The 62,180-nt window shown below is 31.2% G+C and overlaps 5 protein-coding genes across 5 annotated transcripts; 1 reads left to right on the forward strand and 4 right to left on the reverse strand.

Annotated features, from left to right (window-relative positions):
- Window positions 1–2,578: 2,578 nt before the first annotated feature.
- Window positions 2,579–5,711, reverse strand: BDV38DRAFT_288861 (uncharacterized protein; the record flags this gene model as incomplete). The annotated part of the gene is made up of 2 exons (XM_032061117.1): window positions 2,579–4,680; window positions 4,745–5,711. 2 exons carry the CDS (start codon window positions 5,709–5,711, stop codon window positions 2,579–2,581), a joined length of 3,069 nt encoding a protein of 1,022 aa, XP_031907325.1.
- A 47,335-nt stretch (window positions 5,712–53,046) lies between these two features.
- On the reverse strand, window positions 53,047–53,911 carry BDV38DRAFT_276104 (kinase-like protein; the record flags this gene model as incomplete). Its single annotated transcript, XM_032058148.1, has 2 exons — window positions 53,047–53,092; window positions 53,163–53,911. 2 exons carry the CDS (start codon window positions 53,909–53,911, stop codon window positions 53,047–53,049), a joined length of 795 nt encoding a protein of 264 aa, XP_031907326.1.
- Window positions 53,912–54,241: 330 nt separating this feature from the next.
- Window positions 54,242–54,717, reverse strand: BDV38DRAFT_264998 (uncharacterized protein). The gene has a single exon (XM_032056327.1). The coding sequence runs from the start codon at window positions 54,638–54,640 to the stop codon at window positions 54,287–54,289; it is 354 nt and encodes a 117-aa protein (XP_031907327.1). The 5' UTR covers window positions 54,641–54,717; the 3' UTR covers window positions 54,242–54,286.
- Window positions 54,718–56,858: 2,141 nt separating this feature from the next.
- BDV38DRAFT_276105 (uncharacterized protein) lies at window positions 56,859–57,283 on the forward strand (the record flags this gene model as incomplete). The annotated part of the gene is made up of 2 exons (XM_032058149.1): window positions 56,859–56,997; window positions 57,108–57,283. 2 exons carry the CDS (start codon window positions 56,859–56,861, stop codon window positions 57,281–57,283), a joined length of 315 nt encoding a protein of 104 aa, XP_031907328.1.
- Window positions 57,284–57,640: 357 nt separating this feature from the next.
- BDV38DRAFT_276106 (uncharacterized protein) lies at window positions 57,641–58,289 on the reverse strand (the record flags this gene model as incomplete). The annotated part of the gene is made up of 5 exons (XM_032058150.1): window positions 57,641–57,774; window positions 57,840–58,006; window positions 58,050–58,072; window positions 58,111–58,127; window positions 58,256–58,289. The coding sequence occupies 5 exons, from the start codon at window positions 58,287–58,289 to the stop codon at window positions 57,641–57,643; spliced, it is 375 nt and encodes a 124-aa protein (XP_031907329.1).
- Between the last annotated feature and the right edge of the window lie 3,891 nt (window positions 58,290–62,180).

Here is a 62,180-nt window from a genome sequence, read left to right on the forward strand (position 1 = left end):
CTCTCTATTTAAGTAATAGTCTAACTACTATTTTATATTCTCTATCTAATACTCTAAAGAGTAGTATCTAACCAGTATTATTCTGAGTATTAGAGTTTATATCTTATTTAAGTAGCAGCTTGGCTATTACTTTATACTCTCTCTCTAATACTTTTAAGAATAGTATCTGACCAGTATTATTCTGAGTATTTAAATCTATACTCTATTTAAGTAGCAGCTGAACTATTACTTTATACTCTCTGGATAATACTCTGAAGAGTAGTATCTGATCTGTATTATTCTATATATTTGGATCAGCTCTCTGTTTAAATAGTAATCTAGTTACTCTTTTATAGTCTTTTTCTAATATTCAGATAAGTAGTATATAAGTAGTATTATTCTAAATATTAAAATCAATATTCTATTCAAGTAACAGTTTAATTACTACTTTATATTCTTTTTCTAATACTCTCAAGAGTAGTATCTGACTGGTATTATACTGGGTATTAGAATCTGTATCCTGTTTAAGTAATAATTTAATTACTATTTTATACTTTTTTTCTAATACTCTAGAGAGTAATATCTAATCAATACTATTTTAGATATTTGAATCAGCTCTCTGATTAAGTAATAGTCTAACTACTATTTTATATTTTCTATTTAATACTCTGAAGAGTAGTATCTAACTAATATTATTCTTAATATTAGAATCAGCTCTCTATTTAAGTAATAGTCTAATTACTACTTTATATTCTCTATCTAATACTCTGAAGAGTAGTATCTAATTAGTATTATTCTAGATATTAGAATTTATATCTTATTTAAATAATAGTTTAACTACTACTTTATATTCTCTCTCTAATACTCTTAAGAGTAGTATTTAACTAGTATTATTCTAAGTATTTAAATCTATATTCTGTTCAAGTAGTAGCTAGACTACTGCTTTATACTCTCCGGATAATACTCTAAAGAGTAATATCTAACCAGTATTATTTTAGATATTAGAATCTATACCCTATTTAAGTAGCAGCTTAATTATTACTTTATATTCTCTATTTAATACTCTGAAGAGTGGTGTCTGGCCAGTATTATTCTAGATATTAGGATCTATACTCTGTTCAAGTAGCAGCTTAACTACTACTTTATATTTTTTTTTTAATACTCTGGAGAGTAGTATTTAGCCAGTATTATTCTGAATATTAGAATCTGTACTCTATTTAAATAATAGTCTGACTACTACTTTATAGTCTTCTTCTAATACTTTAAAAAGTAGTATTTAACTATTACTATCCTAAATATTAGAATCTGTACTCTGTTTAAATAGAAGTTTAACTACTGTTTTATACTCTCTCTCTAATATTCTTAAGAGTAGTATCTGACCAGTACTATTCTGAGTATTTGAATCAGTTTCCTAGTCAAGTAATAATCTAACTACTATTTTATATTCTCTATTTAATACTCTAAAGAGTAGTGTCTGATCAGTATTATTCTGGGTATTAGAATCTATACTCTATTTAAGTAGCAGTCTAATTACTATTTTATATTCTCTATCTAATACTCTGAAGAGTAGTGTCTGACTAGTATTATTCTGGGTATTAAGATCTATACCCTATTTAAATAACAGCTTGATTACTACTTTATATCTTTCTTCTAATACTCTAGAGAGTAATATCTGATCAGTATTATTCTAGATATTAGGATCTATACTCTATTTAAATAGCAGCTTGGCTACTACTTTATACTCTCTTTCTAATACTCTTAAGAGTAGTGTCTAACCAGTATTATTCTAAGTATTTAAATCTATATTCTATTTAAGTAGCAGCTGAACTACTGCTTTATACTCTCTGAATAATACTCTAAAAAGTAATATCCAATCTATATTATTCTGTATATTAGAATCTGTACTCTATTTAAATAATAGTCTAATTACTACTTTATAGCTTTCTTCTAATACTCTGAAAAGTAGTATCTAACTATTACTGTTCTAAATATTAGAATCTATACTCTGTTTAAGTAGTAGCTTAATTACTGTTTTATATTCTCTTTTTAATACTCTTAAAAATAATATCTAATTAGTACTATTTTAGATATTTAAATTAACTCTCTAATTAAGTAGTAGTCTGATTACTATTTTATATTCTCTATCTAATATTTTAAAGAGTAGTATCCGACCAGTATTATTCTAGATATTAGAATCAGCTCTCTATTTAAATAATAGTTTAACTACTATTTTATATTCTCTATCTAATACTCTAAAGAGTAGTATCTAATCAGTACTATCTTAGATATTAGAATCTATATTCTATTTAAATAGCAGCTTAATTACTGCTTTATAGCTTTCTTTTAATACTCTGGAAAGTAGTATCTGACCAGTACTATTCTGGGTATTAGAATCTATACCCTGTTTAAATAGCAGCTTGACTACTACTTTATAATCTTCTTTTAATACTCTGGAGAGTAGTGTCTGACTAGTATTATTCTTAATATTAGAATCTATACTCTGTTCAAGTAGCAGCTTAATTACTGCTTTATAGCCTTCTTTTAATACTCTGAAAAGTAATATCTGACTATTACTATTCTGAATATTAGGATCTATACTCTATTCAAGTAGCAGCTTGATTACTGCTTTATTCCCTTCTTCTAATACTCTGGAGAGTGGTGTCTGACCAGCATCATCCTGGGTATTAGGATCTGCACCCTGTTGAAGTAGCAGTGTGACTATTGCTATATGCCCTCCCCCTGCTGCCCACGTCAGTGGTGTCCGACCAGCACTATCCTGAGTGTTAGCATTCGCCCCTCCCTCAATTAACTTGAGGATCACATCTAGGGCGCCTTCGTCCATGGCAACACTCAATGGTGTATTGTTCTCATTGTCCTGAGCATTAACGTTGACGAAATAGTGCCTTTCTAGTTTCTCGCTTGTTTCCCAAGTGATGATGCTCCCAGCTACCTCCTTAAGTTGTAGCTGCCATTCTAAAGAACGATTTAGAAGTGTCACTGCCATATCCTGATGACCTTCCTTTATTGTGAGAAGCAGGGGTGTGTTCCCATCAATATCTGTACCATCAACCTCCACCTCATCCTTTTGCAAGAGATCGTAAAAAGCGCTTTTCGACGCAAGTGTAATCAATACATGAAATGCCGTAGCCTCGATGAATGGCCAACCCCGGGGCGTGTATAAATTATAAGGGTCAGAGACTCTCCATAATCTAGCTATTTCCTGTAACTTTGACTTCTGGCCCCAGCAAACGAGGGAAAGGAGATCGGACTGAAGGATATTGTGTTGTTCTACCTCTTTGATGTGCTGAAATAGGAAACGCACAGCGTATGGTATCAACTGGAATGTTTGGAAGAGCTTGCTACGTGGCAGTCGTTCAGCACCTCGCAAGACTTCATCTAATGTCATGTATCTGAGACAAGCTCTTGATATTTGAAAATGACCAGCTCCAACCACCGATTGAGAAAGATGCGGGTCACGCGAAATACCACTGAAAAAATTATTGAGCAGAAAGTCAGCCACTGACTGGTGTATAAACTGAGCTTCCCGATCTGAATCTTCCTCCTCGGGTTCATATTGTTCCCATAATTCACGAGATTGAAATTCCACTAATCCTTTCGAGAGATGTCTCACGTGAATCTCAAATTTAGCCACGGTATCAGACCAGCTGCTGTGACTTCTTGGCTGCGCTCCAGATCCCATGTCCTTGTCAATAGAAAGTGCATCCCGAAGCTCGTGAGCAGACAGGGGTCTCTGGGCAAATAGAATCCATTGGAACAGCTTGACCATCTGCTGCCTCTCGCTTTCATGCACATCATGTAAAATATTAGAGTACAGCCCGTCAAGCGCTTCTGGGATAGTAGCCAACCTGCTGCGCAGGTCTTCTTTCTTGGTGCCAATCATGCTATCTTCAATCACCCTGTCACAGACAAGAACTGCCCATTGAAATCCTCCCCGAGCTTTGGACAAAACTTGACTTTCAAAATACTTACGATCTTCCTCTGTTTCAAATCCTTTCAGCATACCACCAACAATGTGTTGGATATCGTTGGTATTTTGCTGTTCCATGTAGATGGAGGGGATCATGTAATGACCAAGGATTGGATAATGTCTGGAAGAAAGGCATATTTTCACCTGTCCACCATTGCGCTTGACTGCCTCCATAAGGTCTTTGAAGTATGTCAGTAAGGCTCTGGCATGGTCCTTCCCACATTCATCAAGTGCGTCAATAAAGATAATTACTGGACTGCTCTTTGTCCCCTCCGTTAGGACCTGCGACACAAACTTGCGAAGCTCTTCTTCCGGCCAGGTCCATCTACCTTGTTCGTAGGAACCATACCGCTTCTCCCGATCTACGAACGACTTTGTGAGTTGAGAAAGGTAATCCGGAAACGAACCTAGCATAGTATTCAATAGTGCTCTGAAGAGCCCTAGCGGCGTTCTCTGCAGATTTGTCCCTCGGCCGTGGATGAAAAAGGACACAAGCTGCCCAGCGTTTCTATTGGCCATTGACTGGACAGCGAACTTCATAAGAACGGATTTACCAGTCCCAGGATTCCCTTTGATCCACAGAAGCCCTTGTCGGCTGTTCAACCATGCTTTGTATTGTGGGTTTTTAAAGAGCCACATGCAAGTGTCCACTGCCGCATGAATGTCGTTGTACCTATACTCTTGTTCGCGGAAACTAAGTGACCTAAGGCATTCTGTGTAGAATCAGCCAATGATACTAGTGATATTATTTGGCTAGATTCGCCCGCCTTTCCTCACCTTTTTCACTTTTACACAAGTCTCTTTCCATGGAAAGAGTGCCCGGTACAATTGACAAGAGAGCTTTGGCATAGGCAGCGGCAGTGAGCGCAGCATACCCTTGCCACTGTTTATTCTTATGCGAATCACAGTAGTCACAGATACCTCGAATGACTAGTGATGGAAGTTCGTCCATAAGCCCAGCAGCTTCCATCTCGAAACAGAGTATGTCTAGGTCCCGAGCAATGAAATCTCGAGTCTTGGCATCTTTCATGACCTGATCTCCAGAAGCGATCAAGCCATAATGAACACAAGGGTCATCAGTTCTTCGCTCAGGACGGTTTATTAGCTGGGTTTGATCGCATGCCAAACAGTTGCATTTGCTATCATCATGATCGTATGTTGGAGAGAATAGCCAGTCGACTTGCGGCCGCGAAAACTGTTGCCTTAAGCTTTCACTGTTTTGGAGTGTATCATTCAGAATATCGCCGGTCAGCCTTTTCCCGGTCATATAATCACTCTCTAATTGAGACACGGCCTTCAACAACACCAGAGGAGGTTTATTAAGCGAACCGGTGCGCTGGAAGTGTCCGCCGCGTAGTGTCTTGCCGTAGTCGAATTGTATAACGCCGCTTGAAGTGGATGTTGGCTTGCTGACCACAACATCGCCAAGGCGAATATCAGCACTCTGGCTCGGGACTCCGCCCCCAATACCCACCATCAATCCGAATCCGAACCGGATATTCGGAAACGTAGAGACCATATGTGACACTACACTGGTAGTGGATATCGTCCCATAGACACCGTAAGGAAGACAGGCCACCACCACGTTGTGACTGCCAACCCTCCCAAGTGTGTAAACATTGTGGTCGAATTGTGGCCGGGGAGGCGGATGGTGAACGTCATCCAGCATTGCCTTTGCTGCTGCTAGTTCCAATGGTAAAGCGCAGATCCATGCGACCGTATAGTCATTGTGCGTGAAGGCCATTATATGTAAGATACACAATAAAGTGGTGAGACTTTTCCCGAAAGACAACCAGATGGGCTTTGATCGGAAGATACAGCCGGCATTAGAACTGTAGAACTAATCATTCCAAGATCCAAATGTGAGGTTGGAGTTGGAGGGGTCATCTGACACGTGTAACTGCGAAGCTGTCGCGGTTAAAGGGCCAATCATGCATAGTCTTCAGAACATATAAAAGCAAAAGAGAGCAAGTGGTGCGTATTGACATTGATCAAGTAGCAACGCAAGTAAACTAGTTGCTGGTTAGAATCAAAATATCTTAAGTTCTTGGGTATACTCAAGGTTTGAGATGTTTCGTGAGGGTGTAGCTACTAGACACTGATTAGAATAGATGCCTCCGACATATTGACACAGGGATTTGTTGTGTCGAAATTAGTCATCGAGATTTAGATCGACATTAAAAGCGGGAGGCGTTGTATAACGGCGGTTGATCCCGTCGAACCTCAAAGGCGGTAATTTCCAGAGTAAGTCCATCTTGCCTGACCCTGCGGCTCCCCAGAAGAGATAACCACGACGATGAAGAATAACATGTTCTGCATATCATTTTGCTGTTGACGGGGATAGAAAATTATTCAAATCCTCTAGCAGTGCATAACGCCGTATCTTGACAAGTCCAATTGCAAGCATCGAAGGCGGGAGGCTAACAGTCGTTGGTTTCCAAGAGACACATTCTCTTGTGGAATGCGGTGTTTCTCCGCGGAATATAAGAGTATGGTATGCATCGTTGTGCATTTCATGAACCTCGTGCTCCTTCGCATCAGGAAATAAATTATCAAATAGAATATTGGTTTCAAATATCACAGCTACATTTATTGTGTAAAGAAGCAGCAGACATAAGAGTTTAAGTACCACTCGGATACCGACAGCGGGTACAGTAAACCAGTACAGTATCCAGACCGGTATTGTTTTCTTTCGATTAAACGACCTTATTTTAATAGATAAGCTCCATGTTTGTTCCGTCCATTGTCCACCAGTACAAGAAATTATGGCGACTCCGCTCTAGCCTTTACTATTTGGCAGTCTCAAAACAGCTGGCTGTGACTCTGATGCCTCTTGATCCTGACTAGATGGTGTGAACCCTTGGGCTGAGTGGCAAAAGTCCTTTGGCATAGTTTTCATTGGGGGTGGATAATAGTGATCCTAGTATTGTAAGCTCGCCTGCTACTTCTGACTTTCGGAGAGTCGTACCAATTCTGTTAATAAAGGCAGGAATTTTTCAAAGGAGTCAGTATTGAAAGTAAAGATTCGACCATCTTTTCGGGTACGAAGGATAACACAAACATCAGTATCACATTCAATCCCAAACTTATACGCACTTTTAAATAGACTCCGGCGAAGTCTATATTTTTGCTGGCTCTTTGCCCGTGGGCTGCTTGAGCGTCGTAGTCTAAGTACTGTTTGACAGATCATATTTATAGCGTAAGGTATATTGAAGTTAGCTATATTTGAGGCAGAAGAGAATGTTTAACCCGTTTTATACTCATAGGCATACCCGTAGACGCCTTGTATTATTGACTAGCGGTTTTTTTTTTCTTTTTCTTTTTTTTTTTTTGAAAGTGGTAGACCAATTTGCACGTTTCGGACAGTAGCTGAAAGGTCCTCCGGTTAGGACCGGAATTATGAGGTGTAAGATAAGTGCTGGGATACGAATGATGGCTATGCCCTTACTATAATAGGCCCATAAATACAGAACATAATAGCCTTGCTAATTACGGCCATGTGCGTCGAATACAAGTGATGAAGAATATAAAGCTAATCGTATTATGTATTATATACATAATACGGTTGAGTATAATACATACAGACCGTTGCTGGCTCGGATTTAGATTGTTTATATTCGGTGAGTCCTCCTCGGCGCCACTTCAAAAGGCTGCTTTGTGATAGGCCTGGTCTATCATAAACGTATTTTACGATGGTATTCGACGTGCATACAGTCTGTATGGATACTTGTGTCACCACCTACACTGTTTGATTGTTTCAACAACTCCTCGTGTAAAACAAAGCTATTCCTGCTTGGGAAATGATACCGGAACATAATTCCCCTGCGTATGTATGCTTCTTGATACGATACCATGACTTCTTTCGCACCCGGTCATTCAACTGTCGCGTAGATATGTCCCTCGCCGCTGGAGATGGCGACGGTAAGCGTCATGTTTGACAAGATTCACAATGGCTCACGGATATACTAAGCATAAACCGGCTCTCTGTTCCCGCTTATACTTTTCCTTAATCTTTTCCATCCTCCAGAACTTATAATACAGAGCCAATACCAATAAAATTATGGCTGACAACGCAGTTATAATTACAGTCAAGAGAGACATAATTGACTACTTGGCACCCTTTACTGTATAGATATTGATAATTGTTGTAAGAAGGCCAGCACCCGTATTAAGGGAAGTAGGTCTATAATCTTTCAGTGTCAGACTAGATAATATACCAGTAGGAGCTTATATATATAAACAATTTATAAGCCAAAGGTAATTATACTTCCAACAGAAATAGAGAAATACTATAATTACTGTACCGATAGCAAGTAGAGAGTATACTATAATCACAAGCGGGGGATTCTGGATAGTACTTAAAATAATCTAAGAATTATTTTCAGACAATCTATATTTTATAGTATCGGTTTTTTGGAGAGTCGTAAATATCCCAGGAATAACAAGGTATCCAGCCAACAGGATCCAAGTCGCAAAACTAGAAAACAAATTATAATCTCAATAAATATCCGCGAGTTCGCGTAGTATATACTTATATTCAGTGTCCACAATCAGGGTTGTTACTTTGCGGTTAACTGTTAATTTCTTGCCAATATCAGGGGATACGGAATTCTCTCTATCATACAACTCCCCAGCTGGAGTTATATTTCCACTAGGGCTTATAATAGAGATATTCGTATATCTTTAGCATTAAGAAACAGTGAAATAGATATAAGAGGATGGTCCTTAACCCTGGAGTAGGACTTGGGTTGATATAGAAAGATATATAAATAGTGTTTCAATCAATAGTACTGCTAATCTCCGCGATATTATTCTATCGCACAGTAATAGACGTGTATTATTTGCTTTACCAGTATTGTACTTTAATTCCGTCGGGTATCTCTGAGATATTTTACAAGACAGTAGACTTATAGAGTAACTAGCTCAGAGATTAATTAGGCAAACACGGCCGGCTGAAAATAGAGTCTGTGCCAAAGAATTGATCCCTAATTATTGATATCCTCAAATGAAGTAGTTAGCCAGCAGGCATGGCTATAGGTGTGTGATATGGTCAGAAGCCTGAGACATACCATATAGAAGGTACTACAGGCCCCGTTAAAATAACTGTCCAGCAGTGCTTTGGAAATATAACATTAATATCATTAGATACATCGTGTAACTCAAGGCTATATTACTGTTAAGAAAGACAAAAAAAAGTCCATTCTTTATTACAACAGTATATCTCGGTATACTGTATTGACTAGGTGTTGAAGACATATAATAAGAGATACATATAGATATAACTTTGTCCGGCCTAGTCCTCACCATCTTTGCTGTTTCCTAAATAATGTTACCTTCTAGCCATAGTATATAAAAGATTGACTGGTCGAAGACACTATAAGCCAGTGTTGAATCTCATAAGTGGATACTTAAAAATATCTTGTCAGCTGTGATATTCTAGAATAATCTGAATAGATCTTGTTTTATTTTAGGAAGGGCTTATCTCAAGTAGTTGATCAATTATTGTATCTTTTAGTGTACCAGTAAAATTATAGACTAATAGTCCCATAGTTCCGCGACTCTCAGTATTTGATTATAGATTTAGAAAATTTTATATAATTTATAGAGTTACTTTAATATCTCTTGATTTTTTTTCGATATTTAACTCCTGATCTATACTTTCACCGATTCTTACTAAGATCTGTTAGTTAAAACAAAGATATTATAGAATAATAGGATATACCAATCTTAACATCTCTATTTTTATGGATATAGATATTCTTTTCTCGGAGAGTACTATAACTGATACTAAGAGTATTATAGATATATCTGAGTCCTTGTAATATCTGATTTGTAGTCAGTCAGATATTCTCACTGGAATAGAGTTAAATATAGTATCTGGTAATAGATTGTAGCCACTTCAACTTCTCCAAGTTAAAATATTGATTATAAACTCTGGATCTCTTTCAGTAAAATACCTTTCTACTCTGTATAGAAAAGGAATAATAATTACTGTGCTACAAATACTTTCTTAAGATTGATTAAGTATCTGTATAAGGTTTCTCTGAAGTATTCTATTTATATATTAAATTGACTTCTATTAAGTCTAGTCACAAAAGAGACAGATATATATTCAGTAAACTTGATAGTATCGATACCACCCCAAGCAGACTCTAAGCCAACAAAGAGACAGTCTATCGTGAACAGATTACTATACTTAACAAAATCTGACAGTCTAATAGAGCCAGTCGATGTCTCAGGTTCGGCGGCACGATTATTACCCTCGGGTGTAGACATCTGGATTGGTAATCCCAAGACTCTTGTTAAAACCATATTTCTCAGTAATATTAATAGCTGTCTTAATCTTGAGATTACGTTTTCTAAAAGACTGATATATATCGGTTATACAAACATTATTTTATTGTTCTAGGACTGGATAATACAACGTATCTTTTATTGAGCAGCGACGCAATGATCTGTTAAGCTAGGACTGAGCATCTGAACTTATACAGCTTATCAGCATGGCCAATAAGAGCAGGAAAAAACTGTAGCATAGAGGTCCAAGGAGATGTTGTATATTTTACGTGTATAATCCACGCAAGCTTCGAAAATACCGGTCAATTCTAACGATAAGAGCTACGGGGCTTGAACTAAACAGGAAGAAAATTTACAGGACCTATTGTATGTAATCAAACTGAATAAAATACTTTGGCTACTGTACATCAGGCATACATAATGCTTTCAAGGTGCTATGAGCATGCAGCCAGCCAACTCCAAGTAGCTAAGCTCTGGAATGTATTTGAAAAATTGCTAGTACAGTAGTGCAATAGACCTTGCTCATTACTCAAGCGTTTTATTAAACAAGTAATTTATTCCTCTCTTTAACCATAGGATTACTCCACCATGGGTGGCTCTCTGGAACATGATTCATTACCGGCATCAAATAGGTTTACACCATCCAATAGGACCAAACTGGGCTGGCTAAGAACTTACAGCTGTGTAGAACTCGACACTCGACTTTTTATGAGCATAGATACAGACGAGACAGAAAAAAACATCTTGGAACCTGACTTGTTCGGTTCTCAATACCATATTGGGAAGTTTACTCTAAAATCCTTGTTTATTTTATAAAGAGAATCCCTGCCGTTACTTGGAGAAAGAATACAGAATAAAAACTGAATGCTACCTCGTATCCAACATACCCGCAAGATACCGAAACTTTTGCTTATTATATCAGTTCAATTGGCTACCAATACATCGGAATAGCAAGGATATGTGCCACAGCTTGCCGAGTGTTCTAAAAGAAAGGTACCGGATCTACAGGGTGTTGCAAGGAACAATACAACGTATTCTGAGAGTATGATCCTTATATATATAATTTTGCTTTGATAGAGTAGGCCGGTAATTTAAAATATACAAGGATCTAGTTTAGATCGCGTGTAAATTACCACTAGCGATCTCGCTGGCCAACTATACATATTCTTAATGACTAAAAATAAAACATGGCCTGTGTATCGTGTATTTAACAATGGTTACGGGCTGGATGATTAGAACTTTGAAAAAAAAGCCCTGCGCAGTGCCCACAGAAAACAATTGTTAGTATAGCTAGATATCACTCGTTATCTCGGCATCTTAATAAGTACAACTTATACAATATGAAACTCGGTTGACTCTGACTTGGGTATTATTAACTAAACGAAAGCAATTGGGATGGCAAATAGATATTGTGCGCATAACCGTAACTCAAAACTCAGCAATACGAGTCTAGATACACGCAGGCATACATACCAGACAATGGAGTATAACAGAATACAAAGAACGGCCTAAGGATATTTGTTTGTCGGCAGTTATATTTATTTGTTCATTGCCGCATGTATATGCACAGTGGTTGATTCCTGCTCTGCTACGCTGATGTATATTGCCTTCTTTTCTCCTAATATAGTTATTATTGAACTATCTTTACTTTTATAACTAGGCTTGTGTATATCACGACTAACAGGATATCACAGTCTGTTCCTCTTATCTAATAAATACTATGCGAGACCGACGAGGTCGGGATATAATGCTCCCTACACAATTTCCTAAACCGAGATCTACATTGTACAGTAGCCAGCTAGATAATACAGGAAAATTTAATATAGTTATAGATTCTGGTAATCCGGCAGTCAGTTTAATAATATACCGAGAAAATAACTCGAGCAGGGAGATCTATTGTAGTAAAGCAGAGTCAGTTACAGAAATATCTTCTTATTCTAATAAATCATATCTTTCTGCAGGGGTTTGGACTAAGTACCAAAAATTCTGGGAGTCTGACCAGGGTGGACTAGATATAATAGTATATAATAATATAATTAATCACAATATTATAATAATTAAAAGATTGAAGATCTATACCGGTAGCCGACAGTATAGACTACTCCGCAAAGTATCCGAAGAGAAACCGCCAAATATTATATATCTTATAGATATCTTTACTAGTGAGTCTTTGATATACCTGGCTTATAAATCTCTTGAGACCTTGTTATATCAGGTTCAAGCTATCTATTACTAAAATATTACAGAAATTGAACTAGCAATAATAGCCAAAGAGATAGATAAGTAAATAGTAGAAGTTATTTTATTTATATATTTAACAACCCTAGATACTCTATAGACTTCGGTATATCTATAGCAAGCTGCAAGTTATATACAGATAACTTTGTCCTAGAAATATCCTACTTTTATACTATATATATAATGTAAAACTGGGTACTATTTACCTTGTTAAAAGTTCAGGATAAGTAGTTATTAACTTTCTATAGTAAATATTGCTAAATCCATTATAAAGTCCCCAACACAAACTTTCGCAGACAATCTAAAGACAGTAGGAACTCTCCTGGTATATCTTAAGGAATCGGGTATCTTTTATCGGAATCCGCAGAATCTGGAATTAGAGAATAGGTAAGATATCAGTGACTACTATAAAGATTTTATTTATCAAACTACTACTCTCTGTTTAAAAGATTTGATTAATATAAGTCTTGTTAGAAATAGATTTCAGACTATTTGGATACTAATATATATTGATACGAAACACGAATTTCTACTCAAGTCCCCAGGTATTGATCGACTCAGAATATTTATATATCGAGCGATGGCTTGTGCAGCAAGATTTCCTTCGACATACAGTAAACTTTCAGATCTATAGTTAGTTAACCAGTTATTAAGGACGCATATGTAATTGCTACATATTTTTTTGCGACCCATAAAAAGAAACGAAGCACAATTCTGCTGTAGGCCATTGAGAACCAAAGTATTGAGAACCAACAGCAAAGGGTTGATCGTAATGGTGTATTGACGGCGGTTTTGTATCGACAGTAGTCTAGTATTGATGGGTCTAACAAGAATCCCTTTTCGGAAATGTCCAATGCCTCTATTAACTGATAGGGAAAGAATGTATAATAATTAATAATACTCATGAAATAGACATGGTATCGATGGCAGTGTCCACGGCAGTCCTGTATCGACGGCAGTCCTGTATCGACGGCAGTCCTGTATCGACGGCAGTCCTGTATCGACAGTAGTCCTGTATCGACAGTAGTCCTGTATCGACGGTAGTCCTGTTTCGACAGCAGTCCTGTTTCGACAGCAGTCCTGTTTCGACAGCAGTCCTGTTTCGACAGCAGTCCTGTTTCGACAGCAGTCCTGTTTCGACAGCAGTCCTTTGTCGACGATAGTCCTGTATCGACGGCGGTCAAGAGTCTAGTATCAGGAGCTGCCAATTTTCCCGCCTCCCAGCATGATTCGCTAACATTTCAGTATCCCAGGATAGCAAAACACACGCTAGCCCTCTACTTCCTGGTTTGAATCACATGACTGGTAATAATGGGTCGCCTTGTTTAGTCCATAAACTCATAGGCATCCAAAGACAATCTTCTGGTGAATTGTGTGCCTGCATATGCTTAAAAAAATACAGATTTTTATCTCCTTGGATATATAACCTCAGAGGTGGTGAATAAACTTACTCCTACTATTAGAACACGAATAAATCCCTAGTCTATACAGAAATCTTTGACTATCAGTCTATCAAAGCTGCTACAGTATTTATATACAGGCCTGTAACTTGAAGATATAGTATTAGATTCTAGATTCGACTCGTGTATCAATAGATAGCTTCTACCTCGATAAGTATATTACAGAATTATCTATATTCTTTGTCAGCAGTGCTAAGATTTACTTTAATAATCTATCCTTTTCTTTTCTGCTTTTCGGTATCAAGATATTTGATATCAATAATATTTCAAGGCTCAGAGAAAAGTTTCAATCGAATTAAATTATAAGAATAGAACCAAGATATTATATCTCTACTGTAATTAGCAAGAATCTTCTACAGCAAAATATTATCCAATCTGGTATATCTGAGAAAGATCTAAAATTAACTACTAATCCGCCTTTTCTGTCTTTACCGGACAGTTATAAATTAGCCTGTTTATATAGCAAATACTGTATCAAAGCAACAAAAGATCTTCTATATCCTGGCAATTATTGGTAGACAGTAAATCTATTCCGAGACAGTATACCTGGTACATAACTCTTTTCGACTATACTAGAGACCAATATTGATAATTTAAATCTTTCTAAGAATTTAGTATACTATATATATATACTTGATAATAATAACATAGATACAGATAATACTTTGCATAATTTATAGCATAGTAAACTGTCCAACTATAGTAATAACAAGATCGAATACTGGGAGTCTAAAATTTCTTGTCACGGGAGAGAAAATCTTAAGCAATTAGAAAATAGATATCTACAAATTTCGCGGGCCCTCGACCAGCTAATTATTTTTCCAGGTCTATAGCCTGATATATCTATTATATTTATTAAAAGACTTATAGAGTACAGTTATCTTAGTATAAGTATATTCTGTCTAGGGCTAAAGAATATATCAATTTTTTACCGGTAACAGGAGATTTCTAATTATTTGAGTATAATCTATAAGATCTGATTAACTCTATTCTTATCTAATTCAATTTATATTAACATAAACTCAGTCTGTCTTGTAGAAAACCTGATACCGGAATCAAATACTGACAAACAGTATATAGTAATCTTGATAGACCAGAGTATACTTTTTCTATCTGTTATTAATAAGAGTACCCGAGCAAAGTTACTCTCTGACTTAATAAATATTAAGAGAAGGATTCTGAGCTTGGTATCCCTAATTTAAAATTCTCTACTTTTAAAGCTATATACAAAGGTATTAAAGCGGCTTATTCTCTCAAAGTATAAAGATCTGAGAGATGCTCTTATATACAGGTTCAACAGTACAATCCCAACCTAGACTGTCCAGGTATTGGAGAGTGCCACAGATTTTTTCAACAATAACTTTGAAGTCTTGTCACTATTGTCACAGAGAAACATAGCAGCTCTTGTATATATATAACTATAGTTATTTACTATACACTATATAGAAAATCTGACTGATATCTATCTAGCAGAGCCATATATTCGGTGCTGTAATAAGATCTATATATACCGAGAAACCAAACCAGAATCTAATTACCAGCTCACTATACTGACCCAGATACTAGGATTTAGATTTTCTTAAATATACTTATTTTTCAGAAAGGTTATAGTAAAACCAAGTACTCGGATATATTTTATTAGCCGGTATCTCTCAGAGTGCTATATTTATTCCCAGAACTGGGCTAAGAGAGGGACAGCCAAAATTAATAATATTCTTAAATAACTGAAGTAAAAGAAGACTCAGTAAATAGTAATATCAGTTCTTATCTGAGAGAGAGAAGACAGATTCTTAGTTAATAGAAAATACTGTAGATTATCTTAATAGAAAATATACAAGAAGAATAAGCAATTCTTGTTTATCTTATAAATTTATCAGCCGGTTTATCTATTAGAAGAACTCTTAACTATCTTTACTGTTTTACAAGATATTATTTTTTACTTTTTTAATTAATCTCTCTTTCCTGATAGATTCAAGATCTTATAGTAAAATATACTAACCGATACACAGTATATATTTCTGATAGAGAATAGTTCTGGTATTATATATATATCTTTATTACCAGTATCTTTTGAACCGGAAGCCGGTAAATATAATAGTTAGATAGAGAAAATATCTTTCTCTGTAGCTATAGATCTGTACTCTTCTAGGATACTATTTTATAATAATAAGAAACCAAGACTAATCAAAATAGAAATACTCTCAGCGGTTTCTAACAAAAATATCTTATAAAAGCTAGTTCTAAGACCTCTAATAGCAGTTAGATTTAAGGACAATTCTTATATTACTCTACTAGAACAGAGAATATTTATAGCTTATTACCGGGGTACAAAGAAGATTCTGAATACTTAGTATCAATCCGAAAATCTGTCTTTGGTTATTTTTTACTTTTTCAAAGAATAATAGTATTATAAGTTTCAGTTTAATTATTCAAATTTAGAAAAGTATTTCTGTAATCTTATTAATCCAATCTCTAATAACTATTATTTTACAGATTTTTGTAAAGACCTGGTCAATTTGGATAATATTATAGATTATATATACTATATACAAGTAGTTTTAGTATATACAGAATATATATATTAATATATACCAGATACAGACTTAATACAATATATCTATTCCTTTAACAGTAATACAGGAAAAAGAAAAGAACTATATAATAAGTAAAAATACTTATTACTAAGAAACAAGTATCCGGTTAGAAAGCAGTTATCTAAAAGAATAGATTCTATAAACAAAAAGAAATAATAATAATATATTATAATTTAAAGCAGATCTTTCGTTGTATTAATATATAGTATATAATTTAATAGTCTGCCGTAGTCTATATAGCAGGTAGATCTTACTATAGACTGGTCCCTAATATTGGACTAACTATCTCTATAGTATTTACTATATCTTTTATATTTCTTATATCTGTTATATTACTTGTTTCTATTTCTTCTATTATAGACAGTCTCTTCTATTTACTAATATTTCCTTCTTTATCTGGCAGTGTTAAATAACTAGAGATTATCTTGCTTGTCACTAGTATTATTTAATATATATATAAATAGATTCTTTATTCTATTCTTGTATATATAGTATTTCTGTAGATTTTACAAAATATTATACCCTGCTGTCTATATACAGATATTATATACAGCCGGACTCACTACCCGGTCAAACCGCGAGAATATTACTCTACTCAATAAAGAGAGCCTGGAGGATCTACTGCTCAGTCTCCTATAGATATTAAATATAGTAAAGGCGACTGGTACCAGTACTTCTTATATAATACAGATTATCCAAGGACAGGTCTATTGGGTAACAGCTGTATTAGAAAGATATACTCTGTACTATTAAGATAAATATCTTTTCTTTTCTCTTTTCTTTTATTTACTTTTTATATATTTTCTTTTTTCTGTAAGAGTCTGGGAATTTCTTACCTGTATATATCTCTTTATTAATACTTCTGGTCTTACCAGAAGATTAGAGAGGGTTTGGGCAAATAACTGTCGGGTTAGATAGATTTTAATAGACTTTTAATAGATTCTTGGCAGGTACCCCCCCGGCTGCTACTAGAATTTGATTGGCTTATATTGAAAAGTATCTATTCTAAGAGTTTGCCCTATTCTCTATAGTAGATATAATTTTATATAGATAACAGGCAATGAACGACTACATTATAGTATTTAAAATAGTGTATAAGTATAGGTTGTGTAATAGATAAAACTTGTAATTAATAGATATATTGTAACTATCTCAGACAGTCCACGGAATGTCTTGACCGCAATAGAAGAACAGTAACAGAAGATATTTTAGTAGGAATTCATAATCATAGTAGACCTATTATCATATATTAAGTACTACGCGTTAGATAATATGACTTAGTGTCTATTAATGGTACAGTGCCTTGCACAACTACCCTGTCTACGCCAGTACCAGTACCATGGAGACTTCTTGTACAATTTCATAAGTCGTGTATGAATGTCGAGCCTGTTTTTACCTCCGAATTTCCAGACTCTTTCCCAAACTGTAACCCAGTTGCGCTAGTCTTTATATAGGTAACTTGTAATTAAGGCTTTTTGACATATACCGATTTATCTTGTAATATGCGAATGTTATACCCAAATTGTACAAGACAAGTAAAGCCTGTACAGAATTCCAGTCACTGTAGCCGTAGAATGACTCAGATATATACCCCAGATTCGGCAATCTGTCAACATCTGGGTATTGTCACTATTTTATACCTGAGAAATCTGGCGCTTGTCAATTGTCTGAACCTAATAGCAAGGGGCTGCGGATTCAATAGAACAGGCCAGAGGTAAATCTCATATTCGTTAGTAACTTTTCTACATTTCCTATCCTTCGATCTTTAGAAAAGTCTATCAGTAAGCATAATCAAGGACGATGGGAGGAGGCAGAAGAGCTAGAGGTGCAGGTAATGAACACCTTGAAACGGGTCCTAGGGCCAGAGTATCCTGATACTTTGACCAGCATAGCCAACCTTGTATCGACATACAGGAATCAAGGACAATGGAAGGAAGCAGGAGAGCTAGAGGCGCAGCTGATAGGGACCTTAGTTACGTGCTAGAGCAGACTGTTACTTAAAGCTACTAATAAATAAATACTAAAATAAGTATCAAAGAGACCGGAGGGTTGGAACAAATAATTCTGCGGCTTATCTTGGTTGGGTAACTTCTGTACTTTTCCTATAAGTATTACTATCAGAAGACTCCAACAGATCTTATAGTTCTACTTGTTTATACTGATTTATTACCGGTACTTAACTCGGTGTAGCTTCTAGAATCTGTAAATATATATTTCCTATTACTTTAGTTATAATTTTATGGAAACCACAGCTTGAGCTATTACCTGCCAAAAAACTTTGTATATATACTTGTATAAATAAGTTAGGAATTGGGAAGCAATCTGGAAGAATATAGGATAGGCAAAGTAATTATATAAGATATTATAATATTAAAAAACAAACCAAGAGTATTAGATCTGGAGATTATTATACAGAAATCGAATAAATATAACTAAAGATTAATAAAAAGTATACAGTATAAGAAATTACTTTTAGAGAAAGTCAACAAGAGCTTTCAGTAATATAGAAAATAGAGATAGAATCTCCAGTAAAAACTGCTCAAACTTCTTATTTTATATAAAATATTTTATATACAAAGTAATATAGTACAGTATTATTTTCTGAATTTCTCTATATACCATATCTTTCTTCTGGAATAAATATTGTAATATATATATAATATTATCCTGTTGTACTTGGTATAGTAGAAAGTTATATAATATATATAATATTTTATAAATAGATATATTACGTAGTTCTCCTAGAATATATTTTTCTGTAAAAATATAAAGACAAGTATAAGCAAGTAGTATATTACTGTAGTCTATCAGATAATTGTAATAGTGGCCAATTTCGGGAAGGCTAGAATATAGCCGAAACTTGTTTACCAGCTCAATAGATATTTATTTAATAGACTCTATACTCTTAAAAATATTCTCTTTTAGCTACAAAGCAGAGCTTTTAATCTTTTCTACCCGAGATTATTCAAGATCAGATTTACTGGGATCTGTCTTAACTAATAGGAGAATAAAATAATCTCCTATGTATAAGTATTGGCAAAAGTACTTGAAAATATCCTCGATAGTATTTAGAACTACTATTATATTGCCTATTATATTCTAACAAGTAATCTCGAACTCTATATATCAGCTAACAGATTGTACACAAGAAAGTACAGAGTATATAGTTACTCAGAAACAGCTCGGACCTACTACAAACTCGATAAATTTCAACTAGAAAATACTATATAGTTAATTAATATATATTAAACTGCTAGAAAGTATTGTATATATCTTAAATCTAGCTCCGCTATTATCAGGTCTCAAGAATAAATAAAAAAAATTTAGATCAAAAGCTAATACTATACTACAATAAAATAATAATCTAAAAACATAGTTCTTTATATCTATAATTATTTAAAAAGAAATAATTTTATACTTTAAGATTTGAACTCTTCGTAGATCTACTAAAATTATCTCTTCTAACTCTAAGATAAAATATATACAAGTATCTAATATCCTACCGAACAGATATACTATATATAGAATATTATTATTACTGTATCTTATATTATATATTATTTCTTGTTCTAATACAATTACTAATTATCCCTATAATTTATATTTATTTAATATCTGAAAAGATATACTTTGGTATATATATTAATATTGCTAGATATAAGATAATATTAAAAATTGTACTAGAATTATATTACACAGGATATATATAAGATTTGTTAGTATCTGTAAGATTGGTATATAGACAGTAGATAATATTTCTTATATATTCTATAAGATATTTTACTATATAAATGTAAACTTATTCCTGACTAGTACTATACTAAAATAAATTACTGTTTATATTATATTGACTGGGTTATTGTACTTTATATATAAATACTAGATATATTGAAATAGATACTAGAGTAATACTAATTAATAGTACCTTTGGATTTCTGGGTATACAATTTATATTTAGTATACCTTACTAAACAACCTGTAAAATATCATAATACTCTCTGGTTTATCTCAGCAACAGCCACATTATAATCCAAATAATATACTCCACTATCTATAAACAAGGAAGTACATCAGCACAGATATCTACTAAACAAGAAAATATAGAATATCTATTAAGCTGTAAGTAAAACAGAGAACTCTAGAGAATTCCTATATAAAAGTCCTAGATAATAATAAGATATATTATATATCTTATAATACCTCTGTTTATTTAAATATATACTGACAAAATTAGTATAGCAAGCTCTTATATAAATATATACAGTATAAATACAGAAAGCTTCTGCCAGACTAAGTCTAGAATAACTTTGAGAAAGCCCAAATATATAATATATCTGAATTATTATATAGTTAGTCTCTGAAGCTTATAAGATACTACTCTGTTATCTATATTTTTTCTATAATATAGTCAAGAGCTCTAAGAAGTCTTAAAGTTATAGATCTTTTTATCTGAAAGAGATCTAATTAATATCTTGTAAAAGTAATTCTATACTCTTGAACCAATACTTATATTATAGTCAAGATCAATATATTATACAAGATATATTATAATACCAATAAAGATTTAACTACTATAGCTGTGATCTTAAAATATATAGATTAGCTCAGTAATCTATCAAGTTTATTTAATATACTATCTCTATCTCCTGAGAAAAAGTATAGCTGAGTTTACTACAGAGTAAAAACAAATTCTCTAGATATAGCAATCGAACATCTAAGACAATATTTAATAGAGATAAGATATTATTTAAGAAAATCTCTTATACTGTCCTTAAGACCTATTACTATACTATTTAAATATTACCGTAACAAAAACTCCCTAATTTATCTGGTAATAAGATAGTACAAAGAAGAAAGAAACAGACTCTATTTCAGACTAATAGTTATAAATATATCTAAGTTGGAAGACTGAGATATTTTTCTAGATCTATATAAGAAAGATAAGAGCTGGATTATAATAAATAAGAAATTATTAATTATATAGTATATAGAAGTTAGAAAATATATCTTATAGTCCCAAGGATAATAAATATAATTATTAACTATATAAAAATAAGTTTATTAGTTTCTAGAGTAGATTTCTATTAAATTATATATAGTCAAACTAGAATAAAAGAAATTCTAAAAACAATCTGACTCTATATAGTATAGAGCTGTTCCTCGCACTGAATATAGTACTTAGAGATATTTTATACTCTATTAAATATCTTCTGTATCTTATAGTATCCAGTAATTTGTCAGTTAATAGTAATCTCTTATAATATACTCTATTAACAAATATAATTTATACTCTTCAAAACTTTTATTATATTTACAATTAACAAGTCAATATTACTTATTTTATCCTCTGTAAGTATATACCAGATATTCTTAAAGTAAAGATATTAAATAGTTATCTTATAAATACAAATAAACTTTTCTAGCTTTAAAATATATATCTAGTAGCTTTTAAACTCAAGTCTCTGAAAATACTATAGAAGATTCCAAGTAAAATATTCTAGAAATACAGAACTTTTCTCTAATTATAACTCTTGAATATTAGCAAAGATATTCTCGAGAAAATATAAAAAACAAGAATCTAGGAAAAAATACTTTAAATAATATTCTGATATTATTAATATATTAATAACAATATCTTATTTTCTGGCTATAACTATAGCTGTAGCCAGCTTCTTTATATAGTCTAGAAAGAAGAACTGACTGTCTAAAAGTACTCGGTCAGACAGCGGTTAGAATAGTAACTTAAAACTATTAATAAAGTATAGTAAGATACAATAAAGACACAGAAAATATAGAAATAATATATACAAGACTTTAATATCTTATACAGATCGGATAATATAGTCTTACTCTTATAACTGGATACTGAAATAAGAGTATATTCTCAAGTATAAGATATTACAGTGTTCTATAGACTACTAAATATCTGCTCTATTATAGATATATTTAAACACAGTATATATATAGCTACAGAACAAGTCTGTATACTGAGTTACTAAAAGTCACCAAATAATTAGTCTTTACTTATATATTTTAGTATATTATAGCTTATATAGATTAATAAGTTCGGGAATCTCATAGTATATTATCTTTATAAATACTCTAATCAAAGATTGGAATACTAAAACAAAATAATCTAGATCAATCTGTAAACACACAATTCAAAGTATTCTGAATATAATTAGTATATATAATTACCGGAACAAGCTGTTAACTTTTAATAGAGACTTAAGAGAGTTTCTTTTCTATACTAACTTAATAATAATAATCAATAGTTTAACTAGCAGAAATTACAGACTAACCTGGGTCTTCGAAGTACTCTGTAAACCCTGTATATTAACTATAATTTGACAAGAGAACTTTCCTATCTCCAAGATTATCTATAGATATAATATATAAAATAAAGAAAACCGGGTCTCTTAAATCTTTAAAATATATCTCTATTTTTATTTGGGTTTTTAATACCAGAACTAGACTTTATCTATTTTATATATATTAACCAATATTGAAGAACAGACTTAAAACAGTTTAATCAATATATTACTTAATTTGTCTGTATATCAAACAAAGAAATAAAGGACTTATATTTCGGATTTTAATATATTCTAGAAAATATATATTTATATCTTAAAATTTAAATATATATATAATACCGGCTGTATTATTTTCTGCTGATATATTTAATTTCTAAATTTTATTTATATTCTCCTAGTAGATTTTTAAAATAGAGTAGAATAAAGACTATTCAGTATAATATTATATACAATATAATCAAAATTATTACTCTTACTTGATTCTATATACAGTAATTTATAATATTAAATTTAATACTTCAATACCCTATCTAAGAAGCGATATTAGTTAGTTAATTATAATTTTTGACTAGAACAGGAAAATACAAAAGATTTAAAATAATAAAATATAGTCTAACAAGAAAGTAAAGCCCAGATATCTAATATCTAGATTATAAGAAGCAAAACAAGTTTAACAGCTATTAAAAAAAAATTTTATAAAAATAAAAATAAGAAAAATTCTAAGAAAATAAAAATATATAAAATACTAATTTAAAATCAGGGAAGAGTAGTCAGAGTAACTATAGAATAATAGAATTACTTAATAAACCTTCTTACCTAGCTTGTTTACTTTCTCTTCCAGAAGTAACTGTAAATATTAGGACTACTGATAATATAGATCTTAGTAAAACAGTTCAGTAAAGACCTGATATTATACTTATTAATAACAATACTGTAATACTACTATATACTCTAATACAGGTCTATTAGTATAGTCTTATTTATATTTTCCCTTCAGAGCCGTACTAAGATTAGATATAGATATATTTTTTATTAATAACTCAAACTATTACTGTAACCACTGATTTTTCTTGGTAAGTAATTTCTTTGATATAGACTTTGTTCTGACTTGGGTATCTCCTATTACTGGTTTACTAAAGCGGACCTAATTAAATTTATCAGATACAGATACTATCTCGGCTTCTTTTTCTATTTTATTCTTCTTTTTCTCTTTTTCTTCCTTCTTTCTAAGTATATTATTTTTCTTTTTGTTCTGGACTCCAGAGTCACTCTGTAAAAGATATTTATATAGCAGACTCTCAGCTCTCCAATATTAGACTTCCTATCTTAGAACTTTTTAATAGATTACTTAGACTATCTGGAGACTGGACCCTTTGATAATATAATAAAAAAAGTACTTGTTCTCTAATATAATCTTATTATCTGTCCACTCGATCAGGGCCCGGGTATAGGAATATATAATATATAGCTCTAGAGATAACAACTCCAGTAATTTAATATTATCTTTATTATTATTATTAATTTTTTATCTGATCCCCACAATACTATAAATATACTTTTGTATATATATCTATTCTTCTTTCTTTATATCAAATTTAGTTAAGACCAGAATTTTCTTCTGGCTATATAAATATATAGACTTCTTATCTCCGAGTAAAGTATCTGAACTTAAGATTATTAGTACTTTGGCTGGATTATATATATAAGAGACACCAGTACAGATATAGTATATTATATTAGGGCCTTCCCTATAGCGAATAAATACTTGGGAGCCAATATCTCTTTTTTACTAGACAATAACTTTGCTATCTGCCTGGCTATATTTATTCTTTACTTCTTCCTCCAGCTTGTCGAGACCAGTAATATTATTTATATTTTATTCTTTGTTATTTTTATATTCTAAGATATTCTTGAGATCAAGAACCTCTGGCTTTACTTTTAATTTTAAATTATTCTTTAGTTTCTTTTTTAATCAGCCCTCTCAAAACTTATAATTATATATCTAAGTATCAGATAAATAGTATTCTATATTAAAACTGTAAATTTTCTCTCTTTTAATTTTATCTGTCTCTAGTATAGTATCTCTATTTTCTTTATTATAGATCTTTTCAATAGCTATAACAAAGTTCTTATAAATATTCTTCCAGCTATCTTTAGAAATAAATCTCTCAGTTTCCAAAATATTTTTAAATCTATTTAGATCTCGGATATCTTTATTTAGCTCTTTAAAAAAAGCTGATATTAAGCTATTAATATTATACTATCCCAGCTTTTTTTATATTAATTTCCCAGCTTTCTTTGCTAGTACTTTTTTTATAATATACTTTCAGTCAAATATCTCTTCAATTTTATTTATATTAATATTCTATTCCTGGGACAAACAATATTACTGATTAAAGATATAGAACTTTATATATATATTATAGAATATACTCTATACAGCTACTATATTATTCTTAAAAATAGCTTTACCAAGAGTAGTCTTTTACTCTATATAAGTATTCTTATAGTAGGACTCGGGAACCAGTCTACTACCTATATTTAATTTATTCTCCTTATTATACTTCTGGATATTCTTATTTAAATCTTTAAAGAGAGTAGTTATAATTATTATTTTAGAGATATTAATTCTAAGTTCTTTTATTATAGATCTATACTTGCTTATAAATATTACTTTTTTGATAAAGAACTCCTATATCTCTTAGAAGTAAGGACTATTATTGATACTGCCAGCAGTTACAGCAGTCCCTGGGCCAGCCAAAGAAACTCCTATAGTATTATCTATATTGGTCTGGACTTGAGATATATTAATATTTAATTTAGAATATCTTAAGATAATTTTATATAAAAATAATAGAGAGTATCAAGTCCTGAAAACTATAATATATATACTTACAATTCTAGAATAGATCTTTATCTTGTTTCTTAGTACTACTGTACTATAAAGTAAATATACAGTTTTTGTACCAGAATTCTAGTTTACAATATCTTTATTATATTAGAAATTTCTTTATATATCTGAATTAAGTAATAATAACAGTTACTGTATTAATTTATATACTACTTTATCTTTTATATTTTCTTCAATCTTATAGTAAATACTGTAAAAAGAAAAACAAAACTACCAGACAGCTACTATAATAATAAACTTATTATAAAAAAAATTTCAGCCAAAGAGCTATTCTATATTAGATTTACCAGTACTATAATATTTCCTTAATTTCTAATCTATACAGCAATACAATAGTACTGTATAGGGACTATAATATAAATTTATCTTAGATAAAATCCCAGACTTATACTATCTCTATTATATAATAGTAGACTAGTATATATTTAAAGTTAATATCAGTATATCTTTAAGTAGATATATACTATTATCCAACTATTAGATATAGTATAATTATACCAAAGAAATATATTATTATTATCAAGACTAAAAAAAAGTAGATAATCTATATACTAATCTAGAGCTTCTTATAAAATAAACCAAATCTGATACCAGTATTGAAATCTTCTATATTAAATATAATAAAATCTAGCTGACAATATCACTGCTGAGAAGAGAGATAAGATAACTATATACTTAATTTATTAGTAAAGTATAGATTAGAGTATTAAGAGAAGTAGCGGAGTAAAAAGATTCTTTAAATAACTATAGTATAAAGAAACTATTAATATATCTTAAATATAAAGACTATCCAACTAAGATATCTTTCTTTGATATTCTCCGACTTCTCTTCTAATATTAAGTAAAATATCTTAATATCAAAAAAGTTATAGTTTTATTTAGCAGCCCAGTCTTTGATCTATAAAAATAAAGCTTACCGATTCTAATCCTAATATTCTTATTTATCTCTATATAATATTAGAGATAATAAATCTTTGAATACTATCAGTTTTTCTTATATTACTAGACAGAGATTATTTTCTATTCAGATAAATACTAAGTATAGAAATTCTTCTATATTATAAGTATTTACTTCTATATAAATCTTTAATAATTATTCTAGTATTTACTGAGTCTATAGTACTCTTTCTAAGCTAACTATATTAAGTATAGATTAGAAAAATTACTAAAATCTTTATAAGATCTATATATTCTCTTGACCAATCTATATTAAATATATATTCTATATACTTTTCTAATATATACTATAGTTTATAATAGTAATTATATACTGTAAACACTGGAGAGAATTTCTCTATTTCTTAGTTTAAGAAAAACCTTTCTTAAGATATATAACTTGGAATTTAGATACTAAAATCTAAGTATAAACTATAGTATCTATTCTTTTCAGATCCTGTCTCTATCTCCTAGATATAGGGAGGTCTCTTTTACTAATCTTTTTTATTGTTATTTTTAATTTATATTCACCCAAGAATAATAATAACAGAGCAGATCTACTTTATTATACTCTTTACCTGTCTCTCTATATCTAAATATATACTTCTAGCTGTACTTTGTTTTTACTTTAACTAGTCGAATCTTTTATTATAAGTTTAATATCTAATCTGGCTTAAAAACTATCTAATTTATATCAGTCTATAATATTCCAGAAAATAAATCTATTATAAAGTTTTGTAAAATAGCCTAATAAACTCCTACTAGAGAGATATTCTTTAGAGTATTATTTTGTATAATTTACTTTTCGCAACTTCTTGTTTTAGTACCGTTTTGTTATTCTATAATATTTAGTACTATAATAAATTATTATAGAAATTTAATACTTATATATCAGAATATACAGAAATTTTCCTATAATTAATATCTTTGTAATATAAATTCTCTTTTTATAAAAGTATAATATCGGAGTTTTATATCTATTAAATCTTTCTACTTAGTAAAAATAAGAAGAAAGTCCTTGAGTTGGATTTTAATTATATTTTATAGTTTAATATAACTAAATCACGGATTTTTATAGAAATAAAAAAATACAATTATAATCTAATAAAATACCGGTCCAATTATTATAGAGATATTTTTCCAGTATTCAGAAAAAGTTGCTACAAAGTTATTTATATATATTTTTTACTAATAATTAAATTATTTATTGTCAGAAGATCTTACTAAAGATTATTTAAAATATATATTCTATATCAATATAAACTATAATATTATACTGGTATAATATATAGTATTAGTTATACTTAAGATCGATAATACTGTAGTATAGATTTCTTACTTATTAGTCAAACAGTAATATTGTAGAGTAAAATTACCTCCAAAAATAAAATATATAATATTAAGTAGAGAATAATAAGAATTTCCAGTAAGCAAAATTATAGTATAAAGAAAAATAGCCAATCTTATCTTTCTTACTAAGACTGGAACTCTAGCTTAAAAAGTTTAATATTAAATTATATACTATTTCTTACTAGCTATTGTACTAGATTTCGGATTCAGTACTGGATAGAAACTAATAAGTAATCAGTATATAATATCTATACTAGAAAAGCTAGTATATTTATATATCTATATTACTAAGCAAAGTAAAAGAAACAAAACTTACTAGTTACTAGTAGTTTATCAGCCTGCTGTTTTATTTCAGTTAAGAATATCTTTTTCCAATTTACTTTATCTCTATAGAATAAAATTAAATTATAATAACTGATTTTTCGCGGTATCTATAGATTATCTGTACTCAAAGAGTTATAGACTATAATCTTAAGTATTTACTTCTAGTTAGTTTATCCCAAGATTTAAACTAAGAGTAAAATATAGGAGCTATATATAACTATTATTCTGTTTAATCAGATTCTGAAACCAGTTATAAGAATTTTCTTAGTTATCAGTCTAATTTAATTACCAGACTAGAGTAATTTTCTGGGTAGTAATTCTAGTATTATAATATAAATACAGCAGCTCTTTAATATAAAAAAGCTGAGCTATAATTCCAATTTCTATAGTAATTATAAGAATATATCTATAGTCTCCTATTTTCTGTAAAAGTCTATAGTGATAAACCAGAGATAATCTAAATAATCTATCAATTCAAGTCTAATATTTACAGTCCGGTTCTATATATTTTAGTACTTTTCTAGTAAAGCCAGTATATATCTGAAATAATATAAAGATAGAGATAGCTTCTTCTTTGGTATTTAACTTCTACTAAGTAATTAAAAAAAAATAGAATTAAAATAAATAGAAAATCCCGAGTAAAAATATATCAAGATTAATTTATTCCCCTGCTTATATCTCCCAGAGTTATAGGAGATATAGTATTACTTGTATAATATCTTTAGTATACAGTTTTATAATTATATAGACAGATTGTTTACCCAGAATCTTATTATAATAGATAATTCACAGCAGTTAAAATATCCCGGTAATTATAAATATATAGAGATATATAAGCAAATATTTATAAGAGAGATAATATACCGGGTTAAGATATTACCAGATCAAGATAAGACTAATAATAGTATATATTAGGTAGATAACAAGAAAAACTTTATATACACAGTATTTAACAGTTGGAAGAAATAAAAGGGATAGAAATATATATCTATCCTAAAGTTATATTAGTACTTTTTACTCCTAGTATATATATATCTATAAATAACTAGAAAAAAAGAGAAAGATCTGTCTTGTTAGAAGTCTAAAAAAATATACTAATATAGATATATTAAATATAACTTCTTATAAGATAATAATAATATAAATAGCAGTCTGGACAACAGTTATTAATCCCGCCGTTTAATATATAATTTTATAGATTTCTAGTAATAGCCTAAGAAAATATATACTAAAGTCCCGACTACTAGAGAAATAAAGTAGAAGTAAGTTAATTAATAAAAGATAAGTAGTATAGATCTCTTTTTCCAAGACAGTATTAGTCCCGATAAAATTATAAATAATAGTCTTAATAAAGTAGATTATAACTATAGCTACTTGTAAAGGAGATAATAAATTAATATTAAAGACTTGCTAACTAGACCTCGGATATATTATATATTAAAGAAAAAGATAGTATAGATTTTATAAGTCTAGGCAGAAATAATAAATAATAAAAAGTTAAGAAACTCTTCTATCTAAAAAATATATAAATAATAATAACAGAACAGTCCTAACAGTAATAAAGTAAAAGATCTCTACAACTGTCAAGTTAATAGTAAATAGATTAAATAGTATATAATTGTCTATTACTACTAGATTTTGAGTAAAATACTAATTTCTTTTCTTTTAAGCTCTATACTATTATATATATATATATATATATTTGTTACGTAAGACTTTTATATATTTATATTATATAATAACTAATATTATATATATTACAGAAGATAAATAATACCAACTAATTTCTCTAAAATAAATATCTAATATAGTATATTATACAAAATTGTTACTATACTAAATATATATTCCCCGATAAAATTAATAAATACTATCTTTATTAACTTTATATATATTACTTTCTTCTGTATTTAAGCTTCTGGGACTTTGTACTACCGGAATATAGATTTAGAAAACTAACTCCCAGTAATAAGTTAGATAAGAGAAAAATAGTAATAGTTAAATAAGATCTTTCTGTTTCAAATCGCTGAGTTATAAGTATACCAAGTCCTTATTATATAATCTCTTAATCGATAGCTTATATATCTTCTAAAGTTATAATTATATTAATATACAAAATTTACTATATAAATATAGGACTTACAAGATATTGGTTTAATAGTAGCTAGAGAGAGTCTTAAATAGATTTAAATATAAAGCTATATTAGGAATAATTAATAAAAATATAGACTTTACAGTTATAAAATAATAATAGTTTAGCTACAGTTTTAATAATAATTCTGAGTTTCTTATAATAATACTTAAATAACTTCCGGGTAAAAGAAAACTGTACTATTATAATTACCAGTTAAATTAGAGTAAAAGAGTAAGTTAAGATAGTAAACTATAAATTAAAGAAGTTCTTTGTCAATGAAGTACTTAATATATATATTATCAGAGAAATATTATATATATATAAAAATCTATCTTTTTTTTTTTTTTTTTTTTTTTTTTTTTTTCTATCTAGTATTTATATTAGAATTACAGATAGATTATTATAGTAAAATAACAAAAATATAAATTATAACTAGTCAATACTATTTCGGCTTCTAATAAATATACTTAAAGTTACACTCTAAGCAACTAATTAATATCTTTATATATTAGTTAGTCTCGAACTTATCTATAATATAAACTTATTTACTATCTGTATTTTCTGTAGAGATAGATAATATATATTTTCTACAAATCCCCTGAAAAAGACTAGATTAGTTATTATATAAATTATACAGACTAACAGCTAATTGCCTATAATCAAACCGGTTAAATAGATAGTCCCCTAGTCACTATATTATATTAAGTAATAATATACTAGCTGGAAATTTACTAATTCTCTACTTCTGATAGTAACTAATATATATATAAATATTTTTCTCCTCTGCCAGGTAGTATACAAGGAAGGAAACCTGTTTAGTATAATATCTATAGACAGAATAAATATTACTGGGACTACCAAACTTTCTAAGAGACTCTATATTAATAATAAACTCTATAGTTTCTAGATAGAGCTAATATAGAGTATTGACAATAGCTTTAACTGGCCCTTTATATTAAATTGTACTGTAGTACTAGGTAAGTATCTCAGTATATATCTCCTCTATATAATAGTCCAATACAAAAAAAAAGCGAGCAATAAATATAGCTATTGCTACTTTGCAAGCCCTCTTAGTACTTTTAGACTAATAAATAACTAAATTATAGTAATTATCTATAGTCTTAATATTGTTGATTGTACACGGTATATTATTCAAGAATATATCTATCCGGATATAGTCAGACCTTACAGTACTGTTTAGCTACTCTATTATTAATTACTACTTGAATACAGTATCTAAATTTACTATAAAAATATCAAATTCTCTTCTGAGAAACCTATCCCGGAAAATATAATAATAATATAGTAAGTACTTAGAGAAAGTATCAATATTACTAGTACTTAATAAAATAAGCCTTACAATTCTGTTCTTGGAAGACTATATTTAGTAATAGACTCTGGCAGTAATACCGGTAGTAAAATTATTTTATAATTCTCTATCTTGAAAGAAATTAATATCCTAAAAATATACTGTAAAAAAGAAACTGGCAAATCTATATTAATTATAGTCTCTAGTTATATATAATATAACCTTATCGAAAAATTTTTTTAATAGAGACTTAATAGTTGGGCCTCCAATAACAGTTATAAATAGAAATAAATCGGGAATTAACTTATAATAGTATAGCTACAGTAGCCCTTGTACTATCTTATATTAAAGTAAGTTTAATAATCTTTTATTATATAACTTATACTTTCTATATCAAAGATTCTGTATTTCTGGTTTTAACTCGGAACACCTTATAATCTATGATAAATAGTCAACTAAGATAATCAATATTAATAGACAATTCTACTATAACCCCTTAAAAACCAATCTACTATATTAAAATTACTAAAAATAAAAGATTGTGTATTCTTAGTTATATTTACTATAATAACTCCAAACTTTAGTTTAGACTGAAATATTAAATAGGAGCTCTCAGAAACTGAATTAAAAATATATTTATATCTACTAAATATTTTCTATAAACTAGTATTGAAGAGCCTAGGGTTATAGTAACTATTGTAAAGAAACTATAATAGTTATTTAGAAATATTTCCCAGCAGTAAATTCTACCCAAGAATTGACTAAAGCAGTTAAGATATTACCGGCTATCAGTATTTACGAAAGATCCGGTATACAAGAAAATCAAACTTTTCGGAGTATAGAGCTATATTCTATTCTATATCAATCAGACCTAGAACTAGTAAGTCCCCTGTAATTATTAGCAAGCTGGCCGGTTCTGTAGAGAAAATATATAGCCGGTTTCTGGTTGGAGTAACCTGAGACTTTAAATATACTAGTTTAGTACCAGACTTACTTAAGCTGAACCTGATCGAAAGATCAATAAAATCTTATAATTTATATTTCAAGTCTAAACTTTCTTATATTATAATTATATACTCCAATAGAATCCCTCCCCGGACACCCCTACTGTCGATTACAAGAATAGTTAGATTTATTGTAAATAGCAGAATATCAATAACAAACTTGACCCGGGAATAACAAAGGAAGTAGATAGATAGAATAAACTAATACTCTGTGCCGGATACCAGGATCCTAAATAATTGAGAATAGATCTTGCAGATAGTATAGTAACAGGGTAGAGTATATTATACAGTATAAATAAGGCAGTAGAGACAGATCTTGTCTAATTATAGATAGCCCAGCTTATAGCTTATTGACAAAAGCTATTTATATTAATAGTCTGTGAATAGTCTTTTACTATTGACTAGTAAATAAAACTGTTCTACAAAGTATTTCTTTAAAGCAGAGACTAAGTCTGCTAATAGACAGGAAATAGTTAAGTCTTTTTAATTATAAAATACCCGATATATTACAGAACAATAGAGTATTTAAAATACTGTACTTAACTCCAATACTATATCCAGTCAGAATAAAAAATAGTAAGAACTAGTTATAATTAGGACTATTTAAATATACTTGATATCGGGCTAAAAAGAGAAAAAAAATAGAGACAGAAGAATATAAACTCCTAAACTTATATATTATCTCGGGTATATAGTGGTCTATTAGCAAGACAGATATTATAACCGAAAGTAAAATCTCTAATAAGTATCTTTCTTAAATACCAAGCTCTAAATAATATAAGATATAGTTACTTAATCCGGAATTAATAGAATTTACTTTCCTAGAAGTCTTTACAATATTAAAATAAGTAGGATTATCCGAGACAAATTATCTAATTGCCGATATAAATAATACTTTTAGATATAGTATATTTTACTATATTCAATTTTAATAACAGACAGTCTGTATATTATCGGTCTGAATTTTGATCTATATACACAGACTGTTATATCTTGTTAACTCGGAATATATATATTTCAGATAGAATAGATCAATAGAGTAGAATAAACTGAAGAAAAAAATAGGATTAATTTCTTAGAGTATCTTATAGTATCTATCAATTATAGTATAATCTGGATTTTCTTGTAGTACTATAAGTACCCGGGGCCGGATTGTCTCAGATAGTCGTAATATAGATTACAAGCAGATATAATTAACTAAAAATTCTGCTATAGAAAGAAGATTAGAATAGTTATTGACAAAAATATAGATAATATTCAAGAACAAGAATAATAAGTATATATAGATTAATTTTAATATATTCTTAATATTATTAAGATTTCTTGTAATTAAGTACTTATATACTCCTGGTATAGGGTCTTAATAATCCCTGTCTATACTAATATTACTATCTACAAAGAGTATTAGATTGTTACTGTTAGCCGAAATTATATTGTACCGCAAGTCTATACTTATACTTAATTTTGTTTACCGAATATTATTCTGGGAAAAAATTGATTGTAGAGTAATATTTTTTATTTTTTTACCAAGGAATACTGAGAGAATAGGATACTGATAAAAAAATTAAATTAACTCTGATACTATCTATTCTAGTCGATTATAGTTATAAATAACAAAGTTCCTGTTCCCACTATAGCTAATATTTAGCCAGTTACTCTTACTTTTGGTATATATAGTATACTTATTTTCTTGGATATATACTTTTATCTGAAAAAAGTTTTAAGATAATTTTATCTGGGCCTTCTAAAATAATTAAAAGTATTTTATAGATTATATTCTGAATTGTCTATATATAATATTTAATTTCCAGCTGTCTGTCTCCTATCTAATATATATTTTATTGATAATTAGAATTATACTATTCTTTATATATATACCGGAATAATTTATATTATATTTTCTATTTTAAATAAATATAAGATATAAAAAGAGTACAAAGACTTAGCCTCTTTTATATATTAATATTTTATTTTTTAAAGACTGTTATTGTTTTACTTAACAAGATATTAAAATAATATTATTTATTTTATACTCTACTGTTCTTTTCTTGATCTGTTTCTATCTTTTTTTAATTCTTTGTATTCTTTTTATAAAAGAGTAGGGCAATAATAGATTCTAAAGATTGATAAAGAGACCAGACTACTGGGATAATAGAAAATAGAATAAAAACAGAAGTAGAATAACAACCAAATTCTATATTTATTTTTGAAAGTATATTGACCGGGATAATAAAATCTATAAAAAATAGTTCCAGTACTATATATATAGTCTACTATAGACTATTTAACTCAATCTCCCTTGCCAATTTATAATATATATATATACTTTCCTATAATATATAATATTACTGAGCAAGTAACAAATAATAAGTATCTAAACTATGTCTATACTACCCAGGATATACTAAGCTATTATCTAAAATTAGTAAATACTGTCTTAGCAGTATAGAAAGACTTTTAAATTAATCTATCTTTACTTTATAATTCCCTTTAAAATAAGACAGATAGTCTCTACAATACTTTTCTTACTTCACAAAAAGAAATATAGTAACTGTACTCGGTATATTTACTAGTATATAACTAATCTTATTAATTATTTATCTCCTAGTAAAGACCAATCTGAAATAATAACAAGGTAAGTCTAGATAGTAATATTTTTTTATTATATTACTAAGCAGTATATTTGATAGTTAGATAATTCTTTAGATACTATCCAAAATATTAGATCAGAAGGGGGATAAGAAGGTCAATAGAAGTATTATTAAGCAAGCCAGCGAGAGAAACAGTAAAGGAAATACTAATAAAAGACTAAGATATTTAAATCAGAAAATCAATAAACTAAACTCAAGAATTAATACTATAGCAAGTACTATTAAGTAATTAATTCTGCTTCCCAGTAGAATTAATAGTCTTTCTTAAAACTTGAATAATATCCGAAATATAGTAGAGAAGCAGAACCAATAAATAAATACTATAAATATAGAGATTGACAATATATATAGAAGATTTTATTATCTACTCTCTTGTCTGTCTAGGCCCCGGGATCAGAATAATAAGATAACTTTGTATAATAGCTACTAGTAAGAGTTTATTTATTATTATTTTAGTAATACAAGTCTAACTTAGTTTCTATAAACTTGGTTTTACTAAGTAAATTTATATTCTAGATAATATACAGATACTTAATAATATTTAATTATTATTCTATATAATTTTATTGTATATTCTCTTACCGGCCCAGTAATAAAATATTTTAAATATTTTTTCTATAAAAGCTGTGTACTATAGAGAAAGTATCTCTTTGATTTATATAATAAATATAGCTTGCGAGTAATTTAATAGTATTTATTCTTAAATTTAGTAGTATAATATCGATAATATATATAGGTCAAGACTTATATAGATATTTATCTTCTTATATATAGTATTATTTTAAATATAAAAGCTAAAGTAATATTACTAGAGTATAGTCTCCTGGTCAAGAACAACTTCTTTTCCTATTATATAATTTCTTTATAATAATTTCCTTGTAATCAGTTTATCTCGGTATATATACTAGGTATATTTTTATCCGTAGCGAGTTATAGCCGATTTTACACCGGTTATATAAATATTGTTTTATCTTTATAAATATATTATATATAATTAAATACAGTATTAATAAGCTTTTAATATATATTTTCTATACTGTATTATTTTACTTGGGTCTTGATATAGTTAGAGATATAGTTATATATTAGCAGAAACCCTGTCTAAAAAGTCTTATATATTCTTCTATATATAAACAATATAGAAATTATATTAACTATATTTAGAGAGCCCAAAGTAATATATTATATACAGAAAACAGATAATATCTTGATAATATAATTATAGATTTATTACTATTAAAAGACTCCAATCTATTCCTGTCAATATATATATAACTATCTTTGTTATTAGATACTTTGTTTAATCAGATCTCCAGACCCAATAATAGACTATATCTAATAGTCCTATATTACTAAAGGACTTTCTGGATTATAAGTAAATAACAAAATCCTATTAGTATCAGTTAAAACTTTATCTTAATAAGAACAATACTTGTTTCCAGTATAAGTATTATTTTAATAACCAATTAGAGCAAAGACTACTAAATATATAGTAGATAAACTATTATTTTAAGACTTGTATTACCAAGATATTTAAAAAGACAGAAATATTTTAATAAAAATTAGTATTAGAGCAAGTAAAATTCTAAGATCTAGAGTCCCGTGTGGTAACTCTCTCTATAATTAAATATTTCTTGATAAATCTATTAATAGTAATTATATCTATTATTAGAAATACTCTAGGTAATTCCCTTGATCTTTCTTATTTATATCTCAAGAATATAAAATATCAGGAGACTATTAAAGACCTTTAAATAATAGTTATACTAAAAAAAGAAATTATATAAATATTCTAATTAATAATACAGTTAGCCCTCGATCTATATTTCTTCTACTCTTTATCTAAACAAAATAATAGCTCAGCCACTGTTATAGACCAAAGAAATAAATATAGTAATAGTAATAGCTATATTCCCTTTAATATAATAGTTGGCAGCCATATAGAGCAGCCAAATAAATATATAATTGGAAAAACTATATTTAAGATAGATAGTATTAAATAATATTCTAGTAATAAATATATTATCCTTTTTAGCTGTTTTTCTATATCTCTTTTCCAAGATTATCCCTTGGTAACTTGTATCAATATATACAATCAAAAAATCTAATATACTAGTAATCTTCTATTTTTAGAGATTTCTACCTGGTTTTGGAAGTAACTAATTAACCCAGATTATTACTTTTAAGTAGAACCTAAATATAAATAAATATACTATATAAATCCAAGCTGGCTATCTATTGACTTATATATATATATTAGCTGGTCGGTAGTCAATTGTTCTAGCTACTTCAAGTATCTAGAAATAGACTACTTACTAGAGATATAGCCCTAGTATAATATCTGATTCTTAGTCCAGTACTGTAAAAAATTATCTATCTCCTATATTGTCAGTTTGTATAGTATAGTAATAAAATTATAGAATATTACTGGCAAACCCTATTATATTCTATTGCTGAGAAGATTATATCTTAAGACTATTATATCCTATACCACGGCGGTACCTTCTCTAATATTGAATACCTTCCCTTATACCTATAGCAAGCAAAACCTCTACTAAGAAATCTAAAAAAGTAGGTTAAAAATATAGTATACAAAATTAGCTACTTAAAAGCCGAACTCTTATAGTATATAGAAACTAAATAGACCCTACTATAATTCCAGAAGCAGATATATAATATATTTAAAAGAATAGAGAATACTTTAATTTAAATTAATATTTATCTCTATAATACCAAGAGCCGCTACCTAAATATCTGGGAATTAACAGATTATAAGTACAGAAATAGAGAGATAATTTAAAATATAAGAATACAGAATTCTATATACTTCGATAAACTATAAGTATTATATATTATACAGATATTCGCTCAGTCTATAGACTCGATTATTATTATTACTAATAATAGAAAACTGGATAAAGTTAATAGAGTTTAGAACACTGCAGACTTTGATAGTATATAATTCTATCTTTTATAGCTATATTCCAAGAACTTATAAATATAATAATATTTATTAGATATCAATTATAGTATTAAATAGTAATTTCGACTTCTAAAAAGATTATTTTTGTTTTACAGAATAGTCTTACTTAAAACTTTTAGTATAACTACTTTCTTAAGCTTCCAGTATCTGTATTATTTATTTTAATTTATCAAACAATATCTAATACCAGTGCTAATTTACAGAATTTAAAGAATCCGGAATCTATCTGATCAAGACTTTAGTACAGAAATTATCAAATATTTTATATATTTAAAACTATACCTGAGATAATAAATATACCAAAGTTTTTTTTCTCTATTTATTTAAACCATGCTTTCTCTCTTACCTATTATATTAAATTTGGTATCCATACTGTACTGGAGATTTCCAGGGTTTATAAATATTATATATTAAAAGACAGCTATCTACAGTACCAATAAGCTCTACCAAATTATAGAAATATCTAAATTACTACCACTAGACCAATATTTTTATTTATCTACAACAAAGAGATTTATTTTACAGTATATATACAGCAACACTGCAATACAGGATAGATATAATTATAATTAATACTAGGTAAGTTACACTATGGAGCTCCAATTTCTTTTAATTTAAGAAATATAATATAGATTTACAGAATACAGAAATACTTCAGAAATATATAATATTAGAAATACCCAGAACTATATCTTATTCAGTATACTATTTATATTCAGACTTGTTTCTAGATAAATAAAAGTATATAGTTATTATCAGTTACTTCTCAATTGTCTTTATCTATACTTGGTTTTTTTTAAATAAGATAACTACTTTCTTATCTTTTTAACAGAATATATTATTAAGTATTAAGTCTGACTTTTCTTAAACTTGGTAAAAGTTATATAGTATATTTTTCAGATACTTATAACTTGTTTAATCTCCAGAGATCTCTTCTAATAGCAAAATACTCGAGATTGCTTAATAGTTATTATTACAATACTGTAATTGATCTGAACAAGTATATAGGCAATAAAGACAGTATTCTTATAAGAGAGTAGGTACTCTATAACTTATTTTAAATCCAAAACTTATATACTATAGCGAAAATGTTTTGGAAAATATAGAGTATAGTATCTATCTGTTAATAGGAACACAGATTAGATATATATATTATAGAAGAAAGGGGATATTAGTCCTATCTTCAGTCTTGAATCTGGGTATATATATAATATAGCAGCTAGTCGAGTATTTACTAACTTTAATAGACAATTTTATTAGTAACTAAGAGAGAATACTAATCTATAACCAAGAGATTTAGGTAGTACTATAATAAAACCAGTAATATAACTAATCTTATTATTTATTTAGTTATAGTATCGTAGTAAAGAAATATACAGATATAAATCTAGTACTAGAGACTATAATAATCCTAATTAATATTTATATACTCTATTACTGTGTGAACTTACTTTATATTGTTGTTTTTTATATATTAGATCTTACTCTGTATCTAACTTAGATTAGATAGAGCTAACTTGTTATATTTAGCAAACAAGTATATATTTCTTATAATATTAGGTATACAGCCGTCTTAAGATCTTTTTAAATAGATTATTAGCTATATATTCTTACTCTTAGACTATAAAGTATCTAATTTCTACTATTATTATTTCGACCGTCTAACAAAAATATATTATATAAATACTTATTATAAGTCTGACTACTGTAATATATACAATATTTTCTTAGAAGAAAATATAAAAAATATAAATAGTATAATATAAGTAATACTTTCCAAGTATAGCACTGAAATATATTTGGGAGATTGTATATCTTCTACTAAATAATAATCGGGATATCGCGATATATATTAAACAGAAGTAAATAAAATAATAAAGAATATAATTAAATTAATTTAGTATCAAAGTTTATAATATCTTATATTATATATTAAAAGTATTATTAGGACTACAATAATTAACTTGCTCTATATTTATATTAGAGTCTGATATTAGAGATTTACTACTCTCTAGAAAACCTAGTAGTAATATATTTATAGACTGATAGAAGTCCGTAGATATTATTAATAAAAATTCTAGAATATAATAGCTATCTGTTTATAATTCTTATATACTATATAATAGAGTAAAATCTGATAAGTACTCGATAGTACTATATAATAGCTGGTCCGATAATTCTAATAGTTATTATTTCCAGATATCAATATCCGATATAAGATCTGAGAACTGGAGCGGCAGAGTATATAGATATAATACTTCTAGTATTTTATATATAGAGCTGAACTTATATTAAATACTATTTAATATTGCTGTTTTATTAAGGTCACACTCTATATAGATACTAGATATAGGATACTAGATTTACTCGGAAAAAACAGAAACTTCTGAAGTATAAGTATCAAAAGCTGCTAGTATAATATAATATTCTATCTCCGCCGAGCTATAGCTGCTTCTTAGATATTCAAATATTAAAGCTTCTATAAGAAGATACTATATACTAGCTAATTCAGAACTGATTATATAGTTAGATATATTATTCTTATATTCTCTTATATCTATATTTCTTACTAACTATTTAGGATATATCTCGATGTGATTTTTCTTATCAATATTTACTAATAGTCTGTAAGTATCTTGGATTACTTAAGACTCTATCTCCCAACTTTATTTAAATACTATAGATAATATTTTCTAATTGTCTTGCTCCAGCTATTTCTTAGTATATATAATATATATCTATCAATAGAGTAAAAAAGAGTTTATTAATTTAATAACTTTATTGTTTCTTTTAATAATCTCCTAACAGTGAATCGCGGTTAACTAATATATCTAGCTCTCTATATCTCTAATAGAGATATATACTAGATATTTAATTAATTAACTAAAAGAATCTGATACCTGGATTTTTAAACTATTTTTTATATAACTCTATTTTCTGGATATCCTTTTCTTCTGTAAGATTAATAGATCCTTTTTTAATAGAGTATTCTTAGATATTTCAGTAGCTATATAAACTCTGAGACTTATCGAGTTAGAATATAGAATCTACTATAGAAAGACTATATTTTAAAACTTTGAAACAAAAAAAAATACAGCAATAAGTACTAAGATAGATAAAAGTAATATTATTAATATATAGTAAATATTACAAACTATTTTAGAAAGTAAGAATATACTAATACTATTTTTTTAAAAAAATAAAATAGTATATAAAGTATACTGTAGTACCAAAATTATCTCTTATATAGTTTGTTTAACTCTGAGTATTATAAATTATAGTTTTATTTTTTATATAAGCTATAAATAGTCTTAACTATAGTTACTTATTATTCCTAAACTATATTATTTTTTCTCCTGAATTACTAGTGTATAACACGGTACAGTAATAAAAAGAAAGAAAGAAAGAAAAGAAAGGATCTATATCTATTAGAAAATAATAATAAAATAAAAAAAAGAATATTTTTTCTTGACTTAATCTAGATATTACTATAACCGAGTAAATATTTATTTATTGAGGTAACTATATTCTATATTAAGAAAATTGATTATAGAGAACAAAGCTGCCTAATAAATAAGATATTTAAAAACTAGAATTACTAATCTTATAATTTACTCTTTTATAGTATATTCTCCAGTATACTATTTACTTTTCTATTAGATTCTAATTCTATAAAAATATATTTAAATTAGTAGCTATCTCTCTCACTCTAAGTATTTTTGTTAAATATATTTTATTATTGTACTACTCTTTATACAGACTGTCAGTCTCTCTACTACTTCTAATATTATCCGCTCGGAATTCACCACAGTATTACCTACTCTAATTGGGAGATTATTCAATAAGTATTAAAAATTCCAAACTGTTCTAATTCTGTAACTCCAACTGTCGACCTGTTATAGAGTAGGCTATACTATTATATTAGTATTTTGGAAGGGACTTGTAGCTATAGATTCTTACTACTTCTTTATAAAGAAATTTTAAATTGCCAAATTATTTCTTAACTATTTCGGTTATACAGAGCCTAGTAGTAATCTTAACTATCGAATTATAATAGTATATAATCTTCTTTCTTTTGTTAATCTCGAGTAATAAAAAATATTACTCTTTATAATTAATTATATAAAAAAAAATTAAAGAAACTAATTCTCTAGAGAATTTTCTAGTCTTTTTCTAAAACTTAGCTATCTTTATAATCCAGACTCTTAACAGTTATTTTATTAATTAAAAATTATTATTATTACTCTTCTAATCTAACAGGATACTTAAATTATACTTAACAAATATAGATTTATCGGAGATTTATATCAGAGTATTAATAATCTAACTATCCAGTTATCTATCCAGGTAAAGTCAATCAAAGATACTATATAGTATTTCTATACTATTATTAATCGCAATTGTATTATTATATCTAAATATTGTCTAATCAAGTATCTTTGTATTAATATCTCTAATAAGACAATTAATCTCTATCTTAAATTAATTATCAGACAGGGGATCCTTTAATAATAAAATTAATATATACTCTGGCTATTATAGACTATATATCTACTTCTTCTAGAGTAAAATATTCTTCCAGTTTACAGAGCTTATTTTCAGACAGTAGTTTTACTTCTTTTAAATTCTTATAGAAAATATAAAAATCTGGTAATCTATTCTTAATAAAATATTCAAGCTGTAAGACCAAAATTTAAAGCAGCTTTATATATCTTGTATTAGTTTAAATAGTCTTTACTATATTATCAAGTACTTCTATACCTAATTTGATATAGGTCCTACTATTAATTAATAGCCAAAGATATTAATATTTTCTTACTGCTTACTAGATATTTTTATTAAATAATATCCCAAGACCCAGTTCTTTTATAAGTTTAGTATACAGCTTGTCTCTATTAAGCTGTATACTAATTCTTTTTTATTGTAAATATTTTTTCTTCTTAGATATACTGACAGAGCCACTTTCTAATAGATAATAGAAATTACTATTCTATAGTATAACTATTTCTACTCTACCGATCTATCTTTTCTATATTTAGTTCTTTATATATATTACTGTACCCTGCTGATCAACTAACTTATTCTTTTTTATTATAACTGTTTTTATTACAAGCTCTAACTAAGTATTATACTACTTCCAAGCTTTTATATATTTAAGTATATTCTGTATAATATCTCGATTTTTTCAGAATTCTCTTATTTTAAATATCTATATCTATATCGAACTATCTAACCAATGATTCTGATTAGTATATTCTATTCTCACTCCAGATTGGACTAGTTAAAGTAATTAAAAAACTCAGATATATATATCTAAGAGAATACTGTTCTTATATTTACTAAAATAGTAGATTATATAGATAGCTTTAACAGTCAAATCTATAATAGAGTATATATTCGGGAATAGTCTTATCTATATAGATTGGCCAGTTAAAGTAATACTCGCAGATAATATTAGAATTACTTTTCTATATATCTTCTCTATTTAAGATAAAAATAAATAATAGTTAATTTGTTTTGTAGAAATAACAGGTACTATTTTAAAAAATATAGATTCTGTATATTATACTGGTTCCGGTAAGATATAGAGTAATATCTCTCTAGAACTTGTAGTAAGAATATTACTTATTACTATAACTAGGACTCTTATAGATAATATATCTTTCCCCTCTTTATCACAGCTGTTTTGAGATAAATAATTATAAAGCAATAATAAAGACTTCAGTAGAGATCTATTATATAGTCTAATAAAGTCTCGGAGAGTTTCCAATTTATTCTCAGATATACTGACTGAATTACTAGTACTTTGTCTTAACTTTTATAGACAGTATAAAAAATTTTCAGCTGGCTTGCACTTCTATCTACAGAAATTAATAATACTCTCTTATATTATTTTGGCAATAGCCTGTACTATATCCGGGGCTTTTTCGTACAGCTACTAAATAAATATATAGAACTACTCTAATTAATTTAAGTTATTTTTATTGTTGTAGATTACAGTATATCTTTGATATACAACCAAGATCGATATTTATATAGAAAGAAATTATATTAATAAACTTACTAAATAGTATAATCAGCTTCTCGACTCTTAAAAATTAATCGAATTTGTCCAGCTCTTAATTACTAATTATATTAGATATTATAATTAAAAATACTTCGAGACAGCTATAATCAAATAGATAATAGATAATAATTGTGAAGTAAGGAAATAACAGAAATCAAGAAATCTTTTATAGTCGAGAAAATATCAGATTTCTTAGTATTCCAGAATAATAAAAAGCAAGCTAGTACCAGACTTTCTGATATTCTACTATCTTACTATTCTAGAATATCGAAAAGCAGTTTATTATCTTACACAGCTGACTTGGGTCTACATATCTATTGATAACTGGATATATCTCTCTATCTGGTATCGGATTAGAATATTCAACTTATAGAAATAATAGAGATTAGATCAATACTCTTATTAGTAAAAGTATTACAGGCTAGATCTCAGTAGAAAAATATAATTAGATATTTCTATAGACTAACTAGACTATACTCTATATAATAGATAATTTAAGACTTCTTATAACAATTGGTCTTTGTAATATAACTATTATATATCCTGACTATAAGTAGTCCTATCTTAGTAGCTTAGAAAAAACAGCCTCCCAATTAATACCAGTCTAGAATACTATTTTAAGATTCTATTTTACTCTTTATAGTACCTACTTACTCAAGACTATATAAAGCCTTCGAGATAATCTCGAGTAGGGGTATTAAAATAGAAGTATTAATCGCTGTTACCATAACCTTACTTAACTGTGGTATAGATTCCCTTTAGATTTCCAGCTTACTACCTCTCACAAGTCCAGACTTGATCTTAAATAGCGAAAGATAAGTCTCCTATAATCGCAAGCAATAACTAGTCGAGATATTTTTAATAAACTATATCTCCTTATTTTTAGAAATATAGTAGCTTGTATAACTTTATATCTATAATAATAGATATCTTGCGGTACAAGAAATAGTACTGAAATATTACAAGATAAATCAAGACCAAATACTCGACCAGTTATCTTTATAGATATTAATCTGCTGCGAGAGCAAGTCAAAAAACTCTATTCTTAGATCCTATTCAGATATTCTTCCGAGTCAGTATTACCCGGTTACCTGTGCCTTATTTTTACTAGTTTACTGTAATAGTTTCAACTATTATAAATAAAATTATCCAATATTAATATAATATAATACCCGCTATATTATATATTAACACAGTAAAATACTATCTAACAAGTCACTGTCTTGGTATATATATCTGCGGAATACAGAGATTGACCTGCTATAATTATATATCACAATAATCTGAGACAAAAAACTAAAAAGATATATAAAAATATTTATTCCCCTTATAATTCTTTATTCTATTACTAAATTATTATTTCTACTGCTATATCTATTTTTATAGTCTAAATTTAGTTTTCTAGACTAGCTTGGCCTTATATCTCCCCAATAACAATATTTATAGAAAGATATCGACACTTCTCTAAGAATAACTATTATATCTCTATAGAAAGACCGGAGGACTTTTCTATATTAGATTTTACAAGTAATCCTATTTTTATTAATATTAAGAAAAGTAGTACTAAATCCTCTTTTTCTAATAATACCGACAGTAATACTATCCCGGAAACTCCCAGCTATTGCTTACAAAGTTATATCTACTATAGTTAGAAAAATAATCAGCAGATATACTATTTTAATAATAGTATTATCTTAATAGCTCCGAATAGTTATAAGGACTACAGTATAATAATATATAGTATAATATATAAAGGTATAGCTGATAGATCTCCATTCTCTAGTAATATAGTAGTCTAGCTGTCAAACCGGAATAGCTGTACTGTAGCTATTATCTTATATATAATAATAGCCGATAGTTCAGTACAAAATATTTACTCAGATATATAGCTCTCTACTATAAACAGACTAATAAACTTAATAGCTCTAGAGTATACTACCGAGAGTAGTAAACCGGCGGTGTTACTTGATATATATATCAGCGATAGTTCTAAGTATATACAAAATATAATATTTACCCGGGTCAAACAAGCCAGTAAATAGACTCGGATTAACAGTATATTTCTTTATATCTATTAGATAGAGAGATATTTACTTAACCTATATAGCAGACACTCAAACTAATAATAATCTACGGTCTGATTTTATAACTATAAATCAATTTAATAATCAGACCGGCTCTATAACAGATATTCTTATATACAGATCAGTACCAGAGGGTTATTTAATATTTCTTTACTGTAGTATAGAATAGTATATCTACTATAAGCTTCGACAGTGGGTCCCGGGACTGCTGGATAAGTATCTCTATTATCCCAGACTCTATAAATATACTAGAGTATACAAGAGACAAGCTGTTTCTGAAATACTCTTAGTTTTAGAAAATAGAAAAAGATTCAGAGAGATATAAATTATAACTTATAATTTATTTTATTTTCTTTATCAGATTTTGTTTTATTAATTAAAAAAGTTTCTTGTATAGCTTAAGTTAAATCTTTATAATTAGTTACTTATAATATATTATTAGAACTAGATAATTTTATACCAGTACTAGATTATAGAGATTATACACAGTATATTTATATTAAATATATTACCTTGTATCAGAGTATACGAAGCTTATATATCTTAATACTAAAATTAAGCCTTCCTACTGCTTTTGGCAGATTATAGGTCTAGAGAAAAGTAGAAATTAATAATTATAATATAGTTTAGCTCGGTATTTCACAGAATATTATCTGAACAAAGATTCTGGTATAGAGTAATCTATAAAAAGTTTATTTATATTTTAATTACTTAGCGGCTCCGATAGCCAAACAAGCAAAATAAATTAGAATCTTGGAAAAAAGAGTGCCTATTTATTACTGGCAACTGAAATATCTGAAACTACTATAAACAAAGAAACTAGTATAACAGGCGATACTCAATCCGAGTAGATAATATCCAGAAGTTACTATTTTTTTAATAAAACTAAAACAGTAAAGAAAAAGTAAGAATATTAACTTTCTTAACTCTCTTACTCTGACTTATTATAGACTTACAATAGATAAGCTCTCTATTACTTCTCTACTCTAGACATCTCTTGCCTAAAACTCTCTATAGTAACTAATAAACTAAGATTATCACAATTAATTAATTATAATATTGACTAGAAAAGGTCCCCTTGACAGTTAACTTCTAGAAGAATATAGTATAATATACTATCTATATCTCTAGTAGAAATATAAGGATATAAATCTATTAGTACTCTTTAGACAACTTTTTTATCTATTACCAGTTCTGCTTTTAGAACCGTACTAGAAAGATCTCTTTAATATAATTCTTCTGCCCGCTAAATAAATAGTATTAAATATAGAATCTTCTTATCTTTATTAGTAATATTAAGATAAGATTTTATTGTATCTATTATATATTTAACTCGGAATCCTTCTAAGTACAAGTTGAATATAATATAGATTATCAATATAACTATCGCTATTCAAGACTTTATTAGAGATTAAATAATAATTATAGTAACAAGACTTATCGGCTTTACTATAGTTATTTTTATTATTGAACTTTATACTGCGAGACTACCAACTCGGGACTATTCTATACTTAGAAGAGTAAATATATTAAAAGTATAGTTTAATATAGCTCAAAAGACAATTCAAAAATATCCTTAAAAGTATATATATTAACTTTTTAAGTATTTCTCAAGAATATTGACAGGTCTTCTCTATCTTTTAACTATAGAAAATAAAATTCTGGAAAAACTCCCAGAGATTTATTAATATCTAAGAGCCCTGTTTTTTATTTATATTATCTCTATATAGTACTTTCTTATTTGCTATATCCTGAGAAAGATAGATTTGTAGGATCTCAATTATAATTAATTTATCTATTATTCTATTAATATAGTGTATTATAACTATTTATTAGAGATTATTTACCAAGCAGTCTATCTCTATATTTCTTTTTGTATTCCGCTACTAAAATAAGAATATCTATTAACTATTTATATCTTAATCCTTGTAGTAGCTCTTGTATATTTTTATATAGAGAGTCTCCAGCAATATTGTCAAGAGTATTTATAATATAATTATAATAGAATACTACTAATCAGTACAAGTTCTTGGTAGATAGTAATAGCTATAAAGTAAACCTATTATTTCTTGTTCTCACAGCCTGTCTAAATAATATAGTAATAAAAGCTAGTTCTATACTAGATAATCTTAGGAGAAGCTCCTTTCGAGTCTAATATATTTTGTTTATATTCTGTAAAGGAACTATATAACAGAGACCTATATAATTCTTATTAGTATAACAGAACTATATATTTTGATATCTATTAATACTTACTATAAGTTGTAGACATATCCCAATAGAGCTAAGAAGTAGTATCTTTATTTATACTATTAAAGAAAATATTTAGACATTAAAGAATATAAAATAGAAACAGAAATAAAATATAACTAGGCTATTTAAATATATATACTATACTTTAAGCGAAAGTACACAAAACTGCCAGATTATTAGGCTCAAGTATAATAATAAAAAAAATAAAATAAAAAATTCCCTCCTATTATAGCACTACCGCTCTCAACCTTTTATATAAATTCTAGACAGAGATTCTATATATAATTAAAAAACTTTCTGGACAGATTATCAAGCTGCCTATTTCTTTAATAATTATCTCTTTCTACTTCCAGCCAAGTACTTTTGTAGCAGAAAACAAAATTTCTTAGTTAATATAATTATTTATTATCAAACTTGATCGATTATTTGGATTATAAGAGAAACTATTATTTTCTCTGTTTTATTTAATTTTTTGATCCCTGTGATATCGTAGGTTTCTTGATCTATATTTCCAGTTTAGAGTGTCGATCTGACAGTTACTAGAGAATATCTATATCAGTCCATATTCTATTTTAATAATATAATAACTTACTACTATACAAAATTTACTGATAAAAGCTAAAGATACCGCCCGGGGGGTACAGCAGCTAATAAAATAATAAAAGCAAGTATATTCAGATACTTTTTTATAGAATAGTTATAGAGAGAAAAGGACAATATATATACTACTCTCTGTACACATATAAACAAGACTGCCAGATAGTTTGATATACAATAAATTTCCAGATAGATTATCGAGCTGCTCTTTTTTTCTATATCTATTTCTCCCTACTATAAATAAAGATCTTACTTTATCCGCTCTATATTCAACAAAGTAGGTTTATAGGGTATAACTGTAGAGAATATTTACCTGACTCGTAAGCAATTATCAGCGGTTACTCCACAAGTCTCAGAAGTTCTAGAATCACAGTCTTTGCTCCTCCCCTAAGCCCAAAGCGTAACATATGTAGACACATGATAAAAGGACATGATATGCAGCGATCAATACTTGCTACGTTACATTAATACGATTATGTTCTACACAGTGCAGCGAAATAAAATCCGAACACAACTAGCTACTAACCTTGTTCAGGATATTGCGATCTGCAGGAGAAGCAGTTACGAAGCAAGAAAAGATTAAGTATCAATCTGCCCAGAGGCTAGACCTTTTAAGGCCTATATCCTTCCGAAGTACATCAGTTACTACACATAATTCAACCTAGACATTAACTCTGACACCCGCACTCCATCATCTGAGACTTCACTGATATAGCCTACTCTATGTAGGTCATGTATAATGTAAAACCTTCATAACGTTAATAAACCACGTACTTCTTAATAAAGATATACTCACACCCAATAAGCACATGGACAGAATTCACAAGAACGAACCATCCAATTCGTTATGTGAGGTGGAATGACTATATGGTCTTTTAATTCCTTCATAGTAATGGAATTAGAAGTGAAACGGTATCCGATACTGTCCATAAACATGGTTGGGGCTTCGATGCTCTGGAGACCAGTTACTGTAATAGTTCTGGTACATTTGGTCGAGCCGCTGAATGTTATCACCCAGTGCTGTTCGCATTGCGCCATCTTGATCCGCTGTACCTGAACAACAGCAAATTTGTCGTGTATATCGTTGTCTGTGGATGCCATAGTAGCTCAATAGCGGGAGTATAAGGAAAGCAGCTTATAATGGAATGAGAAATAGATATGATAGTCGACTGGAAATATATATAATGCAGAGACTATGTAGTATTACGATAGTACGGGGGTTTATCCAAAGCACTTAAAAGTGTCCCGAGCCACGACCCAGAGATTGGCAGTATACTACCCACTCAGTACCATTGTATGACCGCGAAACAAACTAGGACAAATATAATGTGACTTCTTGTCTCTTTGGGTGGGGCTACTATTCCGCTCCCTGTCCCATTAAGAGAATGATCGACTAGGGTGTTCACACCATTCGGAGGCTAGAATAATAATCCACTTTTGGCTATCCTTGAGTACGAAACTAAATTTTTGAAGTTCGATTTTCATTGAATTGGATTGGCATTGGCCTTTACGAGAAGCTATTTGCCCCGCTCAAAGCTTCCATTGAAATTACTGCGCAGAGTGCCCACGTACTGTTTCCTGGGTACGTGGATCATGACGTTGGGCTTTGGAAACCATAAGCCTTAGGAGAGCCAGTGTGTTGGGCTTTGGTACTTACAGGATGTTATATGAGAGTCCAAAAGATACCCGTTGTTTGTATACTTTGTAATAAAAGTATGTCTATACTAGCTCAGTAAACTCGTACTAACACGATATCGTTGAACTCACATGAAGCTACAACAACTATGTTCAATTTCTGGAGGGTCCATGTCGTAGACCTCACATGCGATTTCTTTCAAATTAGGACAAGAATAATGCACCGTATATGTCACAAGCTCTCTAGCTTGCAGGGAGCGATTCTCAAGCCATAATAGTTGGTTGTAAAGCTTTGGCTCAGATAAAAATTTGAAGTGATTAGCGGTTAGGATAGCGTTGCCTCCATCGTAATAAAATGTTAGAACATAGTGTTTTTCACATTTGTCACAAGGAAGATTAGATAGCTGAACAGAGACTACCCAGGGAGAAGGACTGCGGCGGATTGCGAAATAGCAGGTGTCCATGTTTGAACGGTTGGTGGGCGAGAAAAAAAATAGATACTCAAGAGGAGGTATATATATATATTCCTACAGAAAGCCACACTGGTTATACATGGGACTAAATCCGTGTTCAGCAAGAAGATACGGCCATTCGTCCTTGGGTACAAACGGAGACAGTTTTTGTCTCAATGCACCCTGATTCTTCTCGTTGAAAAATGACACCGAGCAGCCCATGAGTTTCGTCTTCTCCCGGTGCTTTACAGAAAACAAAATGACCGCCTCTTGAAGAGGATAATGAAAAACGCCCAAATAACTGAGTGGTTTAATTTGATCCTTGGTCGAATCGTCCAGCATGGTAAACACCAACCATACCTGTTTCTGCAACTTATGGTTAAATCAGCATGTTCAGGCCAAGGTCTAAAGCAGCTGCGACTTACTGGTTTGGGTAAGCCTGGCTCTGGGAGACCAATTATTTCTCCACTGCCCCTGGAAGTCGAAGTGTCTTCAGCTCCGTTTGTTGGCGCCTGATCATTGCGGAAGGTTTCTGGTATCGCCGCTATGGCCTCTTCTCCTAAGTCTGTAGGTGAAGCTGGCTTGATGCGCTGTATGTTGAGGATCGAGGGGGGATTAGATTGTTTTGGGAACAAACTATAATTCTGACGTTTCACTGGGACCGGCGGGTTTGGCTGCTCCTTCTCATAGGATAATGGCCTTGGGGTTTGATACTCCGAAGAGTGACTCTGCGGTTCATCATGGCCCACAGCACTATCTCTAGATTGGCTGTCATCCTGTCTGCCATTGTTGCAGTCCATCAAACCTACGGGGGGGCGTCGACCGAAGCAGAACCACCCGAGCCACGGCGGGAGTACTGCCTGCAGGAATATGTCATTGAAGCCAGTCATGATTAACGAGCAAGACCAATAAGGCTGTAAGTTGGAGAAAAGAGCGCCAATACTGTCTGAGGATGATATCAGTTTGTTCCCTGAAAGAATATGCGGTGTAAAAACAAGGCTTTTCACAGTCTTATATCGCTGGATAGTGGTCTCCTGGCATATGAACGACCAGGGTGATTCGTTATCGTGCATGCTTCCAACGTTTTCTCCTGTTTGTACTTTTCGCTTCTGCTTGCTGCGCAAGCGGTGATGATGCTATGGATGGAGAATCTCGATTAAGCATGGGGGCACTAGTTTCAAACCTAACTTGAAATAACAGGCCTATAATATTGATGCCGTGAACATTTAGATCCTTTGAGTCTTGGGTAATGCATTTCCTCTATACAGACTTGAAAGGGCTAGCTTTGATAAGCGGAGCTAAGAAATACACCTTTCCACTTCTGTCTAGTCTTATGCACAGGACTTCAAACTTCTAAATGGATATAAAACATACTAAGGCTTGATTGAATACCAACAAGTCACAGTGAGTAATGGGAATAATAAGCGAAGAATGGTCTAAACAGCTAAAAAGAAATAGAAAATATCATTCCATATATCCACTACACAGTCTATAGCTGCGGTACTTGGCGTAGCATTATGTGAACCCGTGTATTACTAAAATAAAATACATCTTCCAGGGCGACGAACAACAATATCGCCTGGGCCATGCATGCCCTGGCAGCACGCGCCTATGTCTCGAGAAACGTCATCCATCGAGCAGTAGTCCCCATTCCAGCAACGCAGAATAACGCCACCAAGTACAAGCATGTCCACTCTCGGATATTCCCCCATGGCAAAAAGATGCTCCACCCTTCTCATCAATTTTCCAGCCCCAAGTGTCTTCTCCAATTCTTGGTAAGGCTTCTCACCAGTTTCTATTTCGAATAGTGTCGAACCGAAGGCGAATATATCTGTTTTTATATCTGGATCAGACCCTGGCCGATAGCTACACCATTCGTAGCATACTGTTGCAGCTTCCCCGTCGATACCAGAGCCAGCAAAGTCAATAAACTTTATGTGGCCTGACTGGTCCAGAAGTAGATTATGACAGCCAACATCCGCATGGATAATATTCTTAGTATGTATGTAGCGCAAACCCTCTGCGGCCTCTTGGGCCCAACGGAGCTTTGTCCGAATTGCCGTCTTCAATTTCTGGCTCTGGATCTTCTGGCGCAGGCATTCACCTCGTTCTATAACTATACCATCCTCCGTAATTTTCCGTATATTCGCGATTCGGGGATGGTCACCCAACCGTTCGTAAGCGCGGACTTCGATGTTGTAGGCTTGACAAGCAAAATCGTCCGAAGACTCGGGGCGGCGTTTTATGACAGAATGGCTATTAATCGCATAGATAGGACTTACTGTGCCCACAGCGATCAATGTATACTCAGATTGCCTGCCAGATAGGTAGGACTCAGCAGGACGTTTAACCATTTTGGTATAGAAGAGAAAGGTGATTGGGAAAGATATTCCTACAAAAGAAGTCCAGACCTGGATAGGGATGGATAGGTCTCTTTTAAAATGATTGGGGTCTCGAACAAAAGGGATCGGCCCGACCTTAGCTCTTACTTAGATTGGTTTAGCTTACTATATCATGCCGCCCCACTCATTGGGAAGTAACAAATTGAACAGAACCAGGCTAGCTCCACGTCCATCAATACACTCAGCCAAACAACCGTTACCACCCCTTGTTTTCTTCATTTCGCGGAACCTTGAGCCATGAAGTCCATCTCGGCGATGGTCAATCACGTAGCGGAGAGGGAAGCTCAGTCCAAGCTGGCCTGTCCACAGTTACTCAAGTTAGATCCATCATAACAAGGATATTTGTGAACGCACCGATTCCACAACTGTATCTACAGATACACCCGAGTCTCGGCAACGAGGGCAAGTACCTCGCCTGGTCGTAGTACCGAACACACCAAGACTCGAATCGAAGGTAGCATTGGGACAGTAGGGCTCGTTGTTTAGTTTAACAGGGTCGCATGGTTTATAGTAGCGCTTTTCAAAACTGTGGGGTTCATCCCGATGGCAACCTCGATAGTGGAGCCGCGCAAAAGTATAGGTACACATGGCTGGAATATGGAGAATGTCGAGAAAAAGCAATAGAGACAAATTATGCTGAGAGATGAAAGGAATATTGTGTATCAAAATGGACTTGAACATAGGGGGTGTAACTGCCTTTATCTTGTTCAATCGCGAAAGCCTTGCCAATTCTCAGTAAGGGACCGTGCGAACCAACGTCGTATCTGTACAGGGAAGCAACACATCTCTTGCAGATACACTATACCCTTTTCGCCAGAATGTTGTGCTGAGCACAACATTCTGGCGAAAAGGGTATAGTGTATCTGCAAGCGGTACAGGGGTATTCTAGAGAGAGGGGTAACCAGATGAGAACGCTGTCCTTTACCTTTCACCGACATTTTACCCACAAGCTGCGGGAAACCACTTTCGTTGCAAACCAGTCACTATGGAGTCGCCATCGAACAATAGCAATACTGCACTCACTGAGTTTGACGAAATTTTACGCAATTTGCTCCAGTTTTTAGAGAAGAACAAAACAGTTCCTAAGGAGACGTTGCAGAGTCGTATCAGCAATCTTCCTAGTACCCAAAAGACATTACTCACTAGCTTCTTTGCATCTGGAAATTCGGGGGAGAGCACGAAGTCCGCGGCCACTATACATCCAAAAAACGGCAATATTGTCAGATCACCGCCCCAGATTGTGATCACTGACACCTTGAAGAAGACATTTGAGAAATGGAGGAGGAACTCTGAGGAGTTTTTTAAAGAGGGATCCAAAGGCTCAACAGACTACCACTGGGGTCTAGCTATTGGTATACTGAAACAAAGGGAAAGTGAAGTGGAGGTTAACAGAATCAAAAGCCGATTTGAAAAGTTGAACATGTTCCGGAGTGCCGTTGATCATGGCTATCATACAGGTAAAAAATGGCACAAGCGCGGGTCAAGCTTACTTGTCGAAGTAATTCAACGCCAATATCCATCCGTCGATAAAGAGTACAAAACAGATGCTGAACGACTTGAGGACGCTATCCAGGAAGGACGCAACTATGCGATTTGGGCTAGCAACCTTGGCGGTGATGGGTATCTTGCTGCTTTGCCCTTAGATGTGCATGAAGCAACGTATGTTTATCTATCTTTTCGTTATGCCAACACTGACACTCCTTAGCTACTATAGTAGGCGCTACCGTCCCGAGGTCGAAGAAAAGTGCATCCAACTCCTCGAACGTGGGATCAAGCGCACTGTGGAGGATTATAATCTAATAAGTTTAGGGAAGTTCGTCTCTAAACGACTTCAAGACAAGCTCCAAGTGGACAATTATTGTAACGTCAGTGAGGGTAGAAAACGGACAAAGACTTCGCCTGGAACGCCGAGTATAACATGCCCTGGACTGTTTTGAGACCCATTCTGACTATTTTTGTAGAGAATAAATCGCACGAGTATAAAAGACGAAGAGTGGACATAGCTCGTACCTCTTCAGCGAACCATCGCTCTCCCACTGCTACCGCGGGCACTAATACGGAACAACTTGGGGGAAACGCTTCGGTACATGAATCGCAGCATACGAGAGCAAACAGCAGTGAAAATGTTATCGAGATCAACCAACGAAAGGAACTCGACCATCTGTCCAGATCTACACAGAATTGGCAGTTCCTGGAAGGTAGCCCTTTACGTGCAGCTATTGGTAAGCTTCTATATACACTACGCTGGCTCTTACCAACAATACTCATTTTGATATAGCATCCCAAAACCAGCGGTCGTCGAACGTACACACATCACCGCATTCGCGTCCTCAAAACGCAGCATTATCATTGGGTCAGACAAGTGCCAATATCAACAATGATTCTTCTATATCAACCCCTGCAGTTCAGCCCGAAGACGTGGAATGTCCGAATTTTAATGGACAGTCTGATGGCCCCCTAGAACCATTCCATTACAAAGGCAGAAGTAACTTCAATGCGGAAAATCTTGAAAATAGCGTCGCGTTTCGTACGTGTTCCAGAAAGCATCAGTGGAGTAGAGAAGGAGATATGGATATTGATACATCTGGGAGTCAGTTTCTGTACATGGGTAAATGGCTGATACCTACTGACGTGTTCTAGTTTCTCACCCTCAGCCCACAGTGCCTGATTTCGAGGATCGGTGTGAGGCGTCAAAAACCTGGTCCACGGGGGTGCCGCGAGCTGCGCCAGATACCATATCGCTGCAACAAAGTTCGTTGATGAACACAGAAGGGTGGACGAATGCGGAATATCAGCGCAATGATATACCTTCAAGCACGCCTTCCAATAAGAATACAGCATTTCACTTGGGCAGTGGTAAGCTTTCTGTGATTAAACTGCGTCCACTGTGACAGAACTAATGACTTTTAAGATATTCACCACTGTCAGACGGCTGAATCAACAACTTTTCCTTCAATGGACCGTGATCCAGACCATAATGTTTCTCTCCATTCGCCAGAATCTCAGTCAAACACAAACACAGACAGTTATCCGGATCAGTCAGTACACATTTCTCAGGAAAGCACTGAAAATTTAAACTCTACAGCACAGGTTATGGAAACTTTACTTCCGTACTTGTTCCCCCAATATGTACCACCTTCGCCTGTAGACACAATGAGCCCGTCGAAGCATCCACAGTTCGTGCCACCAACATCGATCGACACAACTATATTCTCGTCGTACCCTCAATTCGCTCCCCTTGACATGATGATGTTTTCAGATTATCCACAATTTATTCCAGAACCTCCACAAGAGTCGGATATGGGCAATTTGTTCAACAACTGAAAGGTGTTGAAGAATTGTCAATAAGTCGAGAAATCGTCAATCAGCCCGCCACGTCATGTAAAGCGTCCTGTCATTTACTTTTTCTTGGGGGGAGAGCTACTATAAAATAAAGTGATCCGGTGAGAATGACTTCACTCGTAAAAGGGATTGGGCCTGATTCAGGTGTCAATTTAGGCCCTCCTAAGATTCGGGGCTCGTTGGTATCAGTTGAGGTCGTTTCGCCAGGAATAGAAGGCAATGGTTGTATGTAACCTTCTGGTTCTAGTATCTTCGTTGTTCCATTTAATTTCCACGCTTGGAGACCGTAGCCTTTCAGTGAGGCTGGCAGCTCCTTGACCAGATCAACCCATAAAGTCTCTAATCTGGGATCATCACAGAAATATGTATTGTGACCCGTCTGTTGCCAGTGAGCCGTCCGTAAGAAACGCGCCAGTTCCTCCATAAAAGTATTTCCTCGATATCAAGCACACAGGTATTATCTGCACAATCTTCTACCACTAGTTAATAAGTTCCACCCCAGAAGGAAACGTAGAAGCAAATACAAGGGCTTTCAAACCTATCGCAATATCAGAATGGCGATGCTCGATAGTGTAATATCGGGAGACGCTCTCTTTTGGTCCAGTTGGATGAAAACAATATAGATATGCCGGTATGAAAATCCCCTTTGACTCTCTTATAGCATTTGGTGTGTTTATCAGGTGATAAATTGATATGGCCTGGGGCCTGATTTTTATAATAGAGTAAGTGCATCCTGTGAAAAGGAAACTCCGCGTCCGAGTGAATATTTAGCTGAGGGGCATGGTGGGGCAGGTCGGCCGATTCATCACATGACTAGAGGCCAGGTCTATGGAAAATTTGGAGCTGTACTCTGGAGTCGTTACGGTTTCACTGTAACACTATCTAGCTACTAGCTGAGACGGAATTAGTCACTCTCTTCCTCCGTAGGCACCCTTGGCAAAAGACTTCACATACCACTGACCTTACTAAGGGCACTTCGTATGGCCATTTGCAAGCCGTGGTTTTACATAATTACGTTACATCAAGGAACCTTTAAAACTATTAGAAAAGAACCATAGATATTAACTAGCTCAAACATTGTAAAAGGGTAACTTCTCGATTTGCCCTTGGCCTTCGCGAGTTTCATGTGTAAGCTATTAGGCTCGCCATCCAAGTACATATGGTCTCGTGACCGAATCATCTTGCTTTTCTTGCTTTGTTGGCAAGGCGATGCGCTATTCCCCAACAGGAACGTTATTATCCATTCCCGTCGGTAACCGAAATACCCCAGGACAGCAGGCGGTGGTGAGCAACAGAGAAGCGGTGCAATAGGAGCCGTACTTGGCACCTGAATTTGAGGTGCGTCGTCTAATTGGAGCCAAGCCACCTCAAGTTTCACCCACAGCTTCCCTGTGTAATTTGGAGTATTGAGCCTGAAGAGATACCTGGGTCCGATATTTAAACTGTTTCACAATTTCTCACCAAGGCAGACCGCGTTGACTTCTCAACTCGATCAAACGTTGATTCTCTGCTGATAAATAAGGTAATCGCTTATAATACTTTCTACGCGTTGCTCGTCGCAAAGACTGGCTCTGAGAGCGACTATCGGAGTATATTAAATACTCAGGAGATACCCGCGGCGATAGTAACAGTAGTTCGCTGTAAACAGTCTCTGGAAGGAATATAAAAGAGTAAGTATATCGACAGCTATACAGTTGAATATATAGAACCCCTCGGCCAAAGATCTCCTGTGCCTTGTTCGCAGTGGTTTTGTCACTATTAGAAAGATTTTAGAATATATTTGTATATTTCTCGGTAGTATATTTAATTAAAGTAGAGTTACTTTGTATTACTTTTCTCAGTAGCACTCCAGATTTATATCTTTCGTGTAGCTATTTTACTTTAGAGTAGTACTACTTATTAGGAAAGCTCTATACTCCTGTATAATTATCAGTACTGTCGCTTTTACTGCTGTCCTACCAACTATTATTTTAATTTCGGATTTGATAATTTGTTATAGTACCCGCGATCAATTTATCAGATTCACGGACTGTAATTACTATAGAAACAGAGACCAGTTGTTCTGAGTCGGTATCTATATTCAGCTAAGAACAGAGAGAGCGGGTATATATTAGAGGTCTTTTCAAGAGTCTGATTAAATATAGTAGACGGTTAGGACTGGAAACTACAGATAATCGAATCTCTTCTAAGATTCCACTTTCTATATTATTTATTAGACTAGATCTTGTTATAACTAACAATTTATTGTTTTTAACTCTTCGTGCTATAACTGCCTTATAGCCCAGGTACTCTTCTTAATCTTGATAATCCCTGATCTTATTTCTTATATTTTGCAGATTTACTTTATTATATTTCATAATTTCAACACAAGATTTGTCTCGAGAGTGTAATAATATATTGAAAGACACTGATAAATCGGCTGAAGATAATTAAGCAGTATATATACTATAGGAGCTAGCTGCCGGAGAAGATATATATATATTGATCTCGCTACAGCTGTGTAACAACAGAATACTATCTTAATATAACTTTGTAACGATAGATAGACCTAGACTATATTAGAAAAAGGACCAAGCACAGAGAGATAGTAGGCTATATCTATCTAAAAGATTCTGCTCTGCTTCTGCTATTATAGATACTAGATCTAAAAAATAGATATCTCCACCAAATTGATATATCTCCCGGTTTGGCCACTCTTGTGAGACACTTTGTTAGACACTAGATTAAGACAGAGTTTTATTGTTATTACTGGCACTCACCTCTGATTGTACTAGCTCCCGTGTTACTGATTATATCAGGTAAAAAAATTAGTCAAGTATATAAAATATATCTACTTCACACTCTACTTACCAATATATAATATATTCTGATTCTAAGTAATATCCCTAACAGCTCTATTAAAAACTATATAATTACAGGGTCTCTCCAGATTTGGCTGATACACTATTTATATATACACAGTAATTCCTGCCATAGACAGTCTCTTAAACTCAATATCAAACTTATTACAAATCTTCGTATTGTACAAAGTATTACCTTCTCTTATAGAAGTCCTAGATTACTGGGTAGAACCCCTGTCTGATATCGAGAGAGTCGCCGCTGCGTCAACAGATAATTTAGGTAGAAGAGAGTATAAAAAGCAGTGTTATACTGAAGGGGTCAGATAGAGTATCCAATAGAAAGTGGGTAGAGATAGTTTAAGCGGAGGGGGTTAGTAGTAGAAGTAGATATTATCAAGATTGACAGACATGGTTTAAATAGTCTTAAAAAGGACATATAAGGATATAGAAGAATAGTAGAAAGAGTAGTAGAAAGAGTAATAGAAAGTACAATGGGAAGTATAATAGTAAGTATAATAGTAAGACAGGTAAATAAGAGGAAGAGATAATATAATACCGAAGGCAGCGACAAAGGGATTCGAAGTGAAGCATAAGGGACTGGTTAAATAGATACACAAGAGAGCCATAAAAGGGAGATATAAGTAACTCAAGTAAACACCGGTAGATCATCACAAAAGCTCAGACACTGCCAGAGTCCACGGCTAAGTCTCTCATATTTCGCTAAAATCTGTATTCGTTCGAAAAGTCAAATAGTAATATTTTATTGCGGGCCTAGCTATCTTACTACTACAATTCCTGTCAGTGGCAGTTATATAAGCTTATTACAGTAGTTATTATTATATAAAAGACCTGAGATTGCGAAACTCCAAGGTTAAAGTAATATTCTTAGAGACTGGGCTATATTAACTGGATTATCCTGGAAACCAATCAAGGACAATCACTTCTCAATAGATTTAAAGGATATATTATACAATATCGTAGTCGAGCCCGCATAGCCACTAATAGTCATAATCTCGGTACCTATAACCCTCGAAGTCCGAATATAACCATATCCTATCCCACCAACCGGACTATTCTGCGGTCGATTCAAGGGAATTACACAACAGAATATAGATCGATATAATCCTAGTACAAGCCACATAAGCGGAGACCCACCGCCGAAGACAAGACCTAGTACTGAGGCATTTCTGCGATTAGTATTCAGATTTCAGTAGGCAGATTAGAATATTACAGAGAAAGACACAATATATATCTTATAAAATAGGAAACAGCTCCAGCCAAAGCTTGCAAATTGGATACAAAAGACCTGTAATCTAGATATATATCGACAGACCTTATCAAGCTGTAGAGAGCTATTTTGGGGGCCAATATTATAGACAATTATATAATATATTTCTGTGTTCAGTACAGATTTCCAACTTATCTAGTCAGATAGCACCTTGCAGTGTCAGCTTATTCAAGCAATAGCAGTGGATTTAAGCAAACCCAGTCGACAGTAAGGGCAGACAGGGCTATATATACTTATTCAGAGAGTATTATTACAAGAAGACAGGGACCAGAGTAATAAGCTCCGGATAGCACAAATAATCTAGAACCAGACAAATTATAATAGAAATAAAGATTGTAGAAAGAAGAAGTTATTCAGCGACATACCGGTAATCTTATATAGTCGACAAAGGACTGGAAGGGCGGAGGCAGGCGGCAATTCCCGTTGCGGGATAGAGCGATAAGCTAGACTCGATCTGGTCAACGCTAAGCCTTTACAGGCAACCGTCGGACGGGCGCTAAACCCAGACCAGGTGACTGCCGAAAACGGCCGCGCGCTGGTAAATGCGAATTTTACTATCTTTTTATATTGTTATATATACTAGAAATATAGAGATAAGTAAATATTAAATCTAAATAAATAGAACTTTATACTAAATTTAAATATAGTATCTTTTTAATATAATTTATATAGATTAATTATTTCTAAGAAGAAATTGACTAGAGAAATAGCTATAAAAAGATATTATAGAAACTAGAAATAATATTATATA

Source organism: Aspergillus pseudotamarii, assembly GCF_009193445.1.
Source record: "Aspergillus pseudotamarii strain CBS 117625 unplaced genomic scaffold BDV38scaffold_118, whole genome shotgun sequence".
NCBI lineage: Eukaryota > Fungi > Ascomycota > Eurotiomycetes > Eurotiales > Aspergillaceae > Aspergillus > Aspergillus pseudotamarii.

Coding starts and splice junctions, on each gene's coding strand:
- BDV38DRAFT_264998 (XM_032056327.1), bottom strand. CDS start 54,640: ATGTTCAAGTCCATTTTGATACACAATATTCCTTTCATCTCTCAGCAT.